The 70,694-nt window shown below is 42.1% G+C and overlaps 5 protein-coding genes and 1 pseudogene across 11 annotated transcripts; 3 read left to right on the top strand and 3 right to left on the bottom strand.

Annotated features, from left to right (window-relative positions):
• Positions 1-1,752: 1,752 nt before the first annotated feature.
• On the bottom strand, positions 1,753-10,057 carry LOC116063088 (mucin-2-like). Of its 5 annotated transcripts, none has more exons than XM_036003399.1 (5): positions 7,721-10,057; positions 7,530-7,690; positions 6,216-6,950; positions 4,431-5,624; positions 1,753-2,971 (listed from the first exon to the last, which is right to left on the bottom strand). In XM_036003399.1, exons 1-5 carry the CDS (start codon positions 9,976-9,978, stop codon positions 2,265-2,267), a joined length of 5,055 nt encoding a protein of 1,684 aa, XP_035859292.1. In that variant the 5' UTR covers positions 9,979-10,057; the 3' UTR covers positions 1,753-2,264. The 5 variants fall into 5 exon arrangements, with proteins under 5 accessions (XP_035859292.1, XP_035859293.1, XP_035859291.1 ...); XM_036003400.1 differs by having other exon boundaries at positions 4,431-6,287; positions 6,879-6,950; XM_036003398.1 differs by having other exon boundaries at positions 4,431-6,553; positions 7,205-7,690.
• A 5,400-nt stretch (positions 10,058-15,457) lies between these two features.
• On the top strand, positions 15,458-29,475 carry LOC116063073 (lysine-specific demethylase RSBN1L-like). Its single transcript, XM_031317934.2, has 8 exons — positions 15,458-15,993; positions 16,251-16,376; positions 16,791-17,467; positions 24,710-24,847; positions 24,979-25,121; positions 25,329-25,496; positions 25,604-25,715; positions 27,605-29,475. Exons 1-8 carry the CDS (start codon positions 15,504-15,506, stop codon positions 29,306-29,308), a joined length of 3,558 nt encoding a protein of 1,185 aa, XP_031173794.1. The 5' UTR covers positions 15,458-15,503; the 3' UTR covers positions 29,309-29,475.
• Positions 29,476-30,098: 623 nt separating this feature from the next.
• tmem60 (transmembrane protein 60) lies at positions 30,099-32,244 on the bottom strand. Of its 2 annotated transcripts, XM_036003042.1 has the most exons (3): positions 32,032-32,244; positions 31,773-31,777; positions 30,099-31,642 (listed from the first exon to the last, which is right to left on the bottom strand). In XM_036003042.1, the coding sequence occupies exon 3, from the start codon at positions 31,556-31,558 to the stop codon at positions 31,154-31,156; it is 405 nt and encodes a 134-aa protein (XP_035858935.1). In that variant the 5' UTR covers positions 31,559-31,642; positions 31,773-31,777; positions 32,032-32,244; the 3' UTR covers positions 30,099-31,153. The 2 variants fall into 2 exon arrangements, with proteins under 2 accessions (XP_035858935.1, XP_031173795.1); XM_031317935.2 differs by lacking the exon at positions 31,773-31,777 and having other exon boundaries at positions 30,099-31,635; positions 32,024-32,221.
• Positions 32,245-33,096: 852 nt separating this feature from the next.
• On the bottom strand, positions 33,097-41,692 carry prr5a (proline rich 5a (renal)). Of its 2 annotated transcripts, none has more exons than XM_031317932.2 (11): positions 41,446-41,692; positions 40,064-40,194; positions 37,739-37,864; positions 37,561-37,641; positions 36,946-36,994; positions 36,756-36,813; positions 36,556-36,647; positions 36,282-36,422; positions 35,457-35,592; positions 34,882-35,157; positions 33,097-34,799 (listed from the first exon to the last, which is right to left on the bottom strand). In XM_031317932.2, exons 2-11 carry the CDS (start codon positions 40,192-40,194, stop codon positions 34,510-34,512), a joined length of 1,380 nt encoding a protein of 459 aa, XP_031173792.1. In that variant the 5' UTR covers positions 41,446-41,692; the 3' UTR covers positions 33,097-34,509. The 2 variants fall into 2 exon arrangements, with proteins under 2 accessions (XP_031173792.1, XP_031173791.1); XM_031317931.2 differs by lacking the exon at positions 41,446-41,692 and adding an exon at positions 40,442-40,525.
• A 2,266-nt stretch (positions 41,693-43,958) lies between these two features.
• LOC116063070 lies at positions 43,959-58,055 on the top strand (annotated as a pseudogene).
• LOC116063072 (zinc finger protein 664-like) lies at positions 54,226-62,392 on the top strand. The gene is made up of 3 exons (XM_031317933.1): positions 54,226-54,331; positions 60,139-60,310; positions 61,330-62,392. The coding sequence occupies exons 2-3, from the start codon at positions 60,139-60,141 to the stop codon at positions 62,313-62,315; spliced, it is 1,158 nt and encodes a 385-aa protein (XP_031173793.1). The 5' UTR covers positions 54,226-54,331; the 3' UTR covers positions 62,316-62,392.
• The last annotated feature ends 8,302 nt before the right edge of the window (positions 62,393-70,694 follow it).

Here is a 70,694-nt window from a genome sequence, read left to right as displayed (position 1 = left end):
TAATGATTTAGGGCGTGTTATTGATAAAAACGAACTCCAAAGATGCAAGAATAATTTCACTCCCATTGTTGAAAAAACAAGAATTCAACCTTTGGCTTTTACGTGATTTATCATTAAAAGGCAGGATTCTCCTCTCAAAGGCTGAAGAAATATCAAGATTAACATACGCTGCACTGTCTTTATATGTAGCTCAACAAATGTGTAAAACTATAGACAAAGTTCTATATGATTTTGTGTGGAAAAACCACACTCACTATCTGAGAAAGTCTGTTTTAATGAATGAGTACAGTAAAGGTGGCCTCAGTTTCCTGGACTTTAATACCTTAAATAACACTTTCAAAATTAATTGGATTAAACGTTACTTAAAGTGTCCAACTTCCTTGTGGAATTTTATTCCCCATTATGTTTTTTCCTCAGTTGGTAGACTCCAGTTTTTATTGGTATGTACTTATAATATTGACAAAATTCCTCTTAAACTTTCTTCATTTCATAAACAAATGCTGCTGGCTTGGTATTTGATTTACAAGCATAATTTCTCTCCTCATAGGTTTTATATTTGAAACAACAGATATATTTTGTATAAAAACAAATCCATTTTCTTTCAGCAGTGGGTTGACAACAACATATTGCTTCTAAGCCAATTACTCAACCAGCGTGGTCAGCTTTATAATTATGTTGAGTTTATTCATCACTACGGCATCCCTGTCTCTCCAAAGGAGTTCTCTATTGTTTTTGATGCAATACCTTCAGCTGTCGTTGCACTCTTTAAAGGTTTTAATGGAGTTGGTGATCACCCTATACTGTTAAATGTGAAAGAAACAACTGTTGGGAATATCTGTTTTCACTAGGCTATAGCTAAAAGTAAGAATAAGGCAACTCGCCAACTCTTTCAACAAGATGTTAAGGGTACACCTGCTGCTTTATGGTACTGTTGGGAAAAGGTTTGGCTATTGCCACACAAGTTCTTCTTAACCAACAAAGTTAAAGAGATCTCTTTCAAAATGCTCCACAGATTTTACCCAACTAACCATTATCTGCAGAAAATGAAAAAAGACATTGATATCAGCTGTACTTTTTGTGGAGAACTAAATGAAACACTGGTACATCTATTTTGGTCTTGCCTTTATACCAAGAAACTTTGGAGCAGATTGTCATATTTCATTGCTGTTCACATTTACCCTCAATTCACATTACTTTGGGAAATGTATTGTTTGGATTCACTCAATATGATAGAAAGCTTTATTCAGAGTATGATGTGATAAATTTGATAATTATTTTAACCAAATTTTATTTATATAAGTCAAAGTTTTTGAAAAAGAAGCCAAGCTTTTTGGAGCTGGCTGCCAATATTAAACAATACATTTTTTCCATTTCTACCTGTACAAACAAAAAAGCTGTTAGATCATATGACCTTTGTAAGCTTTACAAAATATTTGTATGACTTTTTTTGCTTTGTTTTGGTTATGTTTTCCTTTAGTTACCCGTTTAGAACGTAGACTGTTAAGATGTACAGAAGATGTTCCTTCCTACTGTATGTCCACATTCTTCAATAAAGTTTGAGAAAAAAAAAAACTTGTCTTAAAGCATTTCTCGCGTCTAAAGTTGTACTACATGGGGCAGATTTAAACCATAAATCTGTCATGTAAATCTGATAGGTCGCATTTAACTCTACTTGCTATAGAATTTATTGGTAATTTTGTACTTTAGTGTGCAGATAATTTCAACAGAAAGGAGAAACAAAAGCACATCCACTTATATTCAACAATTTTATTTATCTTGACAAAAACAATCTTAATTATAAAACAACCCATACAGCTTCAATCAACCATCAACAGGCTTTCCAGTACTCCAATAATAAAAAATATCATACTCTGTTGCTACATACCCGTCATATTTACTGGAAAAAAAAACTCTTCACAAGAGGATTTCCCTCTCTTGTCATTAAACAAATTCCACTCTCAAAAAAAGACATTAATATTAAAAGGTTATGAAAAAAAGATACTATGTAATTAGGACTATAACCTTGTACTACCGTGTGTACATCCGCAGTCATAGGCTATCCTGTTAACAAATCAGTATTGCAGAATCAAACGCCACAAGGCGGCAGCATTGTGTTAATAGTGTACAAATAACCGTGTGGTGTGGAAGATGTAGCCTGCTAGGTTTTATTAAATTATAAGGAGCATGTTAGGAGCTTATGGTTGAAGTTAGTAGTTAGACCCCTTATGTTTCTTTTCAAACATGCCCTGGTAGACAGCCACAGCTCATGGTGTAAAGCCCTTTGGTCGGATCATCATTGTGACAGCTTTAAAAGACTGTCTGTCATTGGTGGGGTAATACTCATTAGATATGTTGTGCCACGTCCCCCAGAAAATCCCATCCCGGACTCCCCTGTAACTCCCCACATAGTATCTGCCGTTGAGGTTTGCAGCCATGCAGGCATCAAACCACCAGCCGGAGCTGTAGTAGGCGCCACAGTTCCCGGATGGATAGCGGTCGTGGTCCCTATCCGGCGTGGTGAACGCCCTGTTGTTGTGATCATAACTTCTGCTAAAGCGGAGAGCATCACCTGCAGTACCCGAGTAACCGCCTACAGTCAGTCTGTAGCGCATCCTTTCACTTGCCACTCTGAACTGTTCGTACTCTGCATACTCCATCACCCCGTTAAAGTCCTCCAGCTCCACCCGCAGCACCATATCCCTGTCCCGGGTCAGCAGGTGGATCATATTGTTGCCCAACCAAAACTCCCCTCCGTCCAGCTCCCCGAAGCCTGACCGGTACTCAGCCCAGGTGCGGTTGAAGCTCACGCTGCCGTCTTGTCGGCGCTGCAGGAGCGTCCACCCTCCTCCATCCAGCTCCATGTCACAGAAGACAGGGAAGCTTTTGCTGCGGAGGTCAGGGGTCACCAGATACACTCCGCTTTTTGTCTCCCCCCTGAGTAGGTGGTTGGAGCAGTCGCTAGCTGTGTTAACTGCAGGTGAGAAAAAATGAAAAGAAATTACAGAAAGAAATATGAACAGCTTTCTCTAAAAATCCTCCAAATGAAAACTTGCCCTCCTTAATTTTGGCAGTGATCTAACCAAAGTCCTGCTTTTGTTCATATATTGCATGTTAAAAAATATCATCTTGCAGCTGTGATTTAGCCTAGCTGTGGAATGTGTTGGGTGAGGTCACAAGTCAAGTGCACAGGTCAGGGCAAAGCTACTTTTCCACCATAAAAGATTTAGTGTTTTTGAAGAATTTCAAAGTGGACCTCCATAGTAGATAAGATAAGATAAAACGTTATTGTCTGTTTTCTTCCATCATCTGCTCCAACAATCAACAGATAACATTAATAAAACCTCAAACATAAAAAAAACATCTGTATGGATCTGTATGGTCACCCAACAAACATCTGATACACCTTTCCGTCTCTCTCTCACACACACACACACACACACACACACACACACACACACACACACACACACACACACACACACACACACACACAGATTAAAAGACATGGATTTGAGAGATAAAATAAGTACACATTTTAAAACGTGAAACTATAAAATAACAGTCTTTTCCTAGTGATTGATTTGATAACTAAAACACATACAGTATGATGTATAGTCTGTAAAGAAGACCTTCACCCGTGCATGATAAGGAGGCTGTAGGTATTAGTTTAATTCATATGCAGCATCTGAACTCAAGTGTTATCCTTAAGAATCCATAAGATTTATTTGATGCCAAATTATTTACTTACTATAAGCCCTGCTCCACTGAAGGATGTTTTAAAGCTGTTAGTCTACACATAGTTGTGGTTTTATCCTTAATTACGACACTCGCAGAGACACACATTTTGCACACATGCAAATTCCTCCTTTAGCCATTATGTATGGTACAAAGATGATCTCAGACCACATTATTATATTATCATATGTTTATATGAGGATCACTAGTGCTTACTGTGTGGCCCTCTTACCTAAATCCTTTCAGCTCAGGTCATACCAATTTGCTGAGTAAGAAATACAATTATAAGTTCTCAAATACTAATGCACAACAGTTTTCCCTGAGCCTAGTTATTGTGTTCTAATTTAAACAAAAGATACGGTTTTTTATTAGGTTGGTTGTAAATTTCAGAGAATTTCATTGTGCAGTTGAACATGCCTCCTTTCCTCTCTCTTAATTTGTAATTACCTCTTTGTGCAGTGAATATTAATACATTTCTTTGAGTAGTTGACTGTTGAAACAAAGTAACTATTACACTGTTATACACGGTGCTGCAAATCAATGCTGTGTGCTGCTAAACATGCTAATATAATTACATGAAAGCTCTGTCAATAACAACCACATCCCCTGCATAAAGTTACTTGTATGGTAGAGCGTGCATACAAAAACAAAACTTGATCAAGCACTACCATAGTGTTAAAAATAATATCTCTTGCCTTTAGATGTTATCAGTGTTGGTAGTTTGCTGTCAGGCCTGCTGCCTCCCTGGTTGTCCTCTGGGTGCTCTTTTGTACGCCTGTCCGGTGGTCTTCGATTTGGACTCAGGCTGTTATTGAAGAAAGCAGCCACCTGGTTGATTTTCACACGCAGCTCTCGTGCACTGGGAGTGGAAGACTCAGCAGCCAGGGGCTCGGGGCCAGAGGTGGCAGGGGTTGTTGACCTGAGGTCAGGGCTGTTTGTGGAGGTAGTTTGGGCACTGGGGGTAGGGACTGGAATCATCATTTTGTCTGGATCTGGAGTTTGTCTGGGTGCTGTTTCCTCCACATTGTGAAGTATCTTAGCTTGTGAGCGGGAATCAGATCCTGGACTAATGCTAGGGATAACACTTTTTTGGGGGCTTGTTGTCATTGGGATCGATGGTGGTCGACTGGTGGTTTGTGGCCTCAGATCAGACGTAATCCTACTGTTTTGGCTCATCGTGAAGCCTTCGGAGAGTGTGTGAAGGCGAGGGAAGGGTCCAGTCTCCATGCTGTTGGAGGTCTTCGGACCCAAAGTGATAGTTTGCATTGTGATGGGACTGAACTCTGTGTCCCCTGGGGAATGACTAACTTCAGCAATCTGTCTTCCAGGGCTTAATGCAGGTGGCATGTCAGTTTGAGAGTTTTGGATGTCTTCTGATTTAGTCTCGCTGGTTTGAAGGGGATCTAAATCTGCTTTGGTCTTTGGACTTGGCTTTTGTTGCACTGCTGGTTTTGGCATTTGAACAGGTGTTGCTCCTGGCCTGACTGTAGGCCTGGTTGGTGGCCTGCGTATGGGTGGAGGCCTCGGTTTGGATGTTTTGTTGGATTCTGCTTCAGGAATTTTGTCAGGCGCAGATTTGGGGTTAAGATCAGGCATTTGGTCAGGCTGAGGTGTTATAAGCCCTTGATTGGTTTGTGCTGTTTGGTCAGGTTTAGGCTTCACATGTGGTTTAGTCTTTTGGCTTGTTGTGAGATCTGGATGTTTTTGGTTAGGTTTAGACTTTTGGTTTATTTTAGGGATATTCTGGCTGGGTTTAGGCTTTTGATCAGGGGGATTGATCAGGGGACGGTCAGGTGTAACCTCTTGTTCAGGTGTTAAGTCGTTGACAGACAAAGGATTTTCATCAGCATATTCCATTAATTCTGTTATAGGCTTTTGGTTAGGTGTTGGCGTGAGGCTAGTTGTTTCACTTCTTTCAGTGCGGGGACTGAACTCTGTGTCCCCTGGGGAATGACTAACTTCAGCAATCTGTGTTCCAGGGCTTGATACAGGTGGCATGTCGATTTGAGAGTTTTGGATGTCTTCTGATTTAGTCCCGTTGATTTGAAGGGGATCTAAATCTGCTTTGGTCTTTGGACTTGGCTTTTGTTGCACTGCTGGTTTAGGTCTTTGAATAGGTGTTGCTCCTGGCCTGACTGTAGGTCTGACTGTAGACCTGGTTGGTGGCCTGCGTATGGGTGGAGGCCTCAGTTTGGATGTTTTGTTGGATTCTGCTTCAGGAATTTTGTCAGGCACAGATTTGGGGTTAAGATCAGGCATTTGGTCAGGCTGAGGTGTTATAAGCCCTTGATTGGTTTGTGCTGTTTGGTCAGGTTTAGGCTTCACATGTGGTTTAGTCTTTTGGCTTGTTGTGAGATCTGGATGTTTTTGGTTAGGTTTAGACTTTTGGTTTATTTTAGGGATATTCTGGCTGGGTTTAGGCTTTTGATCAGGGGGATTGATCAGGGGACGGTCAGGTGTAACCTCTTGTTCAGGTGTTAAGTCGTTGACAGACAAAGGATTTTCATCAGCATATTCCATTAATTCTGTTATAGGCTTTTGGTTAGGTGTTGGCGTGAGGCTAGTTGTTTCACTTCTTTCAGTGCGGGGACTGAACTCTGTGTCCCCTGGGGAATGACTAACTTCAGCAATCTGTGTTCCAGGGCTTGATACAGGTGGCATGTCGATTTGAGAGTTTTGGATGTCTTCTGATTTAGTCCCGTTGATTTGAAGGGGATCTAAATCTGCTTTGGTCTTTGGACTTGGCTTTTGTTGCACTGCTGGTTTAGGTCTTTGAATAGGTGTTGCTCCTGGCCTGACTGTAGGTCTGACTGTAGACCTGGTTGGTGGCCTGCGTATGGGTGGAGGCCTCAGTTTGGATGTTTTGTTGGATTCTGCTTCAGGAATTTTGTCAGGCACAGATTTGGGGTTAAGATCAGGCATTTGGTCAGGCTGAGGTGTTATAAGCCCTTGATTGGTTTGTGCTGTTTGGTCAGGTTTAGGTTTCACATGTGGTTTAGTCTTTTGGCCTGTTGTGAGATCTGGATGTTTTTGGTTAGGTTTAGGCTTTTGGTTTATTTTAGGGATTTTCTGGCTGGGTTTAGGCTTTTGATCAGGGGGTTTGATCAGGAGACGGCCAGGTGTAACCTCTTGTTCAGGTGTTGAGTCGTTGACAGACAAAGGATTTTCATCAGCATATTCCATTAATTCTGTTATAGGCTTTTGGTTAGGTGTTGGCGGGAGGTTAGTTGTTTCACTTCTTTCAGTGCGGGGACTGAACTCTGTGTCCCCTGGGGAATGACTAACTTCAGCAATCTGTCTTCCAGGGCTTGATACAGGTGGCATGTCGGTTTGAGAGTTTTGGATGTCTTCTGATTTAGTCCCGCTGGTTTGAAGGGGATCTAAATCTGCTTTGGTCTTTGGACTTGGCTTTTGTTGCACTGCTGGTTTAGGTCTTTGAACAGGTGTTGCTCCTGGCCTGACTGTAGGCCTGGTTGGTGGCCTGCGTATGGGTGGAGGCCTCGGTTTGGATGTTTTGTTGGATTTTTCTTCAGGAATTTTGTCAGGTGCAGATTTGGGGTTAAAATCAGGCATTTGGTCAGGTTGAGGTGTTATAAGCCCTTGATTGGTTTGTGCTGTTTGGTCAGGTTTAGGCTTCACATGTGGTTTAGTCTTTTGGCCTGTTGTGAGATCTGGATGTTTTTGGTTAGGTTTAGGCTTTTGGTTTATTTTAGGGATTTTCTGGCTGGGTTTAGGCTTTTGATCAGGGGGATTGATCAGGGAACGGTCAGGTGTAACCTCTTGTTCAGGTGTTAAGTCGTTGACAGACAAAGGATTTTCATCAGCATATTCCATTAATTCTGTTATAGGCTTTTGGTTAGGTGTTGGCGGGAGGCTAGTTGTTTCACTTCTTTCAGGTTCAGGCTTTTGAACAGGTGGGAAATATTGATTTATTGTAGACCTTTGGTCAGGTTTATTTTTTTCTTCACTTTTCAGCTCTTTGTGAGTTTTTTGTGGTTGGTCAGGCTTGTCGGATTTGAGAAGATGAACTAGTTTTTTCTCAAGTTTTGAGTTTTGGGAAGTAATTGGGATTTCAACAGATTCAGGCTCTCGGCCAGTTTGAAGGTCTTTGTCAGAACCAGTTGGGTTTACAGTTTGAGGTTTTTGAGTTGTTGGCTTTTGAATAGGTAACTGGCTTTGGTCAGCTGTATGTTCTTGGTCATGTTTAGGTATTTGATTGTTTTTCAGATTTTGATCAGTTGGTAAATGACTAAGTAGAGGTCTTTGCTCAGGTGTTGGAATCTGGACTTGTTTAGGGTCTTTGCCAGGTTTAGACTTTTGGTCAAGTTTAGTTTTTTTGTCAGGCAAAGGAGCTCGGACAGGTTTACGATCATTCCTAGGATTTTTAAGCCTTTGGTCTGCTTCAGGCTTAATTGCAGGTTTATGCTTTTCACTGGGCTTTGGTTCTCGGCCTGGTAGAGGTTTCACGCCAGTCTTAGTGTTTGAGCTGATGTTCTTTTTAGCTGTCCAACGGCTGCGGTCTGCAACTCCTGGGGATGTAGTTGTGTATAAATTCTGACGGGGAGTTGTGGTGGTTGTAGTTGCTGTAGTTGAGCTAACTCGACCCTGGAAGTCTGCATCAGGTCTTGCACTGGTTGTAGAAGTGAACCTTGAAGTGGCACTGGTTATCTGTTGTCCAGGACCACCCAATGTGTTTAATGTGGCTGTTGTTGTTGGGCTACTTGTGGCCCTAAAATCTTCCTCTGCATCAGGGCTTGGATGCTCAGAAATAACTGCTGCTCCAAAGCCTGTGCTTTGGGTTGGTAGTCCGTCAGCAACTATTGTCATACCTTGATTGACATCTGTTATTAAATGTAAAGTTGAGCTGGACAAAAAAGGAGACGGAAGAGATGATGTAAAGGTTATAACTTCGTTTGAGTCCATGGCGTCCTGCCTTGGAGCTAAACTAATGATAGATTGAGCAGTTGGGCTGATTGAAACAAAGTCTGTCCTCTCAGTTGCCTTGCTGGATGCTAATTCTCCATCACTGTCTCTCTGCACACTCTGGACTGTTTTTTCTCCTTCTGTTTTGATCTCCGTTCCCGTCTCCCCATCCTCCACCTCCCCCTCTTTTATGGTCTTCTCTTTTTCTGCATGCCCGATACTTTCAGTCTGTTTTGGTTTCTCATTATTTCGCTCCACTTTTATTCCCTTTTCCATTTCCTTTTTCCTCTCCTCCCTGTGCTGCTCTCGCTCCTGATTTGTATGCTCATCATGGCCCTCAGACATCTTTATACCATCACTGCCCCTGTCTTCTTCAGTTTGGGTGTTTTTCTCTGTTTCCTTTGTTTCATCTTGCCACACGTGATGGTCACTTTCTTCTGTTTTCTCCTTATTTTTTACATTACTTGTAATCTTCCTCTCTTTTCCATTTTCCAACGTATCCTCTGGATCTCCCTTTGAATTCCCTTTTCCATTGTTGTCTTTTTTTCTGTCTGTCTCTGTCTCCCTGTTATTTTTTTCAACAACCTTTTTTCTAACCATATCCACTATCTTCTCATTTCCACCAGCAGTTGGCACCTTGGCCGGCTCCAGTTTGTCCTTTTGTTTTGCCCCCTCTGTCTTAGTTTTTCCATCTTTTTCTGCCACTTTTAGGGTTTCTTCTCTTTGATTTTCTTTTACGACCACTTTATCGCTCTCTCTCTCTGCTTCCCATTTCTTTCTCCCTTTCTCTTCCAAAATTGTTCTCTTTTCTGAGTCAGTGTCACCATCTCCTTCCATAGTCTTTTCCGCTTTAACACTGTCTGTTCCACACTCCTGGCTGAAATCTTTTGGTCTCTTAGGATTTCTCTCATTCAGCCAGTTTCTCTCATCCTTATGTCTATCCGTACCCTCATTCAGCTTTTCATGCCCTCTTTCTCTTTGCCTTCCACACTCTCTCTCAGTTTGGCTTACTGTACAATCTGCACACATCTTCCTCAGTTGGTCCACATTGTCCTTCAGCTTTTGCAAATCCGTGACGATCTTCTCCAGCTCTCTGAGTTGCTTTGGCAAATGGAGAGTCAGCGGCGGTAGACTGAATAGATATGGGCACGTGCTCTCCTCCTGCCCCTGTCTGCACAGCCCCTCAGGTCTCAGAGTTGCAGCGCAGGGTCGAAATGCATTATCCCCCAGGACGTCTCCTTCATCAGCGTCTGCTGAGGTCCATGAGAGGCTTGAGAAGGCCAGCAGGGTCCCACATATGCACAGTGCTGTTAACCTCATTGCGTCCTGAGAGTAAAGAGTAAAAGGAGTAGAGAGAGAGTGTAAAAAAAGACCCACCTCAGTTTGAGACAGTGACAGTGAGAGGAGGAGGTAGGGTGGGAGGGAGAAAAGGAGGGAGGGGGAACTGATGGAGCTGTTCAGTGGAAAGTGAGTCTTAAAGAGAAATGAGGAGGGAGAAGCTTTGAGGGGGAAACAGGTGAAAATAACAATGTGAGTGAGAGGAGGATTGTGTGGATGTACTTCTTAGTAGATGGTCTCTGTGAGATACTGGATGATCAGCATAAAGCGTGAGGAAATTAAAATAGTTCTACTTTATAACATAAGCAGAATTAGCCATAACAGTTCTATATCAGTCACGAAAAAGCACAACCTGTGAAAGCTTTACAACAGCATGTCTTATTGTAATCCTATTATTACATTCCATGTATCTTCACCAAAATCACACCACTTAATGAAGACCATTTGTAATGCATTTTCACTCCATGATGTACTGATAAGTGCATCATAGCCTTGAATATGCATGTGTGTTACAGTTGCTTTGGCAGACGCTTCTCAAGCTTCCTGTTGGGTCTACAAACATGTGAGTGACAGATGCGACAGGTCAAAATATGCATTTGAAGCAAAATACTGGCTGCTGGGCCAGAGGCAAGAGTTTGTTACTCAGATTTGTAAGAACATATTTCATTTTACTGTAAGCTGCGTGGTTTAGTTGAGCTTTATTTGAGTAATGAAAGTCAGGAATGTCAAATTTATCCAAGAAGGCCGCTTGATTCAAATGCAATGCCAGAGGAGAGAAATATATCATGTGCTATTGACTTTATTCAGACAGTACTAATCCTCAACAAGTGTCAGGAATTGGTGAGGCAATCTCTGGGTGGAGAGGCTAAGCTCGCTGTGAGCGCTGTCCGTTCATCCAAGTTTTGGATTCTTTGCTAATTCATTGTGTCTACAAATAGTCAGAAAAAAGCAAGAGAGAAAACACAGTCACATGAACTAAATGAGGCATCTGCTTCGCAGGGAGTTTAGATAATGAGGCTTTAGTTTCTCAGACCCGGGGTGTAAATGTCAGTCCCACCACATGATATGAGATATGAGTGATAGCATGCACGGCCAACGTTTGATGTTTCAGAAATTTGTCCATTTTTAATGCTTGTTAGTCCACTTAAATATTCTTATTTTTAGACTGTAATGAAACGTGACCCTTGTGCATTCTTTTCCCCTTGTCTCTTTAATTGGCTGGTTGCTCTGACTGCACTAGGCTGGAGAGACTTCTCAGCTGTCTTTTGATAATGACAAAGGAAACCATTTGTTTAGTCAGAGGACTGTGGGAGGCCTCAGGTTAGAAATTAAAAATGAGTTAAGGTGAAAGAAAACTCAATGTAAAAACAGCGCTGGCCTGCAAGTTCATATGTCTGGAGAAACGGCACCTTGAATGAGCATAACAATCTAAAATGCTACAGTTTGAGAGGATGAGTCAAAGAAAAGGATTTGATCAATTCAGCTTTTTACTTTGAAAAAGGGGGCTGTAGTATGTTTCAGTTAGAGACCTTGTGCATATAAAGTAACTATCTATCCAAACATACTCTATGTGACTTTATATTGTAAGTCCATCTACGCTATTGCAGCTATGAGCTCATTTGACATTTTACAACTGTTGGCGGGATAAAAGCCAGGAATAAGTGTCCTTTCACCTTTCGCAGTCACTTCAGTACTTCAACACTTACACTGGGAAATAGTGTGAGAGAAATGTTTAGGACTTCTGTCTGAACACTAGGCTGTATTGATTTATTATCATAGAGCCACATCTCATATATCTCAGACAGCCGCTGCTTTAGCCACAACAAACTAACCTGATACACGGGCTGCATGAAGAACAATAAGGATTAATGCAGTTGATTAAGGCTAAGGGGGTAACTTCATTAGATAGTAGCCAATCTAAATGAATTCTGTTCTGCGGAGCACTGCCAGGAACTCTATTATTCCTAATAATACCCTCACTACTGGCTTTACCCATTTATGGACAGCAGTTTTTTTCTCCTCAGGGTGCCCTCTTGTGATAAAGTGTTTTGAATTCCCCCAGTGAGCTGGCTTGGCCCACTCTCTGTCCTGGATCGTGTAAACACTGTTTTTTTCCCCATGCAGACTAGAACAAACATCTGACCATCAGTCCAGCTTTACTGCCAGGGCTTCCTGGCAGACCACTTCATCTCCCTCCACTTTGGGCAGAGGAGCCAGTGTCGTCGGTCATGTCTGTTATGTGCATAAGTGTCCCATTTCTAACTGAACTGGAGTGAACCTAAAGACTGTTGTAGTGAAGCACCAGCCTCTTGTAATACCACACTCAGTCTGCCTGCCTAAAGGTATAAACCTACCTCGACAATATTATTCTACTGACTCACTGTTTGCATGCCAAGAACAAATAAACATATATCCATTTAATGAAACAGTTAAATGATGCAACACCTGCCTTAATCCTGTGGATCTGTGTATCAGTTTAAAATTAAACAAGCACTCTGCGTCTCTTTCTTACTCTGCGCCTCTTTCTTATTCTCCGTCGCACGCACATACGCACGCACACACTCACACACACACACACACACACACACACACACACACACACACACACACAAACACATTCATATTCACGTGAATTGTTCATTGCCAATATCTTAATTCTTCAGTAACTGATACATTCCTTTGTCATGCATGTGAGAATGTTTTTCATCTGTCAATCGACTGATAGAGATTCTTAAAAATGAAACAACCAAGTGTCTCTCACATCTGGACTGGATTTCCTACAGCTAGCCAACACCAGATAACGTCAGGTCAAGTTGTTTCTAATCCAAAAGCCTGGACTTTATTAAGACATTGTTTGAAATGTATATTTAAGAATCTTTGTCCTGGAAAGCGGGCGTAACGTGGGAACAGGTTATCTGCTGCTGTCACCTTCTGCCCAATGGGATTGGACTCTGAGGTGTAAGTGGACATATTTGAGACCCTGGCATGCACAAGGAATAAATGGGTGTTTTTCCCATGACAGGTGATATTGTTTTGAATCTTCTAAGTTTTACAGTTGTAAACTTTCTATAAAGACATTTGACATTATGGCATTCAATTGAAGCTGTTTGGTTTTTCATTGAATCATATCCTGATGTTCATACTGAATGGACGTGTGCAGCGTTCTGTGTTTGTCCCAGCTGTGGTTAATAGAAACCGTGCATAATACACAAGTGGATGGACTAAATGCACAGAAATGTGTGACTGAGTGCGTCGTTGTTGACCTTTTCTCTTCTCTGTACCAATTCTATATCAATATTTACAGTAGGCTTTAGGCTGGTAAAGTAATAACATTGGAATGACAACTTTCTTTCTTATTCAGAATAATGAAGGTCAGTGGTGAAAGAAGGTATTCAGATCCTTTACTTAAGTAAAAGTCCTGTATTGAAAATGTTACTTGAGTACATTATAAACAAAATCTACTTATCAAAAAGTAAAAGTACTCAATGCAGGAAGTTGGCCCCTGTGAGTGTTACGGTGTTAAATAAAAATCATATTATTGGATTATTCATTCATATGACATTATATGAAACATATTTGATGAATTATGTTTGCATGTAAAATCATAATCTCCAAAGTAATTGTCTACTAAATGTAGTTTAGAGTATATATTTAATAAGTAATAGTAATAGTAATATTTCTATCTGTATTGCAGTTAAGTAGTATAAATTGGCATTAAAATGAAAAATTACCTTTACTTTATTATCCTGCAAACTGTGTCGTCTTCTCTATGGCGACGGTTTGTGTCAGTGCTGAGTGTAACATTCACCCAATGAACAAAAGAAATAAACAAATCTCATTTTAGAGTAAGCCAATGTCAACGCTGGTGAACACTGTGTACACTACCTTTTCAATCTCTCCGGCAGATTAAGACTTCTACTTTAGTGGCTGCATGTACGGACATAAGTAGCATATAAATGGATGTGGATGTGAGAGAGAGAGTACCATTTGACTGAACAGTTAGGAGAAATTTAATTTTCATCATCTTTGCAGGATTTGTTTCTGTTTTCTGTCATAAAAAAAAGATTTTTTTAATATTAGTATGTTACGAAAGACAGCGTTAGGCACTGTATTTAAATTTTCACAATCACATGAATCACATAATGTTGACATTAAATAAATAATAGTAACCTACTTAGATCTTGGATGTAGTAAAAGTAGTGACTAACCATGTCTTGTGCAATAGAATTGAGTATGTTTTCAACTGACATCTTAATACTTGTTTTTTTTTGCAGATGCTGTAATAACACAGCTGTCAGGGTCAGTAGATGTGATGATTTTCACACAGAGAAAAAAAAGCCCCTTAATGGATTTTCATCAATTTACTGCCACCTAGTGACATTTTAAAGAAATATCTCAGAATACAAAATCATTCTTTACTTCTGCAACTACTATACTGTAATAGACATCTATGTATAATGTAATGTACACACACTTTATATGCTTTGTTGTCACATGTTTATTTTAAAGCCTATCATAAATGTATGAATATGTTAAAACGTTTTTGTAATGTACCAGCTGCTGTCTTTAGTAAGAAATACCAATGTATGCATCTGCAAATTAGGTTTATAAAAATTGCTATAGAACACAAGCTTTAAAAAAAAAAAAAAAAAAAAAAACCTTTGCTGGTGCATTTGTTGTTAAAAATTATTAAACTTTATATTAATATTTAAAAAATGTTTGTAAATCAGTATCTCAAAATTGACTCATGAAAACAAAATCTGTTTGAGATTCTTCTTTATTGTTTATGGCAGTAGGCTACAATATAATCATTCATTGGGTGTAACAGTGTAATCACACCATTATCACAAAAGTTAGGAAGTTTATTCTCTGATCCATACTTTCCTATTAATTGTTGTCATACAATATGTTCAGTACAGATTGTAAAAGTATCTTTAAGACTGAGGTCTAGTCGGGTATTAAAACAAGTCATAATACTCTTTGTGATAAGGCAAGTGGACTTGCTCGAAATTCTTGAAGACGTCTCACCTCTCATCCAAAATGCTTATAATACGTTTTATAAATACACTGGAAAAAATAGAGGTTTAATATGAATAACTCGACATATATTTTTTTGGTCAAAAATAATTTAGGAATTAAAAGAATTATACAACATTTCCACGTCTTTCCTCCATATTTGATAACAGACTGATTGTCCAGCCTAGAAGAGAAAAACTGACAAATAATTTAGATGATGAACGCCCCTCTTTGTCAGCAGGCCTCCTGTGTGTGTCTATGGTCTCTGGTTATACTCATGATACAGTCTTGGCACAGTGAGCAGGTTCTCTTTATACATCCATGAGTAGAGTACTGTATCTTGTCCTGCAGGCTGTAAACAGTATAGGATCTTTGACAGTACGTCTGCTGCTTTCCCTCCCGTGCGTCGGTACGTAGTCCACTAAGCCCCGCCCCCGACCTGGCTCTCACGCACCAGTTACGTCTGACCGTAAAAAATAGAAACTTCCAAGATGGCCGAGGCCGTAGACTCCATGCATTTCGCAGCAAACAGCAAAACAAATTCCCCTAAACCCCTGATAGCTAAACGGCCGCCGGAAAGCCGACCTCAGTCTTCCAGCGACATTTACCCACCGCCCCCTAAGAAGGTCCGGGTGGAGGAGAAGGGCCTGAAGCACAGGAAACTGAACGGAGAGGTGTGCGCAGGGGAAAAACACAACGGGAAGCAGAGTTGTGGGAGCCCAGCGAAATGGAGTTTCGGCCCGGCCAAGGCGAGCCACTCCACCGCCGTCGCAGTGCCAGTTACTCCCGCTCGAAAAATCTTCAAAATCAGCAACTTCCTCGCCTCGCCTCACAAAGTGAAAAAGGCGAAAGAGAAACGGCACAAGGAGAAGGATAAAATCAGTGAAGCGCAGCGAAGCTCGGTCGTTGGTGTGGAGAGAGTGAGCCCAGCTAGCTGCCATACAAAGACCGAGAACGGCGACGTGAAAATGCTACAGAAGGGTAGGACAACACAGCCAGCCTGCTTACTACAGGACTCTATTATACCACTTTGTAGGCAAATTAAAAACTGCGTGTGAAGCAATACTGCAATAGAGTCATTCATTAAATTATTACATAATATTCTCTATCACAGGCCCCAGTATTTATTAGGCCCAGATGGTGATATACACGTGGAAATGTTTGTTCGTCAGTTATGTTCCTCAGCAAGGATTTAGCAGCATTTCACCTCACTCTGTCTCCTATTCTGCTCTTCTCAGATCACCATGCAAAGGAGAAAGACCGAGAGAAGAAGAAGGAAAAGAGTAAAGAGTGGGAAAATCACAAATTGCCACCTGTACATGACATTGCAAGAGAAAACGGAGAAGTGATTTCTCCACAGAAAGGTAGGGATGATATGTAACGCTGATCAGTTGGGATTTTTCATTATTTTGGGATAACTTTTAATTATATATGTTACAGTGATAGGTATGGCTGAGGTCCTTTGCTTAAGTAACCTCTAATTGTACAACATGAGTCCAATATGATTACATATCTTATTTATAACAATATGGCAGACATTTGAATGAAATATAGCTATACATTTATAGTTAATGCAAATTACAAACACTAGCCATACATTAATGTACAGTTACATTACAACCGATAGTTCAACAAATGTCCTTTTATGCAAATTTGTCAAAGTTCAGGTATTCTAAAGTATATAAAATTGTTACTTCCTCACCTTGCCTACATATTATAGGCCTCACATGATGCACAGCATTGTACTTACTGTAAAACTGTCTTATCCTCCATTATAGAGTCTAAGGATAAGCCCAAAGCTGGTTCTGAGGAAGACCTCCTACTGAAGAAACTCAAGAAGAAGAAGAAAAAGAAACACAAAGATGGCGGGCGAGTGAAGGAGAGGCACAGCCGGCCAAAAATGTATCATCGCTCATGCCAGACAGTGTGTTCAGGAGTGTCTCTGGGTCCGCCTGAGTTCCTCAGTCGAATTAATGGGAACAACAGCATTAACAGCAGCAGTCTACTCCACACCACCGCAGCACCACAACAACACTACCAGGATCCTCCTGGTGCTGCCTCCATCTGCTCTATGGTCAGAGACAGGATCGGCTACAGCTCCCCACTCCACTGCACCCCAGTGCCAGGCCTGTCAGGTCTGGAATTTGGCCATCTGATCCACATCGAGCAGCAGGCCAATGGAGGGGCGTCTGTGGCACACGCCTACACTGAGCAGCTCTCCTGTCTGTCTCCGGCTGAGATGCAGCGTTTTGCCCAGGAGTTTGTGACTCTGTCGTTCAGCGAGGACGAGGCCCAGGCTGCAGGTTTTGTGATGGGAATCGTCCATGGAGCGGCATCCTACCTCCCAGACTTCCTGGACTACTTCTCCTACAAGTTCCCCAACGCGCCAGTAAAGATGGAGGTGCTCGGGAAGAAAGACATAGAGACGACAACCATGGTCAACTTCCACTCTCAGGTGAGATTATTGTATTATTTTTCCTGTCTTTAATAGGCAACATAGTTTGAAGGCTCTGTTTGTGAAAGGAGGCTGAACTGTCTTTGATACTGCAAGTGTCAGTTTGTAAGGGTAACAGCAAGCTGAAACAACACAACAGTTTTTTTTTTGTGTGTTTTCAAGTTATCTGTGTGTCAGTCTCTGTCCAGGCTGTTGATGGATAGAGTTTTTCACTCTGCCTTGAACCAACTTTATTCTAGGTGTGTAACGATACATAGATTTCAATGATCAACGATCCAATATCATCGATGCAAAGTGAAAATATCAATTAAAATAAAAAAGTGTTTATTTTTTATCAGCTAGAAAGGAAGGGGGGTGGGGGGGGGGATGACACGCAGCAAAGGGCCAGGGGTTCATATCATCTTCGAGATGCAGCTATATTTTAAAATGCCCACTTTATATTTATTCTTTTTATTTAAAATAGTTTGTTTTTCATTTAAATGGCTGAAAGAGCTCAGTAATAAAATTGTCAAATACATACATATTTTAGTTGCTTTTTGTGAGTTAATATAAATTAAGCTAATTGTGTTTAATGGGCATATGATATTGTCTCATATCGATCGCAGGCCCCTAAATTGAATTGAATCAAATTTGTGTCGTGGCAGACTTTGTGATATCAGCAAATATCATATCGTTGTCCAAAGAATCAATACAATATTGTAACCTGATAAAAACGTGTGATTTACTCCCCTACTTTACTCCTGTGTTCAAAGTGTTCAACATCCAGGTTGTCTTGTGAAGCAGAAAGCCCTAATGATGTGTGTAATTTTGTTTGTCACATGACAATAGTTTCTAACTACTCCTCTGTTATGGTGCTTGATAGGGATTATAGTAGTCCACGACCTTCCATTTCCGGGATTGCTCTGGTGCCGCCGGAAATTCCGCCGTATGTCCCTCATTTTCGGCCAGCTATCTGTCACTTTACGCTTTCTTTGTGCTGGAATTTTAACTTCCAAGTCAATTTTTAACTTGACATGATAAAAATAGGGCTTTGCCAGCAACACCAGTGATGACTCTATCTGAGATAAATGTTTTATAAAGCATTTGTTTTTCTTTGTGGAAAGGACTTTTCATAAAATAGACCAAGAGCTGTTATCAGAAACCTGCAGTTTTATTTTTTGGTTCGAACTTCTTCGAGAGGCCTTTGTTGTGGCTCAAAAACTTACATCCACAGAGAAGTTTAGTCTCATTTTGAACTGAATCATCTGCAGATTAATTCCATACCCGATATGTTATGATCCACTAAAGCAAGACATGATAAGAGATAAATAAATCCCTATTTTTGTGTCTTCGCTGCCATTTTGACTGTACGTGAGGCAGGAGGGGCAATTGAGTGAGATTCAACTCTTCTTAGTTTAGGACGGGAGAGGGAGACACCTGGCGGAGATCGGCACTCTACTGAGTGCACTTTTCTAATTTGAACATTTTTTCAGAAATTGAGAGAATCTATTTAGGTCAGGAAAACTTAAACTTATTCAAGCCAGGGACCCCTCACTGGAAAAGAAAATGTTCCTAAGGTCTCCCTCTTGATTGTACTGATACTCCCAAGTGCTTTGTAATCAGATATTGCTTCAGCTTGTCTGGCACCATGACTTACTCCGCTACCAACATAAGGCAGATGGTGCATTTCATCCTGTTGCTGTTCTCAATAAAACCAAACTTGATATGACTGTCAGCATATTTTCTTAATTTATCCAATTTGAGCGTAACGTCACTTAATGATATGGACAGTGTTGAGATGGTTAAGGGGCAGCGTTTAGTGCCCCTTAAGTTGTGACTGAGTGGTTCATGGTTGTATTTGCTGTTAGACTGATGCGATGTGTCAGAATCAAGACAGTTTCTACTGGCACTAAGCTTAGTCCTACATGTGGAGGTAAATTGATACAGGATTACATGTATTATATTGCATAGCTTGACTCAAGAGCCTGAAATATGCTCTTAATAACACACGCACAGTTTTCTTAGTGTTTTGTTCCTGCGGGCTGTGTGTCACAGACCCCGGGGGTCTTTATTTCTCACTTTGAGAATCACAGTTTTAGATCATCCCAAACGACATTGTGTGATGCTGTAGCATATTTAGTTTTTCTATTTAAACAATTTTTATTTTAGTGTTCACATGGTAAACAAAGTCAAATACACTTTCTCAGAGAAGAAATTTATAAAAGGTAAAATAGAGAAAAAGGGTACAGTTTCTTCTGCTGGATCTGGGGCAAATGTTTGGGTTCTGGAGGTCTGGTGATGGTGACTGGTGGGAACGCCATGTGTTAGGTGTCCATGCTCCTTCTTTGTCTTCTTGTCAATTTGTCCTGGCGTAGGTTAAATGTATAGTTAGGCTCGCGTTTCTACTGGAAAATAAATCCTCTAACAAAGAATTAAGTAAGAAAGGACGTACCTCTGCAGAGAGTAGAATAGAGCGGTGGTGGTCTAGTCGATCCTTTGGAAGTCACCAACTCATGAAATATGGATTGGTTTCAAAGTTCAAACGTTTATTCATCTGTAAAAAGACTTTCTTCCACACTTATTTGACCTATGCTAACATTAAGATTTGGAAGTCTTCCAAGAAGTTGTTTAACTTTGCTCTAAAGGGTCTTATAGACTAGACGCAGCCCAGCTGGCGCGTACAAATGTGACGTCATGGGATCGCCGTGACTATTTATACCCGCGCTGGTGCTCGCGACACTAGTTGCAGTCTTCTCCTGAACAGCGGTGGCGCTAATGAGCAAATGCTACCGACGTTGCTCTTTCTACGGACTAGAAGAAGAAGAAAAAAGTAAACAACGGCAGAACTGGCAGCAGCATTGCCGTCAATGCTTCGATTTGATTCGATGACCTACTTCGTCGGATCAAGCCTTTCATTCACCATAAAAGAACTCATCTTAACCCAGTAAGTTTACAAGAGAGACTTGCAGTCACTCTGAGAGTCCTGGCATCCGGTTGTCGGCGAACTCGTTCAGGCCTCCCGTTTCCGCTTTGTTGCGCGCCGCTGAAAAAAAAAAGAGCCGTGCGCGACCTCTGCTCGTGCGCCATAAGTCAAGCGCGCCGGCAGGATATTACGTCATTTTGACACGATGGCACGCGCCACCTTGGATGCGTCTAGTATAATTCTTGCTTAAACAGCCAGATTTTTATGAACAACTGTCTGTTTTCTATGTCAACAAATTGGCAGTAGTTAAATAAATACTTACAGTGCCATATCAATTCAGTCAGGATCTGGTGTCATTATCTATCATTAACATTGTCAACAACAGTCCAACATTAACTGCTACTCCCACTGTTGTTATCGCACCTCCCACTTGATGTGTGATCTGTGATGCTCCCCTCAATATACAGGTCATACTCTTCATACTCTTCATACACACTTTCTTGCTTGGAATTTGTAACATTTGTTACATGGTAACATTAATGTGCCTTCTGTATAAATACATTACATTTAAAAAGCCAATAGATTATGGAAAAAATACCTAATTTATGCTTTAGTGTTGCCTGTAGGGAGATACAACCTTGGTCCTGATGGAAGCAACTTAGGGGCCATCCACACGGAGACGCTTTTTGGTGCAAACGCACATGTTTAGCATCGTTTGGGCCCGTCGCCCACACAAATCCAGTAAACGCACTGCCTGAAAACGCACTTTTTTGAAACCTGGTCCCAGGGTGAAAAAATTCCAAAATGGCTCCCTTTTGGCTTCGTTTGGACGGCGAAGCCGCATACTTATCGTATCGATGATGTCATCGCCACACCCCTCGACCTCTTACCTGCGGCCACTGACACACACGACTGCGGTGAAGCTATAAGCGAGCATATCCCATCTCCATGGTCAAACAAGCTCACTTCATCTAAATACTTGTCTAAATAAATGTCTCTGCTCCCTGACACTTCCCTCTGCTCTGCCGGTCCTGGATTCTACACAAGATATATTGCTAACATTATGTAGCTAACGTTAAACATCGCTAAAGCAGCTACGTTATGTTAACATTAGCTGCTATGGTTATCTGTTTATAAAGTGGAAGTAGACAACTTATCAACTAGCTAGCTAATCTGTCTGCTTATCAACTCCTTGAACGGATTATAGTAACTTTTAGCACGGCTTATTGTAGAAAGGCTACTGCAAGAAAAACATGTAGATTATCAAAAAGACATTGGATCATTGATGTTTGTTTGACTGCCGATGTTAGCTAGTTAGCAGTGCAGCGTGCTGCAATCATGTCCGATGGCAGACAGAATTGCAAAATAAAAAGCAATCCAACAGCACATTATACAATGTAAACAAAGACATGTTTTCTTGTGGAGGCCTTTATAAAATGAGCAGTGGTGAAAGTTATTATAGTCCATGGATGTATTAAGAGAACGTTAGTCTAGCTCAGGGGTCACCAACACAGTGCCCGCGGGCACCAGGTAGCCCCCAAGGACCACAGGAGTAGCCCTCAGGCCTGTTCTAAAAATGAAAATTGAATATTGATATTATCTGTTTCCCACCTTGTTAAGTCGTTGATAATTATTGTGAGAAATCATTAATGTGATCAGTGTCTTCACATAGATGAGTATCATTAATCATTAATAATCATATATAACTAAAGGCAAACTGAGCAAATTTTTTATTTCAGAAGAGTGTATCAAACTGGTAGCCCTTCGTATGACTCAGTACCCATGAAGTAGCTCTTAGTTTCAAAAAGGTTGGTGACCCCTGATCTAGATATTCATGTTATGATGGGAAGTGGAAGTGACGATGCTCTTCTTCTCCGTTTTTTGGTGAATTTCTGTAGCAGAAACAGCGCCGCCTATAGGCCTGGAATATGAAGTAGCGCTTTGAGTCATTTACAAATGGATCCGTTTAGACGTAACTATTCTTGAAATGAATCCAGGGAAGACGGGTAAAAAAAAAGATCGTTTTGGTACGTGTGGACGTGGCCTTAGACTCAGGGCCTTAAAAGCGTGGCAAGGTATGTACAAACAGGCCGCACTGAGGCAAAAGCGCAGACTGCCTGTCGCGGGAACTGAAAATGGCAAAGTGCTTGTTTCCGTATCATGCATATGCATGTCAAGGGGAGGGTCAAGGGGAAAGTGGGAGTTTCCCATAAAGAGATGGAAGGGGAAGCGTGAAGTGCGCCTAATTATGTATTCTGCGGTATGTACAAAAACCACCCTTGACAGCGCGCCTCTTAAAAGCAGGTGTAAACCAGCCGCAAGCGGGTTTCCTCGCATATGCTTCCTGGTGAAATGGCAGCAGTAATCCGAGCAAGATGAAGACATAGGCCAAGGAGACAAACCGAAAGGATTTTTGCCACAAGGATCATACTTTTTCAGTTAGTTATGAAATCATTAAGCATTACAGATTAAGCAGCCATGCAATATTACAGTTACTGGAAGAAATCAAAGATGACATTGAATCTCCGACTCAGCGTTCACATTCCATTCCAGCCGTTGTTAAACTCATCGCTACATTACAAATATTGGCATCAGGATCATTTCAAACAGTCATAGCATCAGCAGTGGGAATATCGTGGTCTGCACTCAGCCGTATCATAGCACAACTACTTAACGCATTGCTACAGCGCAATTTACGGTATAGTGGGCGGAGAAAAGCGCTTATTACCCGATGAACTGCAGGTTTGGTAAATACGACGTAAGCTGAAGTATCACAGCGTGCACTTTCTGCGGGTTGGACATGGCGCTGATAACATTACATCCGCAAATGTACGTACATCTGGCCCTCATTGTGTAATGCGTACTGGGAGTTCAGTAAGATGCCCCGAACTATCTTTGTGTAATATCACATACCGTTTATATTTATTGTATATTTTGTGTACATACATATCATATAGGCTATATTTTATATGTAAACTTTAGCATCTTTTGCACTACAATTTCCATCAGGATGAATAAAGTTGTCTCATTTAATACAATGTAACAGGTGTATGCAGGTGGTGGACACATTATCATAAACACCTTACCAGCAGAGTCTTGATTTCTGATGAGGGACTCATGAGAACCTAAGGTCTGATTTTGTTAGTCAGTCTGGTTGTCTAGATTTGATAGTGTAATCCACAGGGCTTGACATTTTCCGTCGGCCTTTCAATTGCCTTTTTATTTGTTGTGTGTTGACATCTGCCTGTCTCAATGACTGCTGAGTGTCTTAGAGTTCCACCAAAGACGTACATTTTTGTTTTTAAGGTTCTTTAGTTAGTGTTAATTAGTGTTAACTACCAAGCAGATAATGATGGTAATCTTAATGTGTGCTTTATTAAAAGCAGGTGCACTGGAAAGGTCACACCATTTATGCTAAGAACACTGACAGCGCTAGCCTCAATTGTTAGACAAACATGCTCTATAAAAGATGCATATGATGTTTAAAAAAAAAACAAAAAAAAAAAACATCTCAGCTGGCAGAAACTTATCAGGTTTAGTTTTAGACCTCAGAGTGGGATATTTTGATACCTACTGGGCGAGTAGGGTTGGGTACCGAGACCCGGTGCTAATATGGCACCGGTGCCTTAACGACCGGTATATACCGGACCGAATACCAACTTGGATTTCGGTGCCTCATTTCGGTGCCACTGATATGCCTGCGCTGCCCTTGGATGCTCCGAAACGGACGTTGGAGGCAACACTAGCATCGCTGCATGTGACGCTAGTTAACACTACACTCGACAGCAGCAAACGTTAGCCTACCGTTAGCTAGCAGCAGGATTAAACACGGTTAAAATGCTGACAGCTAAACAGTGTAAGGTGTGACTGTATTTCACTGTAGAGGATCCAACAGCGGGACTTTAAGCAGTGTGCAGCTTAAAAACAACACAGACAGTGCGTTCACTTGAAACTGGTAGCCTAAGCCTTGTGGTGCATTCAAAGTTATTATAAAAGACCCTTTTCCCATCTGGTGGTTGTTTTTGTCGTTCAACAGCAATTTACTAGTGAAATACGTTGTTATAAGTTATAGTTATTACTATATTATTAAATCATTTAATTTTGACCATGTGGCCTTAGCAATAAACAAGCCATTTCTTAATGTCTGACTGTTGTTTAGTACCCTTCTTTTTTTTTTTTTTTTTTTTTAAACTTTCTTAAAAAGTATTGGTTCAGGCACCATTTATGCACCGGCACCGTTTTAAAAGTATTGCTTTAGCACCGGTATCGGAAAAAAACCCAAACGATACCCAACCCTATAGGCGAGGGTCTGATCTGTCTTCTCAATGGTTTCTTTGCAGGTGAAGCGGACATATTCCCAGGGAACATACCGTGCCGGGGCCATGCGGCAGGTCAGTCTGGTCGGTGCTGTGGATGAAGAGGTTGGAGACTACTTTCCCGAGTTCATCAGCATGTTAGAGGAATCTCCCTTTCTGGAGGTTAGTGTGTTTATGTCTGCATGTGTACACACCCCTACAGCCAGTGGACGTGTGAACGGCTTTCTCATTTCCCTGTACATCGCTACGAGTCATTGTGTAACACGGAAGTTTCTCACCCTGTGTTTATGCAGCGGACTCTGCCCTGGGGAACATTTTCCAGTCTGCGGCTGCAGAGCCCCACTGAGAGCGACGACGGCCCCATTATGTGGGTCAGACCGGGAGAACAGATGATCCCTATGGCAGACATGCCAAAATCACCCTTCAAAAGGAAAAGGTGGGTTGACATATTGAGTCTGTAAGTGTTCGCCGGTGCACAGCTTTTATCGTCTCACCAGCTTTTTCATTTTCAAAAGAAGTGAAGTAAAGCTGAGGTAGCAAAACAAATAAAATACTTTCAGCTTATCTCTCAACTACAGGTACTTAACCTTACCTTGAACATATCCTGACTGTTGTGAATAAAGGTATTATAAATGTATTTCAGGTCCACCAATGAGATAAAGAACCTGCAGTATCTACCCAGAGCCAGTGAGCCCAGGGAGATGCTGTTTGAGGACCGGACGAGAGCCCACGCAGACCACATTGGTCAGGGGTTCGAGAGACAAACTACTGCTGCTGTAGGGGTGCTGAAGGCTGTGCGCTGCGGAGAGGAGTGAGTACACAGTGACCGTACACACACACACACACACACACAAACAAACTTGCATAGAATACAAACCTCAGTTCAGTAAACAGGACTTTTTGCATATTGCCTTACAGGAGTGACGCTCCTGCCCGGATCACCAAAGACGTTGTGTGTTTCCACGCTGGAGATTTCCCAGATGTGGTCATGAGGCTGCAGCTGGACCTCCACGAACCTCCGCTGTCTCAGGTGGGTCAGAGGTATTATTCGTGCCTAGTATGATACAGTACTATCAATAGTTTTTATCCCTCCGTGCCGGCAAAAGCCGTGGCTGGAGGCATTACGTTTTCGGGTTGTCCATACATCCGTCCGTCCCATTCTTGTGAATGCCATATGTCAGGACCCCCCTGCACAAACATCCAGTTTAACTGAAGGGTGAACTAATTAGAATTTGGTCAAAGTCACTGTGACCTCTTGTCTGTCCCATTCTTGTGAACGTGATTTCTCTGGAACGCCAAAAACGAAAAAACAAGAAACAAAACGCCATAACTCAAGAATTCCTACGCTAATGAAAAACGAAATTTCACTCAAATGTCTAAAAGGATAAAATTATGAAGTGATGACATTTTATATCCAAAATTCAATGAATAAATAAAAACATTGATTTACACATCACACAACTATTTAGCAACAGTTGAAAATAGGGGCAAGGTTTGCGTGACTTTGGCTACATTGAACGCGTAACGGGCCGTTAGCAAAGCGTATGTGCCGCGAAATGTATGTTTTAACTGACTACACCAACTTGCGCACACACGGCGTAGGATTGTGTGAGTCACAGGCGAGACGGAGAGCTTTGGGATAGTTGGTATTTCTTCAGTTTCCTCTTTCTCTGTTCCTCCGATAATGCTTTCCAAGCTTTCTGCTTCTTTTTTTGCTGGCTCAGCCATGACGATAGTGTGAAAAACTCCATCGCTACCTTGTTAGCCAGTTCTTGAATGGGCGTATGTGTGCAGTGCCGTGAAGCAATTCTTTGCATTGCGAGACCTGATATCACGCGATACTTCCTGATGCTGAGGCCGGCGACTCGCCAGCCCAAAGTTGCAAAGGGTGGGTTTTCAGCTCACAGACGCTAGGGGGAAGCGAGACGACCACCATTCAACTCGAAAGAAGTCATATAACCATTCCAATGACTCTGAAGCTGTTCAGTTAAGGTAAATTAAGCTAAAAAAACTGCATAGTTCCCCTTTAACAGAAATAATGACACTTTATGATCCATTTATGTGTAAAAGGGCCACACACACCTCGCGTAAAAAATATAAATAGAAGACTGTCCTATTTTGACGCTTGTAGAGGGGAGATTGTGACCATATTTCACATTTGGTCGGATACTGAATTTGTGACACTAATCTTGGGTGCCCACCTTGAAACTGTGGTGATTGTATTGATCTTTTGTGCTGCTGGGTTGAAAATGTGTGCGAAGCATCCATGTTTCGCCAAAAAATTAACATAACTTTTATTAAATTGCTTCAAAGTCTTCACTACCCATATGAGTCTGGACAGGCATAAATGTAAACTGCAACTTGACTGATTGGCGGAAGCATACGTCTGCAAGGCGGCAGTTCTGTTTTTTTTTTTCTGCTTGTGTGAGCAAATGTATCAAACATGGTAGAGCATTTAGCCACTAAAGAGACATATATTCCCTTCAGGAGGACAGACCAAAGGACAGAACTAGGACGGTGAATATTGAATTTACATTTGCCAGATGGCCAGAAACACAACTCCAAATGAATGATAATATTGCTCTGTCTCTGGGTGTGTAAATACGCTGTATTCTAACATTTTTACCATGTGAACTTTAGAATGTTAAAAGTTGCGTTTACAGTTTGTTTTATTGTCCGTCAAGTCATGCAGCTTTAAGTGCAAAAGAAAACCCAGAGCTTTTCTTGGACGTTTTAACATGCCACGTTGTCTCTTGGTAATCAATTTAGAGTAGAGGAATTCCCAGTATAATACTGTTGGCCTGTGCAATACATGATCAGACTCCAGTTGTTTTCTTTCTGCCATGCAAGAATCAAAATATTTGCTCATGTTATTGACGGATCACTGAATCTCATGTGTTCCTGTCACTGCCTCCACAGTGTGTACAGTGGATCGATGATGCCAAACTGAACCAGCTAAGGAGGGAGGGGATCCGATACGCCCGAATCCAACTCTACCACGACGACATCTACTTCATTCCCAGAGGAGTTGTCCACCAGTTCAAAACCGTGTCTGCTGTCTGCAGTCTGGCCTGGCACATCCGACTCAAACAGTATCACCAACACGAAAAGGAGGAGGAGGAGGAGGAGGAAGTGGTGCAGGAAGAGGAGAAGTGTGCACCTAGAAAAGTAACACTTATTATCAAAGAAGAGGAGGAAGACGAGGAGGTTGAGGGGAAGGCGTGTGAGCCTGCTGTACAGACAGTGAAAAAGCTGGACGATGAGGACAACGAAGGAGGGGAGGGGCCAACCTCAAAAACTCCGACACAGATTTTCAAGGAGGAAGCACAGGAGAACGGAGCTGAGATGAAGGGGTTGTCAACGACACAGTCTCTACCTTTCGTCAAGAAGGAGAGAGATGAACGTGTACTCACTCATACACTAATGGAGCCCAAAGCTGAAGAAGATGAGAAAGAGGAAGGTAAGGTAGGGGGAGATGGAGGTGCAGGCACATGCCAGACACTGCAGAAGGGCCATGATGAGGGTGGAGTGGACAGTGCATCCTTAAAGTCACTACAGCAAATTAGGAAGGAGAATGATGTGGAGGATGAGAGGCAGCAAAAGACAACTGTACCAGGTCAAGGTCTAAAAGAGAAAACTAAAGATAGTATAATGAGCACTTACAACACACCACAAATAAAAAAGGAAAAAGATAAAGGAAGAAGAGAAAAAGATGAAAAGGAGAGGGTTAAAGAGAAGGAGAAGAAAGAGAAAGATAGGAGTAAAGAGAAGGAAAGGGATAAAAAGGATAGAGGCAAAGACAGGGATAGAGAGAAGGACAGGGTGAGAGAGCAGGAGAAGGTTAAGGCCGAGGGTGGTACTTCTATGCACCCATTACCGCAGATGAGGAAAAAAGAGGACGAGGAGCGGACAAGAGAGGGCAGTAAAGCCTCTCAAACTCCCCTGCCTGCACAGAGAGACGAGAAGTGGGCCAAGGAGTGGGACTCAAAGACCCAACCCCACGTTAAGAGAGAGAAGGAGCACGATAAAGACAGAGGAGGCACGCAGGGAGTGTCGCACTTACGGCCAGACAGAGAGGAGACTCGAGACCCATGTCATAAACACAAGTCTTCACACGGGAAGAAAGAGAAAAGCGGGCACAGGGAGGGCAAAGAGTGCAACATGTCGAGTATGCAGGGGGTGCAGGCAAAGTCAGGGAGAGAAGACGGGAAGACTCCCAAGTCTGCAAACATCCAGGTTAAGAAAGATGGAAAGAAGGATAAAGACATTAACAGTAAAGAGGAGAGGAAGAAGCCTGCCTCTGGTCCTGCGCCACCAGAACACAAACCACCAAGGACGCTCATCACCTTTGACCTCTTTAAGCCGATGGAGGCTCACCAAACTCTTGCCCTTTCCTTCACAGAAAGTCGACCTAAAACCCACCATCACAGTGACTCTCGAGGCTCTTCCTCTAAGCCCGGATCTGACAGTCGGACAGTTGTGCCCTCTAAAGGTCCAAAAGTAAAGGACACAGTGCAGGGAAAACCTGCCACACCCCTACAGGACACTCGGCCACAGCAGCACCCGTTAAAACAGCCCCTAAAAACACACACACCCCACACACAGAAAGACTTCTTAATATGAATGTCTAGAAGTCTAGTCTTCTTTTTTTACTGTACAACTTACGCCAAGGCTTTGTTAAAGTATTTGAAAATGCATCCTTCCTTCAGACATCAACTGGTCTTTCTAATTTGTAATCAATGTGCGGGGGGCATTCCATTTCTTTGCTGACACAGCCACATTACACCAGTGACATGAAAAGAGGATGCACTCCAAGTATTTTATCAGTGCCTAAGAATGTAAGCTAAGTAGCTCACTTCACGTTTGTTAGCGAATGTATGTAGGCTCTATATAAAATGTTTATGTGACCCATGTGTCAGTGCCTGTGCACTACTTAGCTTCCCTCTTAAAGCACCTATTTTAGGTACTGGACTAGCCAATCTGAAAACAACCATCCTTACTCCCTGCTATAGGAATTACCTACGTTCACTGTTTGGGACATTGCATCAAGTCACTGACTGCTTTAATCTACAGGGTGTGTTTTTAACACTCCAAACTCGGAGCAAGTAGTTGTTTTCAGACTGGACGTTGTTTGACTCACACAGGGCTGTAAATGATACTGTATGTACCAAAACTGTACAGTATAGATGTTATTAGCACCAATGTGAGAAAATGTATACAGAAATTGCATATATTTTTTGTAAGACAAGTTTTATTTTCCATAGAACTTATTTATATCATTTACTGTCTGTTTTTATTTGGAACCAATGTATGTGAAAATGTTGTAAATACATTTTATTTCCTAAGATAAGACTTGGTAGTGTGATTTATACTCTGATCAGAACCTCTCAATAAATGGTTCAAAAATATTGACTTAGTGTTAATGTCTCATGCATTTAATATCTTAAAGGTTTCAGTATTCGTCTTTTTAGCTACTTAAGCGGCTTGAGTCTAGAGATGACAATGTTGGTCTACTGTAAACGGTTGGATCGATTGTTATGAATTTTGGTGCCACAATAGTTGGTATGTGGTTAGAGGAAGTTATGCATTTGCATTCAAATTGTGTCGGTGGCAGAGGGACATCCTGGGATGGGTACTGACAAATAACAGTGATTTCACAAACAGGTATAATATGGCTCAGTGGCACCCAGTGCATGCTAGTGCAGATTGGATAATTTCAGTGCCCCAAGGATCCCCCATTGGATATTACTGTATTTGTGTGTACATATGTGGGATTTCGCTCTAAAAGGTGAATTGTAGACCAACATTTAGTGTAGCTAACAAGTAACTGATTGTGGATCACAATGGTAGATCATGTGTGTCTCAGTTTGCTTAGCTCCATTTCTCAAACACAGTCTAACCTGGCAGTACAGGTCAGGCTTATATCAAATAAAAATCGTATTATCCTCTAGCCCCGTTCACCATTAATTAAATCCTGCAGCCTAAAGACGAGCCAGAAGACAAAAATAAAGGCTGGATGTATTCTAAAGATACCAAACTGTGTGGACTGGTGTATGTGAAATGTTCATTTTGAACAAAGATCCAATGGTATCACAGAGTGACAAACAATTAGCTCTTAATGTGGTGAGATTTCTGACTTTTTCTTTATGGAAAATTCAAATATCGATTCCTGATGCGATACTAGTGCTCTCCTCCCCTATAAACCTGTAAACCACACTGTGTAGACCTTACTGGAAACCCGATTCAGTGAATCTGCAACCTGCTGTTATTTGAATGCAACTTATAGCAGACAGTGAATTGTATGACACTGACAAAGAATCTATTTAATGTGGATCTGTCACGTCTGCCCCAATCCACTTAATAAGATCAGCAAGGGCCCTTATACCAATCCAGTGGATCAGATTGGTGCATCCCAAGCAAGAGATGCTTGAGCGTAAAAAGTTATTGTCCTCTATGTAGTCTTCTGGTTCATTCCCTTCTGTAGTGGAAAACACTGTGCCCCAGCTCCACCAGCGCCCCGCCCAGCAGCACCCACAGAGGGACACACACCACACTGACCCACATTTCGGTGAGTCTCTGCAGGCGGGAGCACAGTGTCAGACAGAATGCCAGCTTCAGCAGCAGGGCTGTCAGGTACCACAGCCTCCTCTTCAGGCTCTGCTCGCCATCCCTGGGGTCAAAGTCCGGCTTGCAGCGCCCCGCCATCTTCACTATCAGCATGAGGATGAGGATGGTGTCAAAGGTCCAGACAGGGAGGAAAATGATAAACCAGTTCCAGTGAATCTTAGAGTCCAGCTTGAGGACCAGCATGATGAGGAAGATCAGGGCGAAGATCCAGGATAGGAGCACTCGCTGGGCCAGGGACATCTTCATCTACAGAGGACTGGCACAGAGCCAGTGTCACCCACACCCAGAGAGACCGAGGACTGCAGCCAAAGCGACACACACACACACACACACACACACACACACACACACACACACACACACACACACACACACACACACACACACACACACACACACACACACAGACACACACACACAGACACACACACACACACACACACACACACACACACACACAGGGATCTGAAAACAAACCACAACCCAGCAGGCTTAATCTCTTTCTCTGATGGATGTAACGTTAATGACTGAAAATAAGAGTTACATTTGGTCACACATTAAAACTCCCTCCACTTAGCGTTCATGTTTTCATAAATGTATATCTCTTTAGAGATTCATTTTGCTGTTACTTCCACTTAGTTCAGACCTGAAGCTACTATATGTTGGCTAGCTAACTTGTAAACCCAAATAAAAACATTGTTTAAAGAAAGATGTCTTACCAAGTTGACCAGGAGAGTCAAGCTGTTTGAAAGACCGACTCTTCACCAGCGAGAAAAATGCCAGCACTTTTAAACAAACGATTTAGCTAGTTTTAACCTCAAAGCAGCTCGATTACAGCGAAAAGTTGTGTTGTTAGCTTTTAGGTTTCCGCTACTTCCAGTTTTTGCTCCGCAAGCAGTACTTCCAGGTTTTCCGCTACGCATTTTCAAAACAAAAGCATGGTTTTATCAGATGATGTATTTTATTTTGATAGTTAACTGCAGGTCTGACGACACAGAGGTTCATGTTAAACCACAGTCTTTTTCTGGATTTCTTCCCCATGGCAACTGAGCTGAAAGCTCTGAAAGAAATCTAGTAAGTGGACCTTGAGTTAAGGAATTACTATTGCCACAGTCAAGAATGAATCTTAAAGCACAACCTGAAAGGGGTTACAAATATAAACATACACATGCTGGTTATTTTTGGGTGATTTCAGTATTCTAAGACTTGGGATTTTTAAATATAGCTATAAAATATGAAAAGTCCTAATTATTTATGGTGTCTGGTCAAAGTTTTCTGGGGTGAGAGGTACATTGGGGGGATTTGGATTCATGACCTCATGTTTCTAAAGTCTGGCCCCCTTTTATAGGTGGCTTAATGGAGCTCGACAAAAACTAAATCCAGCTGCAACTGTAGATTCCTACTTATTGACCAACCTCATACACATGGCAATATGGATCAGAATCAGAAAATATTATATTTATAATTAATCCATTGTTTAAAATAGAAGGCGATAACCCATGTTTTTAAATACTATTCAAATTTATTTAATTTTTACTGGGCTAGTATAACAAATTAATACAAAGTACAACTTCATGGACATCATAGATTGTCAAAAAAAGTGAAGTACAAAACGCTTGAGGTAAAACATCGTTTGAAAAAGATTCTGTTAAAAAGCCCTTATTAAAATCTCAAGTCATTTAAAGGTAAAAGCTCACTTTACACTATCTAGCTGTCCTAAAAACCAACAAAGCATTTTTATTTACAAGGTAGTGGTGGTGCAAAATACAGTGTGTGAGACAACATTCAGTCAAAATGTTCATGTCTTTATCAAATGTAAACAATAAACATTGTCATTCCTTAAAGTCCTGCTGTACAGAGCTAATACAGAAAAGCAAATGCTGTCACACTGATGTTTGCTCTAAGAAGTGAAGTTTGCATTAGACCTCTATAACCGCCGCTGACAATGAAAACAATTCAACAGTCCACATTTTCATAAGATGTCGTACAAAAGAGAGAGCAGAAGACCTCATTACTGTGTTACTGCCAAGAGGCAGACAATGAAGCGTAAACAGTTGCGAGATTCAAAATACACATATACAAAAAAATCCATGATAAATATGTTAACTTTCTGTCACTTTTCTATGTAAATGGTGGCTTTAATGGCCATCTCCTCCACTAGAGGTAAAAAACTAATGCTGTTTGAAAACCTCATAACTCCATTTTAACCCCAGTTGAAAGATTACATGCTCCTTTATGGGTTAATATCAACTATAGTGTATATTTTTGATATTGTCAACATATCTTATGAAAAGACCAAAACCACCAATGTGTTAGTCCATCTCTCAATACTCTGACTCCCCCAGCATGTCTCAGATCCAAACCCATTTGTTTATACTGAAGACATAAATCTTTAAAAATGAGTCACAATAATATAGTTTAAAATTAAAGCTAAATAAGTCCCTTAAATAGGTGAGCACTGTAGTTTTAGCATAAGTTACTTAAACTGGAGTAAATATTGCATTTGCTGGGGACTTTTTCCAGCCACAGATTAATATACATTGAGTATTTACAGTACAAGCAATGTGTGATTGAGAATGTGGGATTGAGTCAAAATAAACTACAGTGCCTATGTTCATCCAAAAGAAGAAACATGTCAGTAGCAACTATGTGGCTCATTAATGTGTTTTTAGTAGTTTTTGAACAAAATTGAGGTCTGTGGCAGTAGAATAAAATAAATCAGGCTTTGGTTACAGAAGCAAACTTCCTGGGATCAATGTATCATTGATTTTGGTCTTTTCATGGAATTTGTTGTCTATAAGAAAAATATAGAATATCACCAGTCTTATGTCTTAATCTGATTTATTTGAGTTTATGAAAATATTTGAAGGCTCAGGATAAAAAGCTTGGCTAAAGTCACAGCTACGGTGTCTTCAAATCAAAAACCTGGTGAAACATTTCAGTCCTTTAATAATAATAATTCCACTGGTATTTGCTTTGTAATTAGTTGGACAAAGATGTTTTCTTAGCTCTTAAAAATTAGAAATGTTAAAGTTGCGAGGTTTTCACTCATCAGTGAAAGCACTTGGAATTGACTTGTAACAAAGGAAGATGGTACCAACTTAATGAAATGTAGTTTTATCTTAAATCTGTTCCACAGATTATCAACGTACACACTGAAAAGGGGTGTGTGTGTGTGTTCCTAAAGGCAACCACAGCTACACAGTGCTCTGCCTGCTCTCGCGGCAGTACCCCATAGCCTCTGAGGAGTGAGGTGGGAAATCAATAAATATCCCATCTGAGTCTGAGTCTGCAGACTCTAGCACTTGTCCAATAATGGTTTCAGGGCTGGATGATTCACTGGGCGGCGTGGAGGATGCACCCTTACTTAGATCAGTCATTGTTGTTGTGGCCTCAGTGCCGTGCAGAGCTCCTGAGGAATGAAGTGGAAGGATACAGGGAGACGAAAGAGGCAAGTCCATGGCACTCGCTCCCGCTTGTACAATACCTGTGAATGACAGGGTACTGGATTAGTATGAATTATTACATTATGATTATTTTTCTTTTAGACATCTTAATCTGTGACATACCATTGAACTGAGAACCCACACACAGCCTGTTTGAGGAGGGGCCAGACAGTTCAGATGAGGCCAGGTCAGCGTAGGCCAGTCCTTGTTCCTCCAGGCATGTTATAATCTCACAGGCCGAGTGGCGCCGAATTCCTCCACTGCCAACAGAGCTGGCATCCGGGTCGTATTCAGCCACAGGGGTCAGCAGCAGAGGGATATTGTAGCTTTTCGATCGTACCACAGGGTTTTTAGACGGTTGATCCGTAGACTTGGACCAGCCCCACGGTAAACGCTTCTCTAAAAGACAAGAAAAAAGTCGGGAGGAATTTATGTCACTTATCAGACACGTGGCATTATTTCTTAGCTTTTTTTTCCTGTTTTTTTGGGGGGCATTTTTAGGCCTTTATTTGACAAGACAGCTGAAGACATGAAAGGGGAGAGAGAGGGGGGGAATGACATGCAGCAAAGGGCCGCAGGTCGGAGTCGTAACCGGGCCCGCTGCGTCGAGGAGTAAACCTCTATATATATGGGTGCCCCGCTTTACCAACTGAGCTATCCAGGCGCCCATTACCCTACTTTTCAGTTCACTTTCTCACCCAGAACACAGCAATGGTCCTCAGCACCATCCCCAGAGTAAAGCCCGTGTGTGCCCAGGTAGGGCGAGACCACCTTCTGAATCATGGACTCGAGCCTCAAGTAGTCCTCATTAACACCGCGTGACTCATGGACCCCCTAACAGACAGAGACAGGCATCAGAGTCACACCAATAGAAAAAAATCATCAAGACTATGGGAAAAGTAATAAATGACAATTTTGATATTTAAATCACAGAATAAGCAGTTTATAAAATAAAAATATCTAACATTTTCTTCTTGCAGCTTCTAACATGTAAGAATGTGGTGCATTTCTCTGACACATATCAGTGTAAATTGAATAACTTTGTTTTTTTTTATAATGTAGATCACACACTAAGAAACAATAAACAATAATAGTATCGTACAATAAAGCAATAACAGCAATGGGAATAAACAATAATTAAATGTCACTGTTGGCTCTGAATCAGAATCAGAAACCTGTGTACAAGGTTTTTGTGGAGATAATTTGTTCATTTTTGACGTTGTTGATTAAATGTTATAATAAAATAAATAATTTAAAAAGAACACCAGATCAATTGATAATGAAAACAGTCATTAGTTTATGCCATTCAGTCTGATGTGTGTATATTCATGTCTAGACATTACATTGGAGCTCGACCAAAGATGCAAAACTGCAGGTGATTATCATCTGGGATAGTGGTTCACCCTTATGTGATTAGTGACCATGTGCAAAGATCAAAAAAACATAATTTGATGCTGTTTTGACTTGTTGGGTCAGAAAGAAAAAAACAAACTGAGTGAGGAAACAGGCCTTTAGATTTGTACCTGTAGAATAAGCAGCATCTGTGTAACAGAGGGGGGCACGCGGGCCCGAGGTCGAGACAGGGCGTCCTCTAACTTTACGCTCAGAACTATGGTGTTTCTGAAGTGAAGCAGAGCTAGCTGTCGCACAGAGGGCTCCTTACCCTGCACACAATAAGGACACAGAAAACAGCAGAACTAAGCAACAATTATCACCATCCAGTAAAGGTTAATTAGTTAAGGTTGTTGATCCTACTTGAAGCAAAGACAAAAACCAGATGACTAGATGTTTGTGTACCTGAACCGGATGGAAGATGGCCTGCAGCATCGAGAGAACATCACAGAAGAAGAAGTCCCAGGTCTCTGCCAGAGAGTCGAGTAACTTCTGACCTGCATCAGTGACACAGGAAGTAGTTAATAAGACAGTTGATTCGAGTTTAATTCACGGGCACAGACCACTACAAAATGTATTCAGACCATTTATCCAGTCAGCCATACCTTCGTAGAACCTTATTTTATCCCGAAGAATGACCATGCCTTTTGTAAGCAACTGGTTCTGTGAAATAAAGTGAAAAGATGCCATTAAATATAAATATCTGAGACACCACCGCTTTTATTTATCTGAATGGTGTTTTGCAGCCATGTACTAATCCCAATCCTATTTCATTCAACATTAAAAGTGTATTACCTGAAGGTATTCTGTGAAGAAAAACCCAAGCTCAGTCTTTAACAGATGCCTGAGGAAACAAATGTGTGGCTATTGCTTCACTTTGTGACTCAAACACAACAATCAATAATCACAGGATGGACAGTATTGCCAGTATTTATTTTATCATTTCTGTGTGAATAAGGAGTTTACAACCTGCAATTAATTACTTAACTACATTACATGTGACATGTGCAATTTCATGAAAAAGAACCAAAGGATGTAAATCTACTAAGCACTCTTTTTTCCAGAGTTATAAGCAACAGTTTCTTGTCTAGTTGAAGAAATGTGTGTTAACTTCCTTGTGGTTTTTCTGTACATGGAAATATGTTTACTGGGCTGTAATGGAGGCTGATGTGATAGAAGTGATGGGTCTGGTTTGAAAAGATAATGAGATATCTGGCATGACCACATGACTCCCTATGCCCACATACAGTACACAAACAAACTCATTCACAAGAAAATGTCCAGCCAGCAAACGTAGGACAGACAGTAATTATACTAATTATAGCACAAAATGACATCAACAGTCTAAAATGATGTTTTCTCTGTACTGTGTGAATGTGTGTGGCTGTTTCTGTTTCTCTCTAAACTTACCGGACACCTTCGTTGAGGACGTAGAGTTCGTTATCTGCCAAACCTTTTTTCTGGAAGACTGCGATGACAGCGTTGTGGATGCTGCAACACAGCAAACACACAAACTTGTCTACATAATTGTTCAAAATGCATTTGAGCCACTACAATTGTTTTTGCACCTTGATTGTATTTGGCATACCTGTTCCAGGTGGCGTTGGCTCCTGCCCTCTTCTGCTTCTCTCCTCTGTCCTCTGGTGAACTTTTCTCGCTTTTCCCCAGCTCACTGAGGCTGGGGGAGCTCATCAACTTCAGCCGGTGCAGAGTCCTCATGAGGGACATATAGAGGAAGTGGAAAGAAACAAGAGTATGCACTAAGTAGTGGACAGGAGAGAAAGAAGGTCAGGCTATAAGCTGACATACAGAGAGACACAGAGAAGAAACACGAGGAGATAGCTAGAGGGGAGAACATAAGCAGCGTGAGTCTGGGAGAGGGATAGAGTACACAGAGAGGGAAAAAGCACAATGACAATAGAAAGAGCGGCCGGTGACAGAGGAAAAGAGAAGTAGGACAGAATGATGCATGGTGAGAGAGGGGCAGCACGTTAAGAGCAGCATGGGTGGAGCCAATCCGAGAGGTGGGCCACGGCTCTGCTCGAGGTCTCAGAAGAGGAGGAAACAATAGCACATGCACTGATGGCAGGCAGACTCGTCCTCCTTCTCTGCCTCTCTTTTAATACAATACAATCATTGATGCAAAGGAATATGTATGCAGAGCACAGATGCCAGAGGAACTGCAGTGTAAGCAGACTGAAACAGTTGGGTCTTGTTGTGCTTGTCACTGTACAGTGAGGAGGTGGAGGAGGAAGTCGCCCAGCTTATTACGGTAACAACAACAACAGGGATAGGAAGCAGTGACACAATGTGGGACAATAAAGAAGGTTTTCCTGCTCTTCCATTTTCATCACAGCTGGTGCAGGACAACAAAAAAAGTAAAAAAACTGCAATGTGTGAGACTAAAGCCCGACCGATACTGGATCTTTGAAGCTGATAATTATATAGATATTTAAGGGTTTAAATGTCCAGTGTCTCCTCTTTTATATCCCCTTAAATAGTTTAAACGTTGGAAAAATAATCTTTTTCTACACTGTCTGACAGGATCACATATATGTTGTGTATCAGCTTGTTTGAACTATGATGTTCACACTGAATGAAATATTCAAACCCAGGACCCATTAGACATATTCTGGATGTCTTGTGCATCTTTTTGGATACATTTCCCCAAATCCAACCTGACATGTTTGGTACCTTTAGAAATTTTTGGGATCTCTAGTTAGGCTGGAAATCTAATTTACCAAATACCTCCATAGCGATATCGTGATAATATTGTAGGATTGAATATTGGTGCTTTCACAAAATATTTAAACAATGAGATTTTAAGAACAGCTTAAACAGTCTGTTAAGTTCAGAAAATGAGCCTTTAAAGCCAAGACAACACCTATGTCATATCCACAATCTAAGACAATATCTAGTCTCATAACACAATATCCCAGCCCAGCCATAATCTCTAAAAAAAGAAAGAATAATGAAGAAAAAAGTTAAAAATAGAGTTTGTAATGACTGACCCAGCACTGGTAGGCCACTGACGATTAAGAGATTAGCCACATAGCCCTTGTATGTGTCTTTTACACTTTAGGTCTTGCTTGGATTAAAATAAAGTAGATATAATGTGTGCTGGAAAGCAGACTTTGTTACCTTTCAAAAGAGTCAGGCTAGCAGTTTCCATCTGTTTGCAGTCTTTATGCCAAGTTAAGCTAATTGGCTGCTGCTGCAGCTTTATATTTACCATACACACGAGTGGTATCAATCTACTCATCATTTTTAAAATCAGTACAGTACTAAATGTACAGAGCGGGACATTTTGAAAAATAAACTTGTCAGGGCTCTCTGGTCGACAAACTATGTAATGAAGACAAAACTATCAAAACATATCTTTGGGATTTATGTACATACATTTCTCATTACTTATTGGCCAACATATACTGATATGATATATCTGCGCTACATAAGACAACCTCCCTGCTAAAAGAGGTGATTCTCTTAAATCCTAACTCACTTTGGGATGTGAGTGTAAATAAAATAAAGAAAACACTGTTGGCATATTTCCAGGAGGTACAGGTGAAAACTAGCACTTTGAAGAAAAGAAGAAATGATGAGTTCAAACCCACGCAGTCCAGAAACTCTCTGCTGACAGCACAGCAGTAAACAACAGACCCCCTCCCCCCCCTTTCCACGCCCACATTCACACAGACACAGAAAACATGGAAAGCAAGTGTACAAACTCAATCAAACATCCCACCAGGAGATCATTATCATTAGGTCAAAGTGTTGCAAGCAAAGCTCAGCCGCTTGATGAAATCTTTTGTGAGACGAGACGGTGGGATTTTTATAAATGCTAATTAATATTTCATGCATTTTACAGGATGCTGTGTGTTGTGAAATTTTAATAACAGGAACTGAGCCTCACCTCCTGATTGGATGCTCACTGCTGCTTTCCATGTCTGGGCTCGGGGGAGGGGCAGAGAAGGTGCTGAAGTTGAGTGACAGGGGTCGTGAGGAGGGCCGGGAGGCGTGCCTCCGCCTGAGTCCATCAAGCATCTGAATATATAGAAGGGAGATGATAAAGAAATGGTTATTAAGCTTTGACTGAAGGTAAACGTACCATCAAAGGCACATAAAACATACGGCAGTGATCACAAGTGGATCATGCAGCTGTGTGAGGTATCAGGGAAAAATGTCTAAGGCTCTGATACTCCTGTTACCACTTGCTCTGAGACAATGAATGAAACAAGGAACACTAAGAGCACTAGAATACACAGACAAAACAAATTAAAGTAAAACTTACGGTCATAGGGGTACAGGAGAAACCCAAGCAACACATTTGCGGCCTCCTTAGGGGAGTTGTAGTGTGAAATCAGCTTTCCTGTATTCTGTTATTTCAACACTAAGTGTTTTGCAATCACAGAGTTTAGCTCCACCCTAACCGTATAATCACACACACACACACACACACACACACACACACACACACACACAGACACACGTTGCATCAGAGAAAAAAGGGGAAATGCATGTGTGTGCATGTACAGTATGAGTGTGAATTATTCCTGTAAAGGCCACAGAGCCCGTATGACAGTACAGTATTATAGTCTATTTGGGTGTTTACCTACCCATAGAAACATGCTGGGCATAGAAAAGCACCATCCCCTGGTCAGAGGCGAGAACAACAGTCTAGGCTTTCACTCTACAGACAAAGACACAACACGAGCCTCCTTCACCACCCTGCATGCAAGTATAAAATGGGTGAATGGTGCGTTTTCAGGAGTATTTGGCTTGCAGTTGCATTACAGTAAGATCACATCAGAGCCAGAGGCACAGAGACAGACTACACACTGTCTACCCGACATACCATGCCACGCCAGTCTGGGCATTTCTGCTTTTGTTCACCCCTCCTCCTTTTAGGACCGACTACAGTCAGATCGATAACACTTCCAATATCTATCTCTATTGCTTTTCTGGCCTATTGATATCCAACTGTACTGCCCCGTAATGTTTATTCGACATAAGATAGCAACCAATCGTCCAGACAAGCAATCAACAGTCCACGTTTATCATACAGGGAGGAATGTACAGCCATTCGTGCGTACGTGGAAGGTTTTCTATTTTTTCTACCTGCGTGGACGAAAGAATAATGCAAAGTAGCACTGTAAACAACGTGTCTGTCTTATGTGCACACACAGACGGGCACAGATGCGTCATAAAGTCCAACGATGGATAGAAACTGTATGATAATGGCCAAAAAGTTGTCATGTCATGCGTCTCTGCCCGCCCACTGTAGCCTGCACTCACCGTGCTTTTATCCTGTCGTGTTGTTCCTCACGGGATGAAACGGTCATGTAGCACTAATGCGAAGTGTTTACTGTCCGGGCTCAGCAGCTGGCTCCTCTACTGTTCCCCGCTGGTCTGCGCACCCACACGGGCATCAGGGTGCAGGCGGATGAAGGGTCCGACCTGCTGTGCTTTGGAGGGGGACTCATTCATGAGGCACGCGCCGCCACTCGCTCGCTCACTGGCTCGCCCCCGCTTTGTTTTGACGAGATGCAAAAGCGAACCTGGACTCGTGGACGCGCATTGTGGTTATAACTGTATGCAAAACAGGGGAATCACTGGGATTCAAAAGGAAAACACAAAATGAGTAATACCATACCCTGGACAAAGTGTTTACTTAGGGTTATTATGCATCAAGTATTAAAACGCAGACTGTAAGAGAAATATTATAACTGGCACATATTACCCCAACCCCAACACAGGATGAGGTACTATATTTGAATAGCACAAACGTAGCTACAGGCAGGTGTGCAGACATTGGGCCTTGGACTCCTGCATATTGCTGTAGGAAAACAGTGGAAGGTAGTCGGCTACACGCAGCAGCACTGACCCCAATATACCGTTTAACACAGTGGGTGTTTTGCCATCTGTCAAAGCAGGCGCGGGCATTTGGCAGATAATCCCCCATTTCCATGGGTCGTGATGTAAATAAATGGGTCTCGGGAGAAACGTTACTGGCATCATAAAAATCACTGAAATTAGGCGTACAGAACATTTTAGTTGCCCCACCAATACATGAGAATGACATCTTTGCATGGTAAAAAAAAAAAAGCTATGCAAAACAGCAAATATGACATATGCATGTTGTGAGAATCTGTTCACGCAGTAAATCGCTCTTACTGTATCAAAGAGGTGCAGATTAATACACTGTATAGGCCAATCCAAATAGACATAGCCTATTATTTAACCCAAATTCAGTTTTTTTCTGTACAGATAATTAATTCTACGATTTATTCTGAGTGAAAACATGCACAATTGGCCTAGTGTAATTTAAAAGTAAAGCATCTTTCTAAAAGTATTACCCAACATTGAAATAACACCACAGTTAACAGGACAGTAGTATTGCTAATTTGTCACACTTCCACTGTCGGAATTCAACAGTGTGACACCCAGCGGAAGTATACAGGAGTGATGGTAGCTTTAGTTGAATCCGAATGCACACATAGCTGGAAGACTGTGTTGTAGTCATAAGTATTTCAGTTGTAGTACTATGCAGTATCTTAGACAAATGAATATGATTGAGAACATATGAGTTTGGTTAAAAAGAAATGGCTGTTTACATGTGAAACATTTAAATTAGCCAGTAATGTAGAGCAGGGATCTTCAACAGGGGGTCCTGAGTCACTCCAGGGGGGCCTCCAAATCTTTAAAAAATTAAAAAGTCTTAACATGATTCCAACATATTATTAGCAAATATAAATCCCCACTGATGATAGGCTTACTGGCCAATAGGTAATGTAGTCACTAAGGTAGCCATCCACAGATACAGTTCATCTCAAAGGATTGACTGTTTCACATTTGTTTCACATTTAAGGGTTAACATTAAAACATGATTTATAAAATCATGCCAACAATTATTAGGCTATTTGAATAACTTAGTATTCTATGCAAAAAAGGTATATATAAATGCTTAAGGCTGCCCTAAAAGTTATTGTAGGACCAGATTAATATGCAACTTCATTTTATACAATATATGTAGTAGGGGGTCCCTGATCCTGATCCGTCTCTCTTTCAGTTAAGGGGCCCTTGGCTTAAAAAACGTTGAAGACCCCTGATGTAGAGAAAGCTTTGGAGAATAGAGAAAAAAACTCTTTACCAAGATAATCTGCATAAGTCAGTTTTTTATGTCAACAGCTCATTTGGGATACTGTTTTTGTTCTGTTTTTTATTTATTTATTTTGTTTGTGTTTTGTTTGTTTTTTTTTTTAACTTTTTTTCACATGCATGCATAATTGCAGTTATGCAATATGTGCATCTTTCTATATACATTACATTATGTTTGAACAGCATTTTTCGGAACAACCACAGTCTTTTATATCATGGAAGTCTTTGTTTAACAGTGAGTGCACAGTAGTGGCTGTAAAACTAATGGTGTGATGTGGATGACCGATGTGTGTATAAGAGCATTTTCTTGATGTCATTTGCAAAAGACCAGCATCCTGCGGTTTTTGTCTGTTATTTCTAGTGTGTAGCAGGGGAATAAGCAGCTAGTCGAGTTGGACTTCAAAAGACTGACAAGCTGGTCTAAATTTGTGTTTCAACCACTTTCTATTTGTTATTTTTTCATGAATGTAATTACTGTAACGAAATTCATTTGTGGGATGAAGCGAGATTAGATAGACGATATCCTTACTAGTGACGTTAAAACAGACGTTTTAAATAAAATGCATCAGTTATTGCGGAAAGAGAAGCTGCCGCATTTCCACTGTCGGAACTTAACACTGTGACACCCAGCGAAAGTAAACAACAAGGGCGCTTAGCTTAGCTAAGTGGCTTAGTATTTCAATTGTAATTGAGCAACAATGGCTGCAGTTCAGTGTTTGAGACAGTTTGTCAACGAGCGACTACTTGCTGCTACTGAAGAAATATTCGTCTTTGGTTTATTAAATAGTACCACATTTCCTTGGATTCCCACGGAATAAAGCGAGATCGATGTACATACTTTCTACTGGCATTACAAGTTTAGAATCAAATGAATGCCATCAGTTCAAAGCGGAAAGAAAAGCTGCCGCACTTCCACTGTCGGAACGTAACAGTGTAACACCTTGTAGAAGTAAACATCAGAAGTGCTTGTAGCTTTAACTGTATGCACGCAAACGTGAAGCTGATACTGTGGTCGTAGTACAGAAAATGATTCCAGTTATAATTAAGAAACAATGGCTGCAGTTCAGTATTTGAGACAGTTTGTCAACGAGCGACTAACTGCGGCTGCTGAAGAAATATTCGGAGTTTTTGAAAAAGCTATCGTCGAGTACGAAGAAGAGATCGATCGTCAGCGCAGACTGCTGGATGTCGTTTGGAAACCTGAAATCAAGTTACACAGGATAGGTGTGTAAAACCTTATGGTTTTTAAAAAACTAACAGGAATTTGACTCATATAGGATCCTAATGGTTTCAAAGACATAACGTTACGTGTTGTATTTATTTCTTCTATCATCACAGTAACATTAGTATACTATTACTTGCCATCTTTTTTCCCTCCAGAGCTCCCACAGCAACATGTCTGTAAGGAGGAGGATGTTCTCACTGACCAGCAGCAGCAGCAGCTCTGTATTCAGGAGAGGAACTCCAGTGTGGACCAAGAGGAGCCAGAGCCTCCACAGATTAAAGAGGAGGAACAGGAGGAACTCTGCACCAGTGAGGAGGGAGAGCAGCTTGACCTGAAGCAGGAGACTGATGCCTTTATGTTGACTCCTACTCATGGTGAAAGTGAAGACCAGACTCTGAACTTAAGTATCAGTGTGGTGGAGGAACAGCCTCTAAACTACATTTCAGTTAAAAGCTCTGTGGTACCGAAACATAACAGTGACCCCTGTCTCCTCTCTCACAACTCTCATGAAGCTGAGAGCCAAAATCAGAGTGGAGGCAAGCATGGAGACTTAGGATCAACTAGAAATACAGAGCCAGAACCAAAGAAGAGACATCACAAAAGCAACAGTCACAGTAACAATGTAAACAACTCTAACTTGTCAGGGATTCAACGTAAAACTCAAATAGGTAAAAAGTCTTTAAAATGTCACATGTGTGAGAAAGATTTCAGGAATAATTCAGAATTGCAGAAACACCTAAAAGTCCACACAAATGAGAAGCCATATTCTTGCAAAACATGTGGGAAAGATTTCAGATCTACCAATAACTTAAAAGGCCACATGAGAATCCACACAGGTGAGAAGCCATATTCTTGCAAAACATGTGGTAAATATTTCCGATCTAGCAGTCACGTGATAGGTCACATGAGAATTCACACAGGAGAGAAGCCGTATATTTGCGAAACATGTGGTAAAGCTTTCAGACTTGGTGGTCACTTGATACGCCACATGAGAATCCACACAGGTGAGAAGCCGTACCTTTGCAAGACCTGTGGGAAAGGATTCTGTTCCATTTCAGGATTGAAAAGACACATGAGAATCCACACAGGTGAGAAGCCGATTACTTGTGAAACATGTGGGAAAGATTTCAGATGTAGCAGTAACTTAAAAAGCCACATGAGATTCCACACAGGTGAGAAGCCAAACCTTTGCAAGACCTGCGGTAAAGGATTTTGTGCCTTTTCAGGGTTGAAAAGACATATGAGGATCCACACAGGTGAGAAGTCTTATACGTGCAAAACATGTGGGAGATCTTTCAGATGTATCACTAACTTAAAAAGTCACATGAAAACGCATGCGGGTGAAGAGTTGGACAACTGCAGCACAGGGGTTCCAATTGTAGTCACACCCATTCAGGTGAGAAGCTCTATAACTCGAAAACATATGGAAAATATTTCAGAATGAATAGTGACATGTTGGTTAACATGACTTCTCAGGCCAACACTGGTGAGAAACCATATTCTTGCATAACATGTTGAAGAAAACATTTTTGTTTAATTTTTAAATGTATAGGGGCAGTAAGAACTTCACCTGTATGTGCCCTTCAGGTTGAGACAGGATACATGCCACTGGGTTTATGCAGGAAACAAGCTTTGGTCAACTATTGGATACATTTAGTGGTCATGGAGATAGACACCCAACCAGGCCTGCTACAGGCCAGCTGGGAGAGGGAGAGGACATCAAAATCTAGTTTTTGCTGGACATGAGATGCAGCAGCAAGAGATTTGGGAGTATTTGGAAAGGGTTTTTTCTAGAAACACTGTTGGTAGATTTTAGACTACTTCAAATGAAGGCAAGAAATAAAAGTGCAGATTTAGTGAGTGACTTTCAAAGTTATAAGGAATATAAATATTAGATGTTAGCAGTTTAGCATCTAACCAGAAGTGCAGAAAAGCAGTAAAATGCAGAGTAAAGTACAGAAGAGAATAAACAAAATGTGGAATAAACATTAAGGTTTATGAATACGCTAGATATTAAAATGAATTGGCCAAAGAAGTGGGAAGGGAATGATACATATTCTCTTTTGTATGCAGACAACATCGTTTTACTTGTCACCTTCCAAAGACAAAATGCAGCAGATGCTCTCCTACTCTAATGAGTGGTGTAATAAATGGAGATTGTTTATTAAAACAGAAAAAAAAAATCCCTTTAGAAAACCCTCATCTACCTGCAGTACCTAGTGTAAAGATTGATTACATAAGAATTTCATAAAAGGTGATTTAAGATGATTTAATGATGAAAGATTTTTTTCAATGACATTTTTTATGTGCTCAGTTGAGATCTGATATCTTACCTTGACTGTTGAAAGTGGACGGTATGTTAATCTAGAAGAAGAAAAGTGAATCTGTCTGTGTTGTCAGACCGATATAGAAAATTATTTGTTTTTGACTGTCCTTTTAAATGTGAACAGTGCGATGCGTTGTTTAGGAAAATAAAAATTAATATTCATTTTGTAAATATGTTTCATGCTGAAAGACTGAAATGGCTGTTTACATGTGAAACATATACAGAGAAAGCTTGGGAGAAGAGAGAAATACAACTCTTTACCAAGATAATCTGTAGATATCTAATAGTTTTTCTTATGTGAACAGCTATTCGGGATACTGTTTTTGTTCTGTTTTTTTTGTTTCTGCTCTTTTTCCTTTTCCACATGCTTTGTATAAGCAAGACTGGAAGATGTATGTGAAATATTGATGTCTTGTAATCCCTTGTGGCATGACACAGAAACAAAAATAAATCTATAGTTAATTAGTCAGATAGTTATAGTGTAATTCCCTATTGCAGAGACACCTGAGAATCCACACAGATGGGAAGCCGTATACTTGCAAAACTTGGTGGTCATATTAATATATTCTTTCAATGTATCATTATATAATGGGCAACCAAATACAGCTATCATTATGAGCCAGTTAAATGTTTATGTGCCCTTTGCCATTTGTCGATACTTTACATAGTTTTAGTATATGCTAAAAAGGCAGGCAAGCATATCACAGCACAAATTGATTTCTTTTCTCCAAAGATGGTTTTACTAGAGATCACAAACCCTGCTGCACTCTAAACCTGCACCTTTTACACTTTTTTGAGATGCCCTTTTGAAGTTCTGTTAAAAGAGACATTTTCTAAGAAAGGTCTTTCCATGCCCATGAACTATCAGTGACATGTGAGACCTACAGTAAGCACAGGGTAGAGAAATTCAGACTTTCATTATGGTACAACTTCTGTTTTCATTCTTTCCTCACCAAAGAACCAAGGAAGTATTTCACCCAAACTCAGAAAAACGTTTTGGCTGGACCGCAACAGCCAAATACTGTTATATATTATATCTATACGACTACTCAGCTGCGACCAAGGACTCAATTTCCTCCACCTAAACCCGGACAAAACAAATTCTTTTATTGGACCTGAAAACTTTGTCACTGCTGTTGCTCAATTTATCACCCCGTTTCAACCATGTATCAAATCCACTACTAAGAATCTTGGTATCATCTTTGATCAGCATATGTCTTTTAACCATCATGTCACTATGCTTATTCAGTCCAGTTTTCTTTAGTTACGAAACATTGCAAAAATCCATGTTGTCTTCTTCAGATGTGGAGCTATTAATTCACACATTCTCATTCTCCTGTATTGATTATTATAATTCCCTCTACTCATGCCTCTGTCAAGCTGCTCTAAGTCATATACAACTTGTATAAAATGCAGCTGCCAGACTACTAACCAGAACAAGTCGTCGGTCTCATGTTATACCAATCCTTGCATCCCTCCATTGGCTTCTGGTGAAATTCAGAATACAGTACAAGATCCTGTTGATTACCTACAAAGCATTAACCCCCCCCCCCCCGCTACATTTCTGAGCTCCTTGTTCCTCACTCCACCACACGCCCACTCAGATCCTCAAATCTTGGTCTTTAATCCATTCCTCGCTCTAATCGCAAGACCAAAAGTGATCGTGCCTTTGCCATTTTAGCTCCAACCCTTTGGAATCTTCTCCCTCATTCTGTCAGGTCTGCTGAATCTTTGGACAGTTTTAAGCGTCTTTTAAAAACCCACCTTCTTGTAAAGGGCAACACCCACTTTATGCTGTATTTTTGTACTGTAATTCATGTTTATTCTTATTTATTTGTTCATAATTTATGTATTGCGAATGTGTGTATGAAAAACTCTGTAACTGCATGCTATGTAAATAAAGTTTTACTTACTTACTAGGTTTTGACCTAGTCTAGGACGGATTGCTGATTAAAGAGTTGTGCAAAGGAGTTTCACACAGGGGCATTAGAGATTAATAATTATGCAAATAATTTCTATCAGGTGTGAACAGATGTTTTCCTTTTGTTTAACACAGTTAGTGCAATAAAGTTTTTGGTCTTTCGAGGAGATCTGTAACTAACTGTTTTGAAAAAGGGTGTAAACAATGAAAAACTGTTAACATATTTGCAATAGAAGACTTCTGCTGTGCTAGAAGGTGATGATGACGATCAGGTCCCAGTTTTATTAGGCTAAGCGGGCTATTGAGAAAAAATACTTTTGTATTCATGAAAAAGCAACATTTCAAAGTGGCTTGTTTGGTGCATATTTTTTCATGTAGCTCTTAGTCTCTGCCCTCCTTCGCTACCAGATGGGTCTGACCCATGAGTTTGCTGAGGGGCAGAGGGAGCACTACCCCCTGGTGGCTGAAACGTGTAATTGCATTGTTTAAATGAGTGGAATAATTAGGCTAATTATATCTGGCATGACCAGATATTTTATGAATATCTTAAATAACACAAAACAACGAAATGGTGGTAGGTAATACATCAGATTTCATATACTGCTTTAGGAAAAAAAATATTACCTGGCTGACGATGGGAGCAGCAGGATGCAAAAACCGAAAGTTACTGTTGCACTAGTCTGGACATCTTGCCGTGCCAACCTTGCAATAAAGGTTTCCTAAATGCCATGTTTATACATGTGATGCCAGCTTACTAATTGATTGCGGGTTTTGTGTAGATTTGGACTTTTATACGTTTATTCCACTTTGTTTAAACGGTGAAGTGGAGAGGCCTCGTTCACCTGTTTGGAGCTGGCTGGTGAATGTGACGCCTTGCTGGATACACCGTGTCATTTACTTTTTGTGGATCCACTTTCTCAACTTGTCTTTGTCGTTTTATGGTGTGACTGCGCTTCGCTGCGTTTGGAGAGGCATCTCAACAGAATGTAGGTCCAACACTGATTGTTCACCGTTACATTTTAGTTGAATTTAAGCGTCTGTCCAAGACAGCCGTGCCACGATTGGATTTCATAAGGGCGAATTGTTAAATTGTTACAATGTAATTTAAAATCTGCTTTAAAAATAAACATATGTGTTTTGGAATATAATGTTCAGCTTCGGCAGCTTTACCTATGTGCTAAAATATATCCATAGCAACCAGTGTTGAATTGGTTATTTCCCAGTGTCCTTTGCTGAATAGTCTCAATGTCTTATTGTTTTATTTCATGTGAATACTAGTTTACTAGAGGAGTAACTTAGTATTTGAAGTAATGCAGTAATGCAGGAAGTGTGCATTTAGTTTCCATGCTTATTGTGTTTTCACAACAATGTTAGTGAGTAAATCTACTGAAATGGCCACCACACCATAACAGAGGAGTGGGATGTGTAAGATGAGAATGCAGAGGTTAACTTGTGTATTGCATAGCTGTAAAAAATCAAATGGCATCTGTACATCTTTGCTAAGCGCCAACTAGCACTTAAAGGGAGTGTCAAAGAAAAAGTATTACTGGCGAGTGTAGGGTCTAGTCTTTTTAGCCTAAAAGTCCCAAAACTCCTCCGTTAACCCCTTAAATAAATAATGAGCAGTCCCATCTACCACTGTTTTTTAATACAAAAGTATTACCTGTGAAATACCAAAATATATGGCTGTAAATTAAGATTAGTAGTTTATTAAATAGTACCACATTTCCTTGGATTCCTACGGAATAAAGCGAGATCGGTGTACATACTTTCTACTGGCATTACAAGTTTAGAATCAAATGAATGCCATCAGTTCAAAGCGGAAAGAAAAGCTGCCGCATGTAACAGTGTAACACCTTGTAGAAGTAAACAACAGAAGTGCTTGTAGCTTTAACTGTATGCACGCAAACGTGAAGCTGATACTGTGGTCGTAGTGCAGAAAATGATTCCAGTTATAATTAAGAAACAATGTCTGCAGTTCAGTTTTTGAGACAGTTTGTCAACGAGCGACTAACTGCGGCTGCTGAAGAAATATTCGGAGTTTTTGAAAAAACTATCGTCGAGTAGCCTACGAAGAAGAGATCGATCGTCAGCGCAGACTGCTGGATGTCGTTTGGAAACCTGAAATAGAGTTACACAGGATAGGTGTGTAAAAACACCTCAATGGTCTTTTAAAAACAACCAGAGTATGACTCAACAGTTTAAAGACATACGTGTTGTTACAACACAGAAAAACAATGGAGCCTTTTATACATTGTCGTTTTTCTTTAGAAATAAACAATGGACAAATAAAGTCTTTAAACGCTTCAGATGTAAAGTTATTCGCTGTCAAAGTGACGCCAAAATGAATGGCAGTCAATGGAATGCTAATGGGGGGTGATCACTTTGTAGCATCAAAATGGCGCCATAGGAGATTCGAGCTCTGAAGCGAAGCTTACCCCCTTGGTTCTGCCTGCACGATCCGTTCTGCACATGCGCAAGATAATACTGTTTTACCGAGGATACGACCAAAGCCCGTCTACAGAAAGCCGTTCCACTCCCTATTAAGCCCCATTGTACCTACTTTGGTTGCAGTTCCACCAGGGTTCCACTGGGGGTGATCACGGTCCAGTGCAAAATGAATGGGACCCTATGGAGCTAGACGGCTAAATTTGTCTCTTTCGCCTGATTGTCGTTGAGAAATCTCAGATTTGATTGTAGTTTTTGCAAGTTCAACATGGATTATAGGTCAAAAGTTGAATGAACGAGTACTTATGCCCTTTCGATTTGTTACAGGTTGAGTCGTTGTTGCCCATAACACGCTAGCATTCTGCTAATGAATGCTGATTGGTCAGTGAAGGACTGATTACGATCGGAGATCCCGCTTGACGGCATCCGAAGCAGAACCAGAATGCCAGAGTGAATATTTCGGCGTGGTCTTTAAAACATTAGCAAACCTCTTTCTAGCACGTGTATTGACAGGGAGAGTCTAATCTGTCAGCTGTGTTGTCGATGCCTCGAGAGAAAAAAGGAACTCAGAGCTTGCCGTGAAGCAGAATCTCTGGCCGTATATGTGTATGACGTCACTGACATTTTGAAAGGCTTTTTAGAACAAAAAAGCCACTTTAAAAAAATCTAACACCCAGCAGTGTGTATTTTCTTAGCCTCCCCTTTCGACATTCAAATTACTAGACAAAAAATGATATCCTGAGAAAAGTGGATTTTGAGGGGTATAGCTCCATAGAGTCCCATTCATTCTGCACTGGCCTGTGAGCGCCCCCTATATGGAACTCTGGTGGAACTGCAACCAGTTCAGAAGCCGGAAGTAACGAGAGAGTGGAACTTCTTCCCATATTAGAAATTCTTTGATACGACCAAGGGGGTAAGCTTCGCTTCAGAGCTCGAATCTCCTATGGCGCCATTTTGATGCTACAAAGCAATCACCCCCCGTTAGCATTCCATTGACTGCCATTCATTTTGGCGTCACTTTGACAGCGAATAACTTTACATCTGAAGAGTTTAAAGACTTTATTTGTCCATTGTTTATTTCTAAAGAAACACGACAATGTATAAAAGGCTCCATTACCTTGTACTTCACGTTATGGCTCCGTAGTAGACGTTTTTGTAAAAATAGGCTAACGATTGTGTCATAACCACGCGACTTACTGTCGCATAGTAGAGGAATTACCGTATAGTACAGGAGAAGCTCGCAGGCAGTTTAGACTTACATTAGCTGTTTAAGTTTAATTACTAATGTTAACTAGCATTTTAGTTAGCAATAATTAGCCTGTGTCCATGTTATCTCCTTACATATACCTACGCTCTCCGTCTCTGCTAGACTGGGAATGATTGAGATTTCTCTTGGCACAGCTACCAGAAGACTTCCAACTTTCAGACACGTTACTCACGTCACATTTACGTCGTTTCTCTCAGTTGGAGGCTGCGCAGTAACGCTCAGCGCTCACCGGAAAAGTGCTTCTAAAGGCCTTTGTCGGTACACGATCCGTTCTGCCTGCACAATCCGTTCTGCACATGCGCAAAATGTTCGCGCATGCGCGGTTGTACGAGGATTTACGGCACTGCACGATCTGTTCCACGCTTCCGGTCGACAGCCAAGCTAATGTTAGTTTAGCTAACAGCTAATTCGGCTAACCGCTAGCTGATTGTAGCGGTCTGCCGTCAGCCTCCACAGGCAAGCTAACGTTAGTTTAGCTAACGGCTCATTCGGCTAACCGCTAGCTGATTGTAGCGGTCTGCCGTTAGCCTCCACAGGCAAGCTAACATTAGTTTAGCTAACAGCTAATTCGGCTAACTGCTAGCTGAGACAGCATGTAATAACTTTAAAAGACCCTCAAAATAAAACTTGAAAATAAACGTTGACATATATAACAAACACCTAACATATATAACAGCTGTTACGTCAGTTCTACTTTACTTGTGCTCATTTAAAATACAATCACTCAATACTTGTCTTTATTGTTATTACTGTGAAGTCTTAATTTAGCTGTAGCCTGCTTTTCCCATTACGTTTGCGTTAACGTTATTTTAGACTGAATCTAGCTGTCAGCTAGCGGTTAGCCGAATTAGCTGTTAGCTAAACTAACGTTAGCTTCCCTGTGGAGGCTAGCCATAGGCTAGCGTGGAACAGATCATGCAAGTCGTATCCTCGGTAAAACAGTATTATCTTGCGCATGTGCAGAACGGATCGTGCAGGCAGAACGGATCGTGTACCGACAGCCTTCACTGGTCTCCGTCCAGAGCAACAGGATCTGTTGGTCCACTCTTATATACAGTCTATGGATACGACCTGCACGATCTGTTCCACGCTAGCCTATGGCTAGCCTCCACCGGGAAGCTAACGTTAGTTTAGCTAACAGCTAATTCGGCTAACCGCTAGTGACAGCTAGATTCAGTCTAAAATAACGTTAACTCAAACTTAATGGGAAAAGCAGGCTACAGCTAAATTAAGACTTCACAGTAATAACAATACAGACAAGTATTGAGTGATTGTATTTTAAATGAGCACAAGTAAAGTAGAACTGACGTAACAGCTGTTATATATGTTACGTGTTTGTTATATATGTCAACGTTTATTTTCACATTTTATTTTGAGGGTCTTTTAAAGTTATTACATGCTGTCTCAGCTAGCAGTTAGCCGAATTAGCTGTTAGCTAAACTAACGTTAGCTTGCCTGTGGAGGCTAACGGCAGACCGCTACAATCAGCTAGCGGGTAGCCGAATGAGCCGTTAGCTAAACTAACGTTAGCTTGCCTGTGGAGGCTAACGGCAGACCGGTACAATCAGCTAGCGGTTAGCTGAATTAGCTGTTAGCTAAACTAACGTTAGCTTGGCTGTCGACCGGAAGCGTGGAACGGATCGTGCAGTGACGTAAATCCTCGTACAACCGCGCATGCGCGAACATTTTGCGCATGTGCAGAACGGATCGTGTACCGACAGTAGCTTTGGTAGCGCTTGTAGCTAGTTGCATGCCCAAATAGCTGGACGACTAACTATATCAAAGTCATAGTGTAAGTGCAGATAATTATTTCAATTGTAGCCTAATTGAGCAAAAATGGCTGCAGTTCAGTATTTGAGACAGTTTGTCAACGAGCGACTAACTGCGGCTGCTGAAGAAATATTCGGAGTTTTTGAAAAAGCTATCGTCGAGTACGAAGAAGAGATCGATCGTCAGCGCAGACTGCTGGATATCGTTTGGAAACCTGAAATCAAGTTACACAGGATAGGTGTGTAAAACCTCGATGATCTTTTTAAAAACGATCAGAGGAGTATGACTCATATAGGATTCGAATGGTTTAAAGACTAGCTACGTGTTGTATTTAATTGCTCAATGTCCGTTCTTCTACCATCACAGTAATAATAATAATAATGCATTTTATTTACCGTGGTAAAGTTGGTTTTATATTGGACATTGGATATTCGACACATTCGAAAAATCTATTATGCGGCTTGCCATTTTGACCTATTCATGTCAAAATACTTCTGATTAACTCAGCTAACCCCCCTACACATAACACAAAGCTTCTTTTTTCAAGAAACCCATCCTTTGATTTTAAAAATATTTTTTAATATTAAAAAACGCTATAAATCTATTATGCGGCTTTACCTTTTGACCTATTCATGTCAAACCACTTTTGGTGAACTCCGCTAACTCCCCTACACATTGCACAAAGCTTCTTTTCTCAAAAAAACATCCTTTGATTTTTTAAAAATATTTTTTCATTATTTTTATTATTTTATTTTATCTTTGTAGACCCAATTTGACTCATGCAGAAGATGGTTCCAAGATCTCTGCACTCCAGCAACCGGAATGGTACATGTTCCAGAAGAATTGTTTCAATGTACACTGTGTGAAAAACAATAAATAACTAGAACTGCAAGCAGTTATGACAGGGTCGTGAGTATCCCCCGACGACTCCGGGAGCGCGTGAAAGTGGGACCCGAAGTGTAACGGTGAGGAGGCAAACGTCAGTAAATATCGACGTGTGAGCCGCAAGGTCTGTGGTACGTTGCCGTTGCAACTATCCCATTAACATTGATTGAGTAGAAGGGCCGAAAATGGTCTACGTTGGCTACAGCGCCCCTTAATGGCCGAGTCTTCTTAAAATGTGTGGGGGACCCCCAGAGGGTCATGGCAAACTAGGACCTAAAGTTTCGTGTTGGTAGCATTTATTTTGGTTGAGATATGTCAAAGTTGGCGTTTTCATAGTTACCTACAAAAATTTGTTTGTACGTAATTTGCACAATTTTTGTCTAATAAAAATTCTATAAAATTGAAGGATGGGTTTTTTGAGAAAAAAAAGCTTTGTGCAATGTGTAGGGGAGTTAGCTGAGTTCACCGAAAGTGGTTTTACATGAATAGGTCAAAAGGTCAATCCGCATAATCGATTTATAGCATTTTTTTACATTAAAAATATATATAAAATCAAAGGATGGGTTTTTTGATAAAAGAAGCTTTGTGTTATGTGTAGGGGGGTTAGCTGAGTTCATCAGAAGTGGTTTGACATGAATAGGTCAAAAGGTCAGGCCACATAATAGATTTTTCGAATGTGTCGAAAATCCAATGTCCAATATAAAACCAACTTTACCACGGTATTTTATTTATATAACGCTTTTTGCAACACTCAAATACACTTTACAGAGTTTTTAAAAGGAAATAAAGGTGGGGAGGTTGTCAGTCAGGGTACTGTAGATGATGTTAATTTTTGTTTGAAAGAATTAAAGGAAAGAGTTGCACTTGTTGACTGTGAAGGATTCAGAGGTGTTGTCACTGGGTTTGAGAAGTTTGATTATTGCGGATAAGAGAGTCTTGGGGTTGTTGGAGCCAACGTGTATGAGCTTTAAGTAGTAGGATGACTGGGCTGTGATGGAGAAGAAGTGGCAACAAAAACTGTCCCGTTAGTTTTGTCCTGTACACTGTCCTGTGACTCCCATGACTGTCCCGGGACAGTCAGACACTGTCCTGTACACTGTTCTGTGACTCTGAGACACTGTGCTGTGACTCCATGACTGTCCCTGTGACTCCCAGGACAGTGTACAGGACACTACTAACAGGACAGGACAGTTTTTGCTGCTGCTGCTGTGATGAGAGCGTCTTTGTATTGCTGGAGGTAGTCTGTGTAGGCTTGGAGATGCACTGTTAAACCAGTTTCTTGGAAAGTCTTTCAAGCTGGCGCTTACAGGATTTCATATGGTGGAGTTCAGGAGTATACCAGGGAGCAGAGTGTGTGAATGTGACCGTTTTGGTTTTGATGGGAGCCAGCTGATCAAGACAGGAGGAGAGTGTGTCATTATAATAATTGACCAGATTTGAGAGATTATCAATCAGTGGTGGAGGGCAGGCAGATATTTTACTGGTTAGGGAGGCTGAGAGGGCCGAGGGGGAGAGAGATTTGAGATTCCTCGAGGATATTTTGCGTTTTTTTATCCTATTACCTTTCATATTTTTTCCCCTCCAGAGCTCCCACAGCAACATGTCTGTAAGGAGGAGGAGGATCTCGCTGACCACCAGCAGCAGCTCTGTATTCAGGAGAGGAACTCCAGTGTGGACCAAGAGGAGCCAGAGCCTCCACAGATTAAAGAGGAGGAACAGGAGGAACCCTGCACCAGTGAGGAGGGAGAGCAGCTTGTACTGAAGCAGGAGACTGATGCCTTTATGTTGACTCCTACTCATGGTGAAAGTGAAGACCAGACTCTGACCTTGTGTAAAAGATTCACTGATACATTGAACGGTCATAAAAGAACCCACACAGGTGAGAAGCTGTATTCTTGCGAAACATGTGGGAAAAGATTCAATTACCTATCATCTTTGAACTATCATAGAAGAACCCATACAGGTGTGAAGCTGTTTTCTTGTGAAACATGTGGGAGATACTTGAGTTCGTTATCATCATTGAACTATCATATGAAAACCCATACAGGTGAGAAACCATATTCTTGCCAAACATGTGGGAAATGTTTCCGAGCCAGCAGTCACTTAATAGGTCACATGAGAACGCACACAGGTGAGAGGCCGAACCTTTGCAAGACCTGCGGGAAAAGATTCAGTGACATTTCAGCCCTTAAAAGGCATATGAGAATCCACACGAGAAGCCGTATATTTGCAAGACATGTGGGAAAGATTTCAGATCTAGCTGTACCTTAAAAGGCCACATGAGAATGCACACGGGTGAAAAGTTGTACAACTGCAGCACAGAGGTTCCAGTTGTCACAGCCATACATGTGGGAAGCTGTATAATTCGAGAACATGTAGAAAATATTTCAGAATGAATAGTGGCTTGTTGGTTAACATAAGAAGAGCCCACACAAGTGAGAAACCATATTCTTGCATCTATCTGTGTATCATAATCTGTGATTGCAAAGGACAAAGGCCATGCTGGCTTACAATATATGGACTAAATCAAAATCGCATATTTTTATGATGATAAAAACTGAATATGGTACGGAGAATTATGTTGCTTATAATTTCTCTAAGAAAAACAAAGATCTGTATGTGCTCAGTTGAGATCGGATATACCTTAGACCAGGGGTCTTCAACGTTTTTTAGGTCAAGGACCCCTTAACTGAAGTAGAGACTGAGCAGGGGGCCCTTTCTATATATTGTATAACATTTTGCGTATTAAGCTGGGCCCACAGTAACGTGTAGGGCGACCTAACGTCTTTTTACATACCTTTATAGAGCATAAGCTATTAAAATAATAATTTTTGGCATGATTTTATAAAGCATGTTTTAATGTAAAACATACATGTGGCACAGTCAAGGGCGTAACTTTGATTCAACATTGGGGGGGTTGAGATCTCCACTTTAGAGCAAAATTATAATTTTGAGCATATCAAACACTTCATTTCCTCCATTCTGGTTAATTTTTCTGCAACAATTTGTGAATTTTCTGCATCAATTTATGGTGCAAATGTCTTTATATATGTATAGGAAATTATAATAGGTTTTTTGGGGGGTTGCACTGGCCAGTTTGGATTATTGGGGGGGTTGCAACCCCCCCAACCAACCCCCCTGTAAATTACGCCTAAGGGCACAGTGAATCCTCATTACCTGTATCTGTGGATGGCTACCTGTTACCTTACCTCAGCTTATTTGTGGAAAAAAATTGTTATTGATGCTAGCCTATAGGTCACTAAGGTAGCCATTCACAGATACAGGTAATGAGGATTCACTGTGCCCATAGGCGTAATTTACAGGGGGGTTATATTTACTAATAATATGTCGTATTCATGTTAAGACATTTTTTATTTATTTTTTAACCTTTAAAACCTTGTTTTCTAGCTCGATGCTTTGTTTTGTAAGATAAAACTGGATATTGATTTTGTAAATATGGATCATGCACAAAGACTGAGGTGGCTGTTTACATGTGAAACATATAAATTAGACAGTAATGTGGAGAAAGCCTGGGAGAAGAGAATAAAGCTCTTTGTATTATTCCGTTTCCCCATGCTTTGTATACTCAAGACTGGAAGATGTATGTAAAATAGTGATGTCTTGTAATCCCAATGTGGGATGGGACAGATGTTTGGCATGACACAGAAACAAAAATAAATGAATGAGTATGAGCAATATGAACAGTATTAAAGTATTAACAGTCGTACGAATATGCCAATATATAAACCGTAGAAGAAAGCAGTGCCGTGAGTATGGAAAATGGCCCTACGTAAACATGAGTTTATGTTTGTTTTTATTTTAGGTTTTTTTTGTGGCATTTTGGCCTTTAATGGATAGGATAGTTGCAGCCAGGAAAGTGGGGAGAGCGAGGGGGATAACACGTGCAGCAAAGGGCCACAGGTCGGATTCAAACCCTGTGACTGAGCCTTTGCGCGGGCGCTCTACCAGGTGAGTTACCAAGGCGCCCCACGAATTTAAGGTTTTAATCGCAAGTTTCAAGTCTTCTTCAATACAGCAAGATGTTCATGTTGTAAATTATATTGCCATATATTTTAAAATTGATGATAAAGCAGTTTATACTTTAAGGGTATGGCTACAGGCCGACCTGCCAATCATGACAGAGGCCTAGCAATGCTAACCGTTGGTCTCTGTACATTAAAATAGCTGTGGACTTTTTTAGTTCACCTACCTTTTTATCATTTTATTTTACCTATATATAAACAATATAAATGTCTTATTTACTCTAAACTGACGTGTGGAAAGTGCTGCCAGTCTCCCTAGTTACTTTGGACCTTTTGTAAATGAATAGGTGCTGCCAGAGAATGTCTAATAAGGGGAGAACTTCCGGCTTCTGAACTGGTTGCAGTTTCACTTTGGTTCCATATGAGGGCGCTCACGGGCGAGTGCAGAATGAATGGCGGTCTATGGAAAAATACCCCTCGAAATCCACTTTTCTCAGGATATCATTTTTTGTCTAGTAATTAGAATGTTGCATTCAAAGGGGAGGAAAAGAAAATACACACTGCTGGGTGTTAGATTTTTTTTAAAGTCGCTTTTTTGTTCTAAAAAGCCTTTTAAAATGTAAATGACGTCATACACATCGTACGGCCAGAGATACTGCTTTACGGCAAGCTAGGGAGTGAACAGGCTCTCCGTAGACGCCGGGCTCTGACATAGGCCATGGTGATTCACAAGTTCTTTCAGTTGGCAATAAGATAAGTTGGGCATTAGATTCCTTTTTAAAGATGGATAAATATAAGTGTAGGGGAGTAAGTTATGTTTTGAAAAGAATGACAGCAGTTAAAAGCCGAGAAAAGGAACTTAGCTAGTGTGACACCCAGCGGAAGTAAACAACAGTAGCGCCTCTTTAGTAGCGCTTGTAGCTAGTTGCATGCCCAAATAGCGGGACGACTAACTATATCAAAGTCATAGTGTAAGTGCAGATAATTATTTCACTTGTAGCAAAAATGGCTGCAGTTCAGTATTTGAGACAGTTTGTCAACGAGCGACTAACTGCGGCTGCTGAAGAAATATTCGGAGTTTTTGAAAAAGCTATCGTCGAGTACGAAGAAGAGATCGATCGTCAGCGCAGACTGCTGGATGTCGTTTGGAAACCTGAAATCAAGTTACACAGGATAGGTGTGTAAAACCTCGATGATCTTTTTAAAAACGATCAGAGGAGTATGACTCATATAGGATTCGAATGGTTTAAAGACTAGCTACGTGTTGTATTTAATTGCTCAATGTCCGTTCTTCTACCATCACAGTAATAATAATAATAATGCATTTTATTTATATAGCGCTTTTTGCAACACTCAAAGACACTTTACAGAGTTTTTAAAAGGAAATAAAGGTGGGGAGGTTGTCAGTCAGGGTACTGTAGATGATGTTAATTTTTGTTTGAAAGAATTAAAGGAAAGAGTTGCACTTGTTGACTGTGAAGGATTCAGAGGTGTTGTCACTGGGTTTGAGAAGTTTGATTATTGCGGATAAGAGAGTCTTGGGGTTGTTGGAGCCAACGTGTATGAGCTTTAAGTAGTAGGATGACTGGGCTGTGATGGAGAAGCAGTGGTAGCAAAAACTGTCCCGTTAGTTTTGTCCTGTACACTGTCCTGTGACTCCCATGACTGTCCCGGGACAGTCAGACACTGTCCTGTACACTGTTCTGTGACTCTGAGACACTGTGCTGTGACTCCATGACTGTCCCTGTGACTCCCAGGACAGTGTACAGGACACTACTAACAGGACAGGACAGTTTTTGCTGCTGTGATGAGAGCGTCTTTGTATTGCTGGAGGTAGTCTGTGTAGGCTTGGAGATGCACTGTTAAACCAGTTTCTTGGAAAGTCTTTCAAGCTGGCGCTTACAGGATTTCATATGGTGGAGTTCAGGAGTATACCAGGGAGCAGAGTGTGTGAATGTGACCGTTTTGGTTTTGATGGGAGCCAGCTGATCAAGACAGGAGGAGAGTGTGTCATTATAATAATTGACCAGATTTGAGAGATTATCAATCAGTGGTGGAGGGCAGGCAGATATTTTACTGGTTAGGGAGGCTGAGAGGGCCGAGGGGGAGAGAGATTTGAGATTCCTCGAGGATATTTTGCATTTATCTTTTTTTTTTTTTTTTATCCTATTACCTTTCATATTTTTTCCCCTCCAGAGCTCCCACAGCAACATGTCTGTAAGGAGGAGGAGGTTCTCACTGACCAGCAGCAGCAGCTCTGTATTCAGGAGAGGAACTCCAGTGTGGACCAAGAGGAGCCAGAGCCTCCACAGATTAAAGAGGAGGAACAGGAGGAACTCTGCACCAGTGAGGAGGGAGAGCAGCTTGTACTGAAGCAGGAGACTGATGCCTTTATGTTGACTCCTACTCATGGTGAAAGTGAAGACCAGACTCTGACCTTGTGTAAAAGATTCACTGATACATTGAACGGTCATAAAAGAACCCACACAGGTGAGAAGCTGTATTCTTGCGAAACATGTGGGAAAAGATTCAATTACCTATCATCTTTGAACTATCATATAAGAACCCATACAGGTGTGAAGCTGTTTTCTTGCGAAACATGTGGGAGATACTTGAGTTCAATATCATCATTGAAGATTCATATGAGAACCCATACGGGTGAGAATCCATATCCTTGCCAAACATGTGGGAAAAGATTTCCTCAGGTGTCATCATTGAACTATCATATGAAAACCCATACAGGTGAGAAACCATATTCTTGCCAAACTTGTGGGAAATGTTTCCGAGCCAGCAGTCACTTAATAGGTCACATGAGAATGCACACAGGTGAGAGGCCGAACCTTTGCAAGACCTGCGGCAAAGGATTTTGTGCCATTTCAGGTTTGAAAAGACATATGAGAATCCACACAGGTGAGAAGTCTTATACGTGCAAAACATGTGGGAAAGCTTTCAGATGTAGCAGTAACTTAAGAAGCCATATGAGAATCCACACCGGTGAGAAGTCTTATACTTGCCAACCATGTGGGAGATCTTTCAGATGCATCGGGCACTTAAGAGGCCACATGAGATCGCACACGGTTGAGAGGTTGAACAACTGCAGCACAGAGGTCCCAGTTGTTGCACCCATTCAGGTCAGAAGCTCTATAATTCAAAAACACATGGAAGATATTTCAGAAAACTAGTTTTTTTTTATGTATGGTGGCAGTAAGAACTTCACCTGCATGTGCCCATCAGGTTGAGACACTGGGTTTATGCAGGAAACAAGCTTTGGTCAACTATTGGATACATTTAGTGGTCATGGAGATAGACACCCAACCAGGCCTGCTACAGAGAGCTGGGAGAGGGAGAGGACATCAAAATCAAGATTGTGCTGGACAGGAGATGCAGCAGCAAGAGATTTGGGAGTATTTGGAAAGGGTTTTTTCCAGAAACACTGTTTTACATTGTATGTGTGTATGTTAAGGGATAGGGGGGTAAGAAAAAGGGCCAAATCTGTGATGTGTAATGTTGTTAATCTTGTGCCTTTCTCACAAAAAAATGGATCCAAAACAAAATATATGGACTAAAATTGCAAATTTTTATGGTGATGAAAACTGAATATGGTACGGAGAATTATGTTGTTTATAATTTGTCTAAAAAGCAAAGATCTGTATGTGCTCAGTTGAGATCTGGTATCTTACCTTAGACTGTTAAAAGTGGACGGTATGTTAATTAGAAGAAGAAAAGATGAACTGTCCAATGTGTTGTCTAAACGATATAGAAAATTAGTTCCATTTGTTTTCCACTGTCCCTTTTATCGGGAACAGCGCAATGCAAGTAAGATATAATGAGATAATGATTTTATAAATATGGATCATGCACAAAGACTGAGGTGGCTGTTTACATGTGAAACATAAATTAGCCAGTAATGTCGAGAAAGCCTGGGAGAAGAAAAAAAAGCTCTTTTTTCCCCCACATGCTTTGTATATGCATGACCAAAGATGTATGTAAAATAGTGATGTAATCCCATGTGGGATGGGACAAATGTTTGGCAGAACATAGAAACAATAATAAATGAATGAGTGAATCCAGTATGAACAGTATTAACAGTTGTATGAATATGCTATGTACAGTAGAAGTAAGCAGGGCAGTAAGTGTAAACAAATAGTGCAGAAAGTGTAAGTACAGGTTGTGCTAAAAGTAAACATAAACAGAATAAATGCTGGAGCTATGATGTGAACAGGTGTATACACTATAGATACAGTATGTACAATATAGACAGTGGTATGAATATGAATACCAAAGGAAGGTGATCAGACTCTGAACATGTATCAATGATGAAAATTGTGCAGGAGGAAAAACCTCTAAACTATATTTCTGTTAAAATTTCTGCTCTGCCGAAACATAACCGTGACCCCCGTCTCCTCTCTCACAACTCTAAAAGAGTAGTTAAATTGTGCCACGTGTGGCAAATATTTTAAGTTCAATTCATTATTGTAGTGACACAAGAAATAAGTCTGCACAGATAAGAAGCCCTATTCTTGCAAAACGTGGCAGATGTAGCAGTAACTTGACTACAACTAGTCAACATGAGAATTTTTATAATTTAATTTATACTCTTTATTGATTCCCCAATAGGAAATTACAATTTACCCTCTGTTATTACACACAGGCCTGAAATACACACACATGCTCAGGTCCTTTACATGCACTAATAGAGAGATGTCAGAGTGAGTGGGCTGCAACTGCTGAACAGGCCCCGTAATAGAAGACCCTTAGAATCCACACGGGCACAAGACCTGTGGGAAAAGTGTCAGTGATAGATCAGTATTGAATCGTCATAAAAGAACCCACGCAGGTGAGATGCCATATTCATGCAAAACGTGGGAAAGGTTTCAAAAGTAGTGGTGACTTGACAGTCCACATGAGAATGCACACAGGTAAGAAGTCGTAAAACAAGGGAGAGCTTTCAGGCGTATAATTATTTGAAGGTCTACATGAGAAGAGCCCACACTGGTGAAAAGCCGCCCTTCTAGAGTATACAGACAAGATTTACATTTAAACTCACAAGTCAGGAGCCACATGATTGCAGCACGTGAAGAACAAATCACGTACGTACGTAAAACACTTGATCAATAAGAAACCAGCAAGCTGAAACTGCTGTGGAGATGTGTTCACCAAACGACACTTCTGCAGTAACTACATCTATGTAACTGAATATTTCCCACAACGATAAGATGTTCGTGTAAAGTTTCTCTTCATACTGTAGCCTATGTCTGTATTTATTGTATGTCTGTTAATATGGGGTGCCGTTTGTAAAGCGGCTCACGCTGAAAATAACAGCAACATTTTGTCACATTTAGCTTCAAACAATGTTTAAAAAACTGGGATGAATTTTTGAAGGTCACTTTTTAGCACATTTACAACAATATTTGTCAACTTAGAGATATTTTAAATAGTTAAATCTAAATATTAAATGTTACACCTAAATGTTAAATCTAAATGCTAAATCTAAATCTAAATGTTAAATCTAAATCTAGATGTTAAATCTAAATATTAAATCTAAATCTAAATGCTAAATTTAAATCTAATTGTTAAATCTAAATGTTAAATGTAAATGATAAATCTAAATCTAAATGTTAAATCTAAATATTAAATCTAAATCTAAATGTTGAATCTAAATGTTTCGGGTGAAACTAAATATTTAACTAATATGCAAATTCAAAATGCCGGTAACCGGAAGTGCCAAAATAAAAGGTGTGTTTATATTGTCAAATAACGAATAAAAACCATCTCATCCGGGGAAATGGACTCTTGGACATGGATTATCGTGATAATAACTACCTAAAATAATAAACACGTTTGGAGAAACTATTTGAAGAGTAGGCTACTTTGAGTTTTTAGTGTCACTTTTATGAAGGGTGCGGGACTTATGACCTGTAGCCATAATAGCCAGCCACCGAGGGGGCTCACTTTGACTGATCTGTCATGTTCGCTTGCATGAAGGTCAGCAAGAGCCTTTCCCCGCCCGCCCCTGACCAGGTACGGTACTGTCGGTCATGGTCGCTCTGCGAAAATGTCCAACGAATCGGCGTTAGCCGAGAACATCGGCAGAGCCGTCCTGGCGGCTATACAAAATATTTCAACAGCGACAGCAACCGCCTCAGGGCCACCACAGCCACAGGCCACCTCGGTAAGTATGTTTTCCAAATCACGTAGCATTGGATTCTTGTCAAGGCTAACTTAACTAAACTAGCTAATGGTAGCCAGTAGAGATTTGCTACTAGCACCAATGCACTTTATGTGTAGCATTTGTTTCTATAAACCGTAACACTCACACCGGTTACGTGACGCAGTGGGATGAACTCATGAGTAAATGTGAGTTCAAGATTATGTGAAGATGTTCTGAGCAGCAAAGCATGAATTATATAATTTAGCGTTACAGCTAACGGAGGCTACTTGTCACCCCTCAGGCCCACAAATGACACTGTAAATTGTTGGTGAAATGGAAATCTGCCTCTGTCCTCAGTCAGACATCTCACCTTGGCTTACCTGCTGGCCTTTACTCACAAGATAAAACCGTTCTCTGCTTGGCTAGAGAGAGAGTAATGCTGATGGAGGACAGAGGCAGTCACAATGATAAAGACATTTCATTTAATGTGAATAAGGTACCAGAGTCAGAGTGCATACTGTAAAAAAGCATAAAATGTATCTCTCTTTGTTTCCTTTGCCAATCTCAACCCTGGTTTTTGACTGCTGGGCATATAAACATTAAAAACACATGAAATATAATGTTGCTAATATTTTGCTAATGTCTCTTCAGGCTCCCACCACCTACAATAACACACCGGGGCCAGCCACACCCACCACCTCCACTGGGACATCATACCGCTCGGTATACTTTCATACTCATGTAACCTAGCTGGCTGTTTGTTGGTTTTTTAATTTGTGTGGTGTAATGTTTCGGCATTAGTTCCAATCATGGTGGCATATTTTACACACCACCAGTGTTTTGATTTAATAAAGGATTGCGAGGGAGCTGGCTGGGGATAGGATGGCGAGGGAGCTATAGGATGGCGAGGGAGCTAGCTGGGGATAGGATGGCGAGGGAGCTATAGGATGGCGAGGGAGCTAGCTGGAGATAGGATGGCGAGGGAGCTGGCTGGGGATAGGATGGCGAGGGAGATGGCTGGGGATAGGATGGCGAGGGAGCTATAGGATGGCGAGGGAGCTAGCTGGAGATAGGATGGCGAGGGAGCTGGCTGGGGATAGGATGGCGAGGGAGCTGGCTGGGGATAGGATGGCGAGGGAGCTGGCTGGGTATAGGATGGCAAGGGAGCTATAGGATGGTGAGGGAGCTAGCTTGGGATAGGGTGGCGAGGGAGCTGGCGATGGAGCTGGCTGGGGATAGGATGGCGAGGGAGCTGGCGAGGGAGCTGGCTGGGGATAGGATGCCGAGTGAGCTGGCTGGGGATAGGATGGCGAGGGAGTTGGCTGGGGATAGGATGGCGAGGAAGCTGGCTAGGGAGCTGGCTGGGTATAGGATGGCGAGGGAGCTATAGGATGGCTAGGGAGCTGGCTGGGGATAGGATGGCAAGGGAGCTTTAGGATGTTGAGGGAGCTAGCTTGGGATAGGATGGAGAGAGAGCTGGCTGGGGATAGAATGGTGAGGGAGCTGGCTGGGGAAAGGATGGCGAGGGAGTTGGCTGGGGATAGGATGGCGAGGGAGCTGGCTGGGGATAGGATGTCGAGGGAGCTATAGGATGGTGAGGGAGCTGGCTGGGGATAGGATGGCGAGGGAGCTGGCTGGAGATAGGATGGCGAGGGAGCTGGCTGGGGATAGGATGGCGAGGGAGCTATAGGATGGTGAGGGAGCTGGCTGGGGATAGGATGGCGAGGGAGCTATAGGATGGCGAGGGAGCTAGCTGGAGATAGGATGGCGAGGGAGCTGGCTGGGGATAGGATGGCGAGGGAGCTGGCTGGGGATAGGATGATGAGGGAGCTATAGGATGGCAAGGGAGCTTGCTGGAGATAGGATGGCGAGGGAGTTGGCTGGGGATAGGATGGCGAGGGAGTTGGCGAGAGAGCTGGCTGGGAATAGGATGGCCAGGGAGCTGGCGAGGGACCTGGCTGGGGATAGGATGCCGAGGGAGTTGGCTGGGGATACGATGGTGAGGGAGCTATAGGATGGCAAGGGAGCTGCCTGGGGATAGGATTGTGAGGGAGCTTTAGGATGGCGAGGGAGCTGGCTGTGGATAGGATGGTGAGGGACCTATAGGATGTCAAGAGACGTGGCTGGTTATAGGATGTTGAGGGAGCTATCTTGGGATAGGGTGGCGAGGGAGCTGGCTGGGGATAGGATTGCAAGGGAGCTATAGGATGGTGAGCGAGCTAGCTTGGAATAGGATGGCGAGGGAGCTAGCTGGGGATCGGATGGCGAGGGAGCTGGCTGGGGATAGGATGCCGAGTGAGCTGGCTGGGGATAGGATGGCGAGGGAACTGGCTGGGGATAGGATGGCGAGGGAGCTATAGGATGGCGTGTGAGCTAGCTGGAGATAGGATGGCGAGGGAGCTGGCTGGGGATAGGATGGCGAGGGAGCTATAGGATTGCAAGGGAGCTTGCTGGAGATAGGATGGCGAGGGAGCTGCCTGGGGATAGGATGGCGAGTGAGCTGGCTGTGTATAGGATGGCAAGGGAGCTATAGGATGGTGAGGGAGCTGGCTGGGGACAGCATGGCAAGGGAGCTTTAGGATGGTGAAGGAGCTAGCTTGGGATATGATGGAGAGGGAGCTGGCTTTGGATAGGATGGCGAGGGACTTGACTGGGGATAGGATGGCGAGGGAGCTGGCTGGGGATAGGATGGCGAGGGAGCTGGATGGCGAGTGAGTTGGCTGGGGATAGGATGGCGAGGGCGCTGGCTGGGGATAGGATGGCGAGGGATTTGGCTGGGGATAGGATGGTGAGGTAGCTGGCTGGGTATAGGATGGTGAGGGAGCTCTGTGGATAGGATGGCGAGTGAGCTGGCTGGTTATAGGATTGCAAGGGAGCTATAGGATGGTGAGCTGGCTGGGGATAGGATGGCGAGGGAGCTGGCTGGGGATAGGATGGCAAGGGAGCTTTAGGATGGTGAGGGAGGTAGCTCGGGATAGGATGGCGAGGGAGCTGGCTGGGGATAGGATGGCAAGGGAGCTTTAGGATGGTGAGGGAGTTAGCTCGGGATAGGATGGAGAGGGAGCTGGCGTGGGAGCTGGCTGGGGATAGGATGCCGAGGGAGCTGGCTGGGGATAGGATGGCGAGGGAGCTGGCTGTGGATAGGATAGCGAGGGAGCTGGCTGTGGATAGGATGGCGAGGGAGCTATAGTATGGTGAGGGAGCTGGCTGGGGATAGGAAGGCGAGGAAGCTATTGGATGGTGAGGGAGCTAGCTTGGGATAGGGTGGTGAGGGAGCTGGCTGGGGATAGGATGGCGAGGGAGCTTGCTCGGGATAGGATGGCGAGTGAGCTGGCTTGGGATAGGATGGCAAGGGAGCTATATGATGGCGAGGGAGCTGGCTGTGGATAGGATGGTGAGGGAGCTCTGGGGATAGGATGGCGAGTGAGCTGGCTGGGTATAGGATGGCAAGGTAGCTATAGGATGGTGAGTGAGCTGGCTGGGGATAGGATGGCGAGGGATTTGACTGGGGATAGGATGGGGAGGGAGTTGGCTGGGGATAGGATGGCGAGGGCGCTGGCTGGGGATAGGATATCGTGAGAGCTAGATGGGGAAAGGATGGCGAGGGAGCTGGCGAGGGAGCTGGCTGGGGATAGGATGCCGAGGGAGTTGGCTGTGGATAGGATGGCGAGTGAGCTGGCTGGGGATAGGATGGCGAGTGAGCTGGCTGGGTATAAGATGGCAAGGGAGCTATAGGATGTTGAGGGAGTTGGCTGGGGATAGGATGGCGAGGGAGCTGGCGTTGGATAGGATGGCGAGGGAGCTGGCTGGGGATAGGATGGCGAGGGAGCTGGCTGGGGATAGGATGGCGAGGTAGCTATAGGATGGCGAGGGAGCTAGCTGGAGATAGGATGGCGAGGGAGCTGGCTGGGGATAGGATGGCGAGGGAGCTGGCGAGGGAGCTGGCTGGGGATAGGATGCCGAGGGAGTTGGCTGGGGATACGATGGTGAGGGAGCTATAGGATGGCGAGGGAGCTGCCTGGGGATAGGATGGCGAGGGAGCTGCCTGGGGATAGGATGGTGAGGGAGCTTTAGGATGGCGAGGGAGCTGGCTGTGGATAGGATGGTGATGGACCTATAGGATGTCAAGAGAGCTGGCTGGGTATAGGATGGCAAGGGAGCTATAGGATGGTGAGGGAGCTGGCTGGGGACAGGATGGCGAGGGATTTGACTGGGGATAGGATGGCGAGGGAGTTGGCTGGGGATAGGATGGCGAGGGCGCTGGCTGGGGATAGGATGGTGAGAGAGCTAGCTGGGGATAGGATGGCGAGGGAGCTGGCTGGGGATAGGATGGTGAGGGAGCTGGCTGGGGATAGGATGGCGAGGGAGCTATAGGATGGCAGGGGAGCTAGCTGGAGATAGGATGGCGAGGGAGCTGGCTGGGGATAGGATGGCGAGGGAGCTGGCTTGGGATAGGATGGCGAGTGAGCTGGCTGGGGATAGGATGGCGAGGGAGCTGGCTGGGGATAGGAATGCGAGGGAGCTATAGGATGGCAAGGGAGCTAGCTGGGGATAGGATGGCGAGGGAGCTGGCGAGGGAGCTTTGCTGGGGATAGGCTGCCGAGGGAGCTGGCTGGGGATAGGATGGCGAGGGAGCTGGCTGGAGATAGGATGGCGAGGGAGCTATAGGATGGCAAGGGAGCTAGCTGGGGATAGGATGGCGAGGGAGCTGGCGAGGGAGCTTTGCTGGGGATAGGCTGCCGAGGGAGCTGGCTGGGGATAGGATGGCGAGGGAGCTGGCTGGGGATAGGATGGCGACGGAGTTGACTGTGGATAGGATGGCGAGGGAGCTGGCTGGGGATAGGATGGCGAGGGCGCTAGCTGGGGATAGGATGGCGAGGGAGCTGGCTGGGGATAGGACGGCGAGGGCGCTAGCTGGGGATAGGATGGCGAGGGAGCTGGATGGCGAGGGAGTTGGCTGGGGATAGGATGGCGAGGGCGCTAGCTGGGGATAGGATGGCGAGGGAGCTTGCTGGTGAAAGGATGGCGAGGGAGCTGGCTGGGGATAGGATGGCGAGGGAGCTATAGGATTGCGATGGAGTTAGCTGGGGAATGCACTGTAATGCACAGATGTCTGTGTTTTCATTGATTTCAGGTTCCCTTTCCATCAGTTCATCAACGGCCTGCTACACACTAACGTTTTGTCAGAAAAAACAAAGCCTGCAAACACTATAGAAGAGATGTTTTTCGTCAGCATCAACATTCCGCATTCCAAGGGGAGACTCAAGAGCAAATTTGGCACGAGATGGCCTTATTGGGAAGATTTCCTTTACATCTGACTGGTCTGTAGCACAACTTAAAGAAGAAATGACATTGTCTATGGGCCAGTCATTCCCATTTGAGTATTTGAGTACAGTCAAGGGATGCAAAA

The sequence above is a fragment of the Sander lucioperca genome, chromosome 7, assembly GCF_008315115.2.
Source record: "Sander lucioperca isolate FBNREF2018 chromosome 7, SLUC_FBN_1.2, whole genome shotgun sequence".
NCBI lineage: Eukaryota > Metazoa > Chordata > Actinopteri > Perciformes > Percidae > Sander > Sander lucioperca.
The sequence above is the reverse complement of the archived record's forward strand: the minus strand, read 5'-3'. Positions and strand labels throughout refer to the sequence as shown.

Coding starts and splice junctions, on each gene's coding strand:
- LOC116063088 (XM_036003397.1), bottom strand. CDS start 9,978: ATGAGGTTAACAGCACTGTGCATATGTGGGACCCTGCTGGCCTTCTCA. Junction 6,951..7,529: donor TCCTTTGTCTGTCAACGACT/TAACACCTGAAC, acceptor CTAACCTCCCGC/CAACACCTAACCAAAAGCCT. Junction 2,972..4,430: donor AACACTGATAACATCTAAAG/GCAAGAGATATT, acceptor TCTCACCTGCAG/TTAACACAGCTAGCGACTGC.
- LOC116063073 (XM_031317934.2), top strand. CDS start 15,504: ATGGCCGAGGCCGTAGACTCCATGCATTTCGCAGCAAACAGCAAAACA. Junction 24,848..24,978: donor AGGAATCTCCCTTTCTGGAG/GTTAGTGTGTTT, acceptor GTGTTTATGCAG/CGGACTCTGCCCTGGGGAAC. Junction 25,716..27,604: donor ACGAACCTCCGCTGTCTCAG/GTGGGTCAGAGG, acceptor CTGCCTCCACAG/TGTGTACAGTGGATCGATGA.
- tmem60 (XM_036003042.1), bottom strand. CDS start 31,558: ATGAAGATGTCCCTGGCCCAGCGAGTGCTCCTATCCTGGATCTTCGCC.
- prr5a (XM_031317931.2), bottom strand. CDS start 40,477: ATGTGTTGCTTGGGTTTCTCCTGTACCCCTATGACC. Junction 40,195..40,441: donor TCTCCTGTACCCCTATGACC/GTAAGTTTTACT, acceptor CTATATATTCAG/ATGCTTGATGGACTCAGGCG. Junction 34,800..34,881: donor TGTGGGTTCTCAGTTCAATG/GTATGTCACAGA, acceptor TGTCATTCACAG/GTATTGTACAAGCGGGAGCG.
- LOC116063072 (XM_031317933.1), top strand. CDS start 60,139: ATGGCTGCAGTTCAGTATTTGAGACAGTTTGTCAACGAGCGACTAACT. Junction 60,311..61,329: donor AATCAAGTTACACAGGATAG/GTGTGTAAAACC, acceptor TTTCCCCTCCAG/AGCTCCCACAGCAACATGTC.